General features: G+C 32.6%; 1 protein-coding gene across 1 annotated transcript; it reads right to left on the reverse strand.

Annotated features, from left to right (window-relative positions):
* Positions 1-2,031: 2,031 nt before the first annotated feature.
* Positions 2,032-55,818, reverse strand: LOC124366689 (DBIRD complex subunit ZNF326). The gene is made up of 15 exons (XM_046823289.1): positions 55,703-55,818; positions 45,674-45,716; positions 43,762-43,985; positions 42,958-43,016; positions 41,867-41,953; positions 36,690-37,099; positions 24,671-24,746; positions 24,217-24,498; positions 20,359-20,481; positions 18,604-18,834; positions 18,210-18,311; positions 11,796-11,901; positions 11,434-11,574; positions 8,125-8,339; positions 2,032-2,729 (listed from the first exon to the last, which is right to left on the reverse strand). Exons 2-15 carry the CDS (start codon positions 45,694-45,696, stop codon positions 2,361-2,363), a joined length of 2,448 nt encoding a protein of 815 aa, XP_046679245.1. The 5' UTR covers positions 45,697-45,716; positions 55,703-55,818; the 3' UTR covers positions 2,032-2,360.
* Between the last annotated feature and the right edge of the window lie 16,271 nt (positions 55,819-72,089).

Genomic DNA, 72,089 nt, shown 5'->3' on the forward strand with positions numbered 1-72,089 from the left:
TGAAAACACTCAACCAACAAAAACTTACCTCGGCTCAGCCACTATCAATCGACTAAGACAGCAGGAGCGCTGGATCGTGTGGCGACCCAAAGTTTAATGTTTGTGTTGTACATATGGAGAACACTCAATACTAGACATGGCAGACGTGAGCAGCAGGGCAGTACTACACAATGGCGCTTATCCGACGCCGATTCTAGACATTAAATGTTTCTCCTGCAGCTCAACCCTCATCTCAGTCTGTCATTGCAGTGCAACAGGACGCTAACGAACCCTTCTCGATGTTACTTGTAGTAACTAATCCACTACTTTTTTCTCCAAAAGGTATCCTTATTAAGCTTTGTACTATAAATCTAACTGACATTCTGGTGTACTCAAAAGCCCTGGCTGCACCTCTTATCAAACCGTCAAACATTATATTTATTATTCAACGAACCAAACTCAGAAGCCTGTTTATAATACTCTACATTTTAGGCCTGTGCTATTTATCTAACACACGTCTTTCCAAAACACTATTTTCAGTAAAGAATAAGAGTTGGACAACTCCGTCCGGAGACCTCACTTCGATGACTGATTAAGTACAAAAAACCTGTTTGTATCGCGGTTACTACTGCTTCAAGCGTACCACTAGTTTAGCGCCGAAGTCACAAACTATCGGTTGGTCGATTTTAATTGTCCAATGCATGACGTTTGTTTGGGGGGGGGGGGGCTTGCCACCGCACAGGAGTGGAACTAACCAAGATTATCACTACACTAGTGGAGGTAACCTTATATCAACCGGAGTCATATGTAGCTCATAAACATATGTTGATCTTCATTCACAATTTCACGAGTCATTTAACGTAAAATACAATGTTTCATGATTAATCAGTTCTTGATTCAAGAAGCTGTCAAATTACTGTACTTTGGAAAAGAATATCCGTTTTGGCATTCTGCTAGTTAATTTTTTATCATGTTGTAAAAAGGTGTGCCTAAGGGTCAGTGTATAGTTCGAACACAGTAAATTGTACTGCACCACAACAGTACATATTATTTATTTTTGGGCTAAGAACATAGGTGAAATGGTGTGAGAAACAGTTAGGCATGGCCGGCAAGACTATTGTCAATTAAAACAATTATTTGAGGGAGGTGTGTGCGTCTGCTGTAGAAAATAAGAAATGTGGGATTGGCAGGGAAGGTAAAATCTTCAAGATTGATGAGTTTGTTCACTCAACCAAAAAAGTAATCTCAGGAGAGTTTGCCCCAGCAATGGGTGTTCAACGGTTTTTGCAGCGAAGCAGACCAAGTTCCAAACTGTGATGTAAAAACATTGATCAGTGAAGTTAAAAATCATATTGAACCCAGAACAACAATTATTTATAATTTTTGGAAGTTTTATAATTCTGAGGATCTAAAGAACGCAGGATTTGTACATTTCACAGTGACCCACAAGTATTATTTCATGAATCCAGAAACTGGTGCAAGTACCCAACACGTTAAATGGAAATGGTGCTAAATAGAGAAATAAGACACAGCGAGGTATTGCTCATCATGATATACAGTCCTATTTGGCACAATATAAGTGGCTATTGGGAGTGTCATGATTGGTGATTATGCATTCAACTCAATTCTTGCCGACATCGCTTTCTTTGTGGAGGCAGAAAACAAAAACCAATCATCATAATGACATAAATTTTCATAGTAAGTATATTAAAGAACATTCCTTCTAGTAATGTAATTTTTTAAGTCCTGGTAATAAAAACTATTCTAAACATATTGGCCTCTGTATAATACCCAAGTACCAAAGATTTATCATTAAAATATTACTTTTTTAGATATAAAAACAGCTGAACTATACTGTAATTTGGTATACCTATAACGTAGTTCAGTTCAACATTTTGGTCTCAGTACTTTAGATTATCACGAACATTGATGATTCGATCTTTGTGGTGACTGCTATTACACTGCACCCAACTATGCTTCTTGTATTAAACTAACACCTTCAATATTTTCTTACATGTTAAGTTTGGAAAAGAGTAATAATAAAACAAAACATATTTCTAACTTTTTTATTTTCACATCAAGAATAGAATGGCCACTAAGTAAAATTTCAAACATTTGTGGTTTTTTCATTCTATATAATTCTTTCCAGAGAAACGTTTAATTTGTACTTAATGTACTAGTAACACTTAAAGTAAAATGTACTACATATACACAACTTAAGTCAATAATAGAAATAAACACTATAAAATTCTCTATAAATTTTCATCTTTTGGAATGCAATACACATTTTTAAGAACGATAGTTGCAATGAATATTATATTAATCGACTTCAATATTCTGTGATAATAAATTCCTAATAAAAAAATTACAGCATAATATTTTTAAGCGGAGTCTTTGCCACCATTAACCACCTCAGCCTTAGCGCTCTTTTCTTCAACGGATTTTGTTATCATTTCATTTTCACCCACAGTTTCAGTTTTCCCTTTCTCTGAATGTTTGAATCTGTCATATCGACGTCCTGCAGCTCTTGAATCCTCCTCATCATCGGAAGACTTGTTTCCTGGTTCCTCAACTTCCATCAACAAGACTCCGAGCTCTTTGCTTACTTCTGTCCAAGTTTTGTCATCCATCCCTGGTTCACGAACTGCTCCCTCACCAGTTTTACCTGGTGACTTTTTCTCACCTTCCTCAGTTTTCGATTCATCCTCTGGAGGATCTACAACCATTGTCTCATCTTCTTTTTCCTCTTCCTGTAACAAAGCAAACATATAAACAATATTCTACTAAAAAATATTTTTTTTTGTTTTGACTACATTCATTTTAATTAATGTTCATAAGATAGGAAAATAAAGGATTTCTTTTCATTCTTTCACACCATAACTAGAAATCTACTACTCTGTTTGTTGTAGCCAGTGCGAGCTCAGCTTCTGCTCAGAGACGGTGAATTTTTGTCAGCGTGGTACGTAGCCATTATAGTACTGCAAACAAGTTTCAGTTTTCGTGTTGGACATGTTTTAATTGAATCAATGTGTGTGTAATCCTAGTGTATGTTTTGACAGTGTGTTGTGATTATTGTACAGTTATTAGTGAACAGATACAGTGTGAATGAACAAACTTCAATTAGGTTAGGTCTGTATGGAGTTTTAGCGGGACTTTCAGTGCGCTGTAGGGAGGGGGAGGGTGAGCCGGGCCAAGTTGTGCAACATTGTATAACTATTTTTCTCGCATTTTGAGCCCTGACTGAGTGTTGTTATTTTGTTAGAATGGCATCCACTTCCAGAAATATTGACACTGATAATAATTCTGACTACAGTGATTTTGGAAATGATACTGACGAAACAAGTGCAGGTGAAAATAGCGATCTCAGATGCTGAGGACGAAACCAGAATCTATAACCCAGTTTGGTCTCGTAACACTGCAGGTCAGTGTGAGTTTCCCTTTACGGAGGAAAATCGGCTCAAAGTCCCTGTACCAGGTAACAACAAACCTATCGATTGGTTTTTTTTAATGTTTGATACAATTCTTCTGTGAAAGAAACAAATAGATATGCCAGAGAAGTATTTTTTTAGACCAAATCCCGCATCAACAACTGGCGCAAAGATCTCACTGTGCAAAAACTAAAGATATTTATCGGAATTCTTTTTCACATGGGCACTGTACGTGTAAATAGGATAAATGACTACTGGAAAACGAGACGATTTTTCAATTTTGGTGTGGTAAGAGAGCAGATGAGCCGTGACCAGTTTCTGCTTATTCTAAGGTGCCTCCATTTTGCAGACAATGCCAAGAGTACTGACGACAGACTATATAAAGTTAGACTACTGATAGACTATTTTAATTCCAAGATGGATGCCTACCATTATAACTACCATAACAGTTTTCCTCTGGCATCAGAACTTCTGTCTCAGAAAACATACTGCACTGGTACATTGCGGCTTGATAGAAAATATTTACCAGAGGAGGTGAAGAATGCAAAACTAAAGAAAGGAGAGACAATCACAGTATATGCGGAAGGGGTAATGGTAGCAAAATAGAAGGACCAAAGAGCTGTTGCATACCTCTCGACAGAGTTTGAAAATACAATGGCAGTACCGACCAACAGAAGGCAAAGTACAGAGAGAAAAGCCCTTGCCAACATTGCAGTACAATGCAAATATAAAAGGGGTAGACAGAAATGACCAACTCATGTCTTATTACCCAATGGAGCATAAGTCATTGAGGTGGTACAAGAAAGTGTTCATACACTTCATCCAGATGCTAATGGTCAATGCGTATAAACTTCATAATTTTGCCAATGAGGATTCAAAAATCTTAGCTTGTATGACTTTTGCCTTAAAATGGTAGGGGCCCTCCTTTGTGAAAACAGAAAGCAGTTCCGGCCCGCCCCTCGAGATATCCAACGCATGTGCTATCAAAGACCAACAAAAGAGATGCTAGTCATATCAGGGTCCGCTGTAGAGTATGCCTTGAGGAAGGAAGAAAAAATTTGAAGTCCACATATTTTTGTACCCAGTGCCCTGGCGAACCAGTCTTGTGCCCAGTTGGGTGCTACGAAAAATACCATGCACCAAAGTAAAGCAGAACGTGTTTGAAGGCCTTGTAAATAGTGTATAAATGCGTATATAAAATATTTAGTGATAGTTATAGTAAAAGTGTAAATAAAACAGGTTTTCAAACAGTGTAAGGAAAAAACTGCCAAAGCCGTGCGCGCCATGTCTCGCGCGGGTGCTGCGCGGCCGGATCCGACCGCTCACTGGTGTCGTCACAATCACCAAGCCAAAAGCACTTGAGAGGCTGAAAACTTCATATTCAGGCTTCTATATGTCTATGGTAAGTAATTACACTATAATAAATTTTCAGCACAGCTAAAAATATTAATGATTTTTTTCAGCAGTCAATGTGTTAAAGGGTTAACCACTGAGCAGAGCAGTCTCTAATGTTATTTCACACACCAAACATTGCTACTGTAACAATTGGTAGTAAAGTGTTAGCCTATATGTGGACACAACTATAGCTATACTATACAATGTTAACACTTTTAACTACTGAGTGGAGCAGTGTCTAATGTTATTTCACACACCAAACAATGCTACTGTAACAATTGGTAGTAAACGTGTTTTTAACCCATTTTCTATTATCCAATTATAGACTTTCTACGCTTGGACTATTATAGAAACTTCTGGCTATCAAGTAATACATAATTTAAACCTTTGAATGCCAACGTCCCCTTTTACCGTACGTCAAAAGTTCGCCGAAAAGTGCCAACATAAGATTTTACTGGACGTTTGGGAAAAGAAATCACTGAAAATCTAAAACTCAATATTTTTAAACTAATAGAATATTAAACTGTTTGTATAGAACTGTTCTTTTCTTTTTTAATGATGTTAGGTGACGTAAATAACCAACTAAAACACTCTTTCTCAGTTGTATCGCGATCACGGTGTTGTGACGAGTAGTTGAGCATTTAACGTTATATAATAGTGCGTTTTTATTAATTTAAAATGTTTCTAAGTTATATTAGATATTAAAATTCATAAAAAAGTTATGAAACTCACTTCCGAGTGTCCATGAAGACAGTGTTGTAGAGTTTGTTGAAAATTGCCTGAATAAAGTTAATTATGTTTTGAGTTCCGTTTAAGTAATTAGTATTATATTACTCACGATTTTGCATTGTTTTAAATGTCTTTTTCTCATTAAAGTATTGAAGTTTCAACAAGAATTAACCCTAGAACTGTTAATCGACATAATTATGTCGGTTAATGCCGCTTTTGTGGTGTTAACCGTCAAAAATTTTTGTCGATCAAACATTCCCTCGTATAATTACTTTTTATAATATACTCCGGTAACGTATCGATATAATTCATGCACCATTGGATTCGGGAAGAAAAATGCTAAGGAACAGATGAGTTTTATTCCTCTTTGTATTATGGTTATGACGTAGCAAGCTTGTTATTTTGAACGTAAAAGAAAACGCGACGCCGTTTGTTGTGACCGCCATATTGCCGCTGCCGTTCTGTATCACTTTCGTGCCGAGCTGTGGATATTTGTAAGTTTTAATAGTTTTACGCGTGTTTTAGTGTCGTATTTAATGTGTAGTGTGTTGTTTGATGTCGTAGTAGTGAAAATATATATATTTTAGAATAAATCAATTTCTATTTACTGAAATATGTTTGAGAAATTACCGGCTTTGTGTAGGCTATGGCAAAATGACTTGGCTAAAATTCATTTCACATAGTTTGTTATTGTTTTCACTTACTAAACGTTATTTATAGCACTCTTTTTAGCTCTGAAGTAACTATTTATTTTTGGTAAATAGATAGTTTTCACAATAATATATATATTGCCTGTAATTTCTTTGGTTATATATAATAACTGTTTGGGTTATTCTATATTTTTTCAATATCTTTAGTTATAATTTATAGTTTTGTAACTACATAATATTTCCTATTACTTATAAACCATAAATTTATAAATTTTGATATAGTACAAGCTTTAGAAACTATTTTATATTTTGCTGAAAGAAAATTTTTCGCAAAATTTTTGAATAATGGCAAAATTTAACTTTTTTACTTTTCAAAAAATAATTCATGGTAATTATTTCATTACTACTGTATATTCTATTTTATTCTAAGTAATAAAATATGCAAAATAACATGTATTCATAGATAAATGTATTAGCAAAACTTGTTTTTACCAAAGTCTTACGTGTACACCCCCTTTTCAGAATTTATACGCATCGCTGCTTTTTGTTCTATAGCTTTATGATGCTTTCATAAATGTGTATAATGTTTATGTTTTTTCTGAAACTAGATAAAATTTGACACAGAATGGCTATCTCACTTATAAATATTTCTCACTATAACTTCATTTGCTAGGTATGGTCCCCCCCAAATTTAAGAAATATTTTTCGTAAATTTTATATTTGATTAAAAAAAGTGTTTATTAGAAAATGTTTGATGGTTAATTTTACAATATAGTGCAATTCTACGTTTAATTCTGAACACAAAAAATATATACTCTTATTTATATTGCTTTTATTTTATATTTTTAATATTTTTTTTTAAAAAAACCTTGCGCGAAGCTCCAAAACAGCCCGACACTACAGGATGAAATGACCGCCAGTTCTAGGGTTAAAACAAACTTTTTATGGTGCAAAATAAACTTTAACTGAATATTTTCCAAAACCTTGTGTTTTTTTAGCAAAACAACCCTCTAGTGCTTGCATAAATTTTTATAATTGTGTTTATTGTACAATAAAAGGTTATTACACATGATTTTAGGGTGGTTTTTAAATGCTCTTTATCATAAAAGTAAAAAATTTAAAAATAAATCTGTCTTATATTAGTTATTTTACCTTTTTTTAATTATCAAAACATCTTATATATTTTGTGACGAAAAATTCATTTAACTTTCAAATAAATTAAAAAGGAGCTTTTAATAATACAAAATAAATTTTAAGTTAGTTTTTCTGAAACCTTGTGTTTTAGTAAAAATAATCTTTAGCAATTAACTATTTATAAAAATTTTGTTTATGGTACAATATTACGTTATTACACATGATTTTGGGTTGTTTTTAAGTTTTCTTTATCATGAAAGTATAGAAATTTCAAAATAAATTTTTTTAACATAGTAATTCATATTCCTTTAAAAAGAAGTAAAAAGTGGCTTTTTATGATAAAAAATAAATTTGTTGTAATTTTTTTCTAAAACCTTGCGTTTTTGTCCAAAACCCTCTTGCACTTTTCGCAGCCACACAAAAATAACTCACCACTTTTCAACATGGATTTGATTTTATCTCTGGTACTAAAAGGTTTAAGTTATATGTTGATCTGTTTAAAAAGTATGTTTACTACAACATATGCTGCAAATAGAGAAATATTAATTTCAATTATAATTTGGCCGAGAGATTGCAGTACTTTCCAACCACAACTGGATAAAGATTGAATTGTATAATTGTGCAATACAGTGGGAACGAGTTCAACAGCAAAACATCAAGAGCCATGAGGTGTCAAGCCAAGCTTTGGTCATAAATCACTGATCAAAAGAACAGTCATGGTCACCCTTGTGGACCGGCGATCTGAGAAGGGAATCATTTAAGTTTAATACTGATCATGAAGTTAAAATGCATGAATAATTTGTACTTACCTTCTTTAATGCCTTTCTCTGTTCCTCTCTTAAGCGATGTATTCTCTCAGCACGTATTCTCAATGCCATGTCATCTTTCTTCTTTACATACCGGCGTAAATGGCTACTTCCCCTACAGTGAACAGCAAGAGCTTGCTCTTGATCCTCTAAACGAGGCAAGAATGACTTGCATAGATCACAAAAGTAAATTTCAATCTTCTTACAGTATTCACTTCCTAAAACATAACAAATATAAAAATTTCAAAAATATTTAAAAGCAAATATATTTTTACACGTTTACAATAATTAACTTTTATAAATATAAACATATTTTAAGATAATGATAACAGTTATTTTGGACCTCCTCTGATATTGAAACCCACCCATTTAATAAAAAATATACATTTATAGGGTGACCATTCTAAACCTCTTTTAAATTAAAGTTTTTTTCTCCCCGGTTTTCCTTGATGAAAATTACCAACTATATTTAACACTTATTCTGACTGCCACAGTGACGGTTTCTAATCACCAGCTGCATTTGTAGGAAATGCCATGAAACTGCATTTGGTAACGATTACCTCTATCACTTATTTTAAAGCTCATTTATGTCTGTGTCTTTCAATGTATCGACATAATATTGTGTGCACCTAATAATTTTCCTTTCTGTGATGTTTGGACAACATATGTATCCAATTCATAAAAGTAAAGAGAAGAAACAATTACCAACACAGCGCTACCATGGGACATACTGCAGACAAACATTATGGTCAGAGGTCTGGGGTGCATGAATTTTTGGTACGAGACTACGATTTTACGATTACATAAGACGGGTTGGATACAACCAAACAATAAACAAACAAACATTTATCAGGACTCTAGTTTTTATCCTTTTGGAGGGAGAAGGGGGTGGGTAACTCTGAGAATTCATGACATTAACCACACTATTTCAAAAGATTGTATAGATTAACACATAAAAAAAAATCCTACAAAACATCAAATATAGAAACAATTCTAAATTCTGATATTATACATAGATAAATATTCTTATGTAGGGGTGAGATAATAAAATTAAAAACAAATTTGTAACAAAAAATCTTGAAAACATGTTATGCAAATAAAATAGTTTTAATTTATATTTAAGTAGTAAACCCACTGCTTGAATTACATATCACTTGGTACTTTTATAAAATAGATCTTATCACAACATGTCTAACCTTAAAGCTAGTAAATATTGCTAACCCTTCCCAAATAATGAAGGAAAACTCAGCATGTGAATTTTATTTTCAGTTTTTTGCTTTTTATTTACTTGAATATACTAATTAAAGTAAGCCATTATCACATATATGTAAAAAAAACCTTGTGGATATATTCATCAAACGCTCACTCTGAAAATAGTCTTAATCTTAAATCTAAAGAAACAAGAACTTTATTTTCCATTAAGTAAACAAGTTACAATAGGCATCATCAAGAATTAACAAACAATATTAAGTTGTCAAATCCAACATATCACAGTTCATATACTCTTCAATAGTATTAAGAGTTTGCTATCTAAGTGGATGAAAAGCAGTTTTACAGATTTAAATAGGTCATTGCCTACACCTAATAATTGGTTTTTTAATGTAAATATTATTTTTTCGGTCTTGGTATTATTTACATGTCATCAACAAAAAACCAGTTGTTTTCCTTGTTCAAATTATCTTTCAAATTTAAATTTTACATCTAAGATGTCTAAACAGGAGTTACTAATGGTTAAATAATCTGTATAGAGAACAGAGAAATATGGTGCATTATAACCAAAATCATTCACAAAAGTCCTAGTACCACACAATTGTGGTACCCCTGCCGTAACATTTAAAAATTGAGAATATTTGTTTTTTTAAACAAACCATTTGTCTTCTACCTGAAAGATAACTTTTCAATAGTTGTAACTCTTTGTTTGAAATTCCATAATATTTTAGCTTTTTTCACAAGACATGAGAGACTGTGTCCAACGCCTTATTTAAATCAATAATACTTGATCCTACTAGCAATTTATTTTCAAAACCATTAGGAACAAAATCTACTACTGCTTCTGCTGCTCCAGTTGTTGAATGTCTAGGTCTAAAACCAAATTGATAATTGTAGAGCAAATTGTTATTTACAAAATATTTATAAAGTTGTGGTACTATGAAAGATCCAATAATTTTACTTAACATAGGTACAATTGTAATGGGATGGTAGTTTTCTGGATTTTTTCAAGATAAGGTTTTCAATACCCTAATCAAGTATGTTACTCTGACTCTGATAAAATCATCAGTGTCTAAACTCTGATTCAATCACTGAGATTTAAATGCACTTTTTGAACACTAAACCCTTTCTTAGCATTGGACTAATATATCCCCAAACAGTATTTTCTTAGCAAGCGAGCGATGAACAGAAATATTCGCAACTCAATTTTAATCTAACACGCATTGGATGATTGTATCTGCTATTAAGCCATAAACTTAGTTTACTACTGTAAAGTTATTTCTCCAAAGTATTATGTAGTAGTAAGGTGGCTATACAAATTACAACAAAAAAAAAAACGTTTTTAGTGATCAGAAATCTGCGTAATGCCGATCAGCTGTCGTCCGTGAATCACAATCGACAGATGACACAATATAAAAGACTATTTTCTTGTTGAAATGATACAGGTGTAAGGAAGTTTCACCTGCTATATTGTTGCCGCACCGGAGTAGTGGAACATGAACATAATAGTGTTGTGGGAAATCAAGTATACTCTGAACACAGCTGTTTACTATATGTGACCCCATGGTAGGATGAGTGAGCTCTATGATAAATCTATTACGCCATGTGTAATGGACTCTTGAGTTCTAAGGGTCAATAAGTTATAAGATGTCAAGTTATGACTCTATTTTCAAATATACTAATTACCCCGGATTATCACATTACTTAGGAAATTAGGTAAAGTAATATAGCCTATGTTAATATTTTAATAAGTAATATTAGGTATTTAAGCAAAACACAATCTAAAAAAAGAAATAATAGTAGTACTAGTAACTCTAGTATTTCAATTTGAAAAATTATATATTGTACAAATTTTACTCTTTAAAACTTTACTTTTTTAATACGGAAAAATAGTTACAATATCAAATGCATTATAAGCTCTAAATTGCTAAATTCGCAGATTCCGATCCTACATCAAAGAAATTACTTCAGTTCACTTCCACTTTAAGCAAGAGTTTTTAAATTCAGTATAGGTATCAATGACTCTTTTAAAATAACTCAATTTATTACAAGATACCACAATATTATTTTCTGTTAAGATTTTTCACCCCTAAGACAATTTACCTAGATTGATTGCCTTCTTCTTTTTCTTCTTCTTAGGTTTCTGTTCAGTAGCATCCTTCTCTCCCTCTTCGCCAGCATTTTCTTCACCTTCTTTGTCTTCTTTTTCCTTTTCATCTTTTCCAGACGTCTCAGAGTCTGATTCTGCAAAATAAATATGTACTAAATGTAACAAAACTGTAGAAAAACTTGATCAATATAACAGCTATCACTATAGTATTTTAGCCTGAAGTTTTCTACTTTTTACAAGGTGCCAACTACAGATTAATTTCTAGTTAAAGTAAAATTCATTAAAATTCTGTTTTACTATATAGCTGAGTAAACAATAAAAGTAAATCAGCGATTTTACAAGATTAACATTTTACCTTCTTCCTCTCCAGAACCCACTTGATCCAGAATCATGTATTTGTCCATATCCAGCTCGTTGCCCTCTTGTTTCTCCGCATTCTTCTTGTCAAAGTAATGCTTCCTCTGTAAAATTCAATATTTTCAACTGCTTATTAATTTATGTTTTTTTTTTATAAGGGGCAAAAAACGCTGTGGTTATCATCGCCCTCAAGCAAGAATTGACATCTGCTCGTATTAGGTGGTGTCAAGTATGTAAATAAAGATTGCATTGTATATAACAAAAGAAATTGGAATCACAAGTAGGTGGGTAAATATTTTATACTTAAAACTAGATAACAATAAATGTAACAAGGGAAAGACTGTAGAGAGGTCATAACCCATATAAAGGCTAAAAGGATAAATAGAACATAAATAAGGACAAGGTACATAACATTAATTAAATAAACTATAAAAACTTAACAAATTTTACTGCCACCAAGGTAGCTGTAAAGGGGCTAATTTAGCAGCTGTAATGATAAATAAAAATTAAATAATAAAATTAATAAATATTAACAACAATGGATAATCAGAATAAATAAACTTAACACAATACTATATTTTATTAATCAGCGAAGTTTTATTTAGAAAACATAGTAGTCTTTGAGTTGCCGTCTCGTCATCACAGAGAATATCGTTCAACGAAGCCGGCAGATTCGAGTTGCGCCTATGTACCGAGTAACGAGGGCAGTCAACAAGCACATGTTTGACAGTAATGACAGTGTCACATGTGTCGCAGACGGGGGGATCATCTCTACTCATGAGGAAGCCATGTGTGAGAAGCGTAGCCGCAGGCGACACAACACAACCTCCTCACGACGACTCGGGCGGTTCGCTGTCTCCCAGAGTCCAACGCAGTCTTTAATACGTCATAACTTGTTGTTAACGACTGCCTGCCACTCGGTATTCCATTTGGCTTTCAGTTTGCCCTTCACCACCGGGATAATATCGGAAGAAACAATCCGTGCAGTGTAAGGCTGGAGTTCCAATGCTTCTTTGGCTCTTCTATCTGCCAGCTCGTTTCCGGATACTCCAATGTGACCAGGTACCCAGACAAGAAAGACAGCAACACCTTCGGACTGAAGGGAAGACAAAGAGTGCCATATTTTGCAGATGATAATGTGTTTAGAAAACATGTCGCTGATGGCTTGTAAACCACTAAGGGAGTCGCTGCAGATAGCCAATTTTTTAGTCATAGGAAATGTTATATTTAGGGCCTTTTTGATGGCTGTTAATTCAGCCGTGAAAATGGAAGAGTCGTTGGGGAGACGAAATCCGTATCGTCTAACCCCAGTGACGAAAGCACATCCAGTTCTACAACGTTCCTTTGACCCGTCAGTATAGACAACATCGCAAGGTGCGAGGCTGCCTAGTATTTGACGGAATTATCGTTGGTAGACTGTTTCTGGAGTGGAGACTTTTTTAAACATAGAAAGATTTAAAATAATTTTTGGCATTGAGACGCTCCAGGGTGGGATATCACATTGATGAACGACTTTAAACTCGTAATCTTTCAGGCCTATTTCATAAGCGTAGGATTTGGCCCTAACGCCTAAGGGTGAAGGATGATTTGGTCTCGCTAGGAAAGAATTATGAAGTGGGTTTCGCAGGACCGGTTCAAATGCAGGGTTGTCTGGCTTTCCTGAAAGAGCGTGAACATAGTTTAGGGACAGTTGTTGTCGTCTATGCGAAAGAGGGGGTTCTCCCGTTTCTGCGAGAAGACTGTTAATAGGAGAAGAACGAAAAGCTCCAGTGGCCAGTCTTAAAGCAGAATTATGGACTGGGTCAAGCATTTTGAGAGCACTGGGTCTTGCGGACCCATATGCTTGACATCCATAATCTAGACAGGAACGGATAGTGGCTTTGTAAAATCTGAGCATACATGTCCTATCAGCCCCCCATTTCGTTCCGCTTAAAGCTCTCAGTATGTTCAAGCGCTTCACGCATCGATCTTTTAGGTCTCTCAGGTGAGGCACCCAAGTTAGCCGGGTATCAAATGTGAGACCCAGGAATCTGATATTGTCACAAGTAGAGATTCTCTGACCCAGCAAAGAGAGCGTTGGCTGCTCAACAGTACATATTCTGGAGAAAGCGATGGCTTTTGTTTTAGGTGGCGAAAGGCGAAAATGAAAAACCCGTAACTCCGCACCACTGCTCAAGCCTGTTAATGGTAAGCTGTAAAGGTAAAGCTCTCTCCCCCACCGCTAACCTCTTTGTAGAGATGTAAATAGAGAAATCATCTACAAACAAAGAACAGCGCACAGGAGGGGTAACGCAGGATGATATGTTATTGATTGCAATGGCAAACAGAGTGCAGCTTAGTACGCTACCTTGTGGAATACCATTTTCCAGCGTGAATGAATCGGAAATGGTTGTCCCAAGTTTTACCTGTATGGTTCTTCCGACAAGAAGCCCTGTATGAAAGAAACCATGTGGCCCCCTACACCCCAAGATATTAAAGCATTTAATATCCCCCTTCTCCAAGTCTTGTCATAAGCCTTGGAAATGTCGAAGAATACCGCGATCAACTGTTTTCTTTCAATAAAGGAATTCAGGATTGCCGATTCCAAGGCAAGTAGATGGTCACTTGTAGACCGGCCTTGTCGGAATCCGCACTGGGAAGGTAAAAGAAGGTTATTTTTCTCCAGAAACCAGACAAGACGTCTGTTGACCATCCTTTAGAGTACTTTGCAGAGACTGCTAGTAAGCGAAATTGGTCTATAGCCTCCTGGAGAAGTTCTATCTTGGCCCAGTTTATGGAGAGCAATAATGTGTGAACGACGCCAAGAATTAGGGAATGTGTTTTCTAAATAGATTCTATTATATAAATTTAGAACATCTTGTTTTCCATCCTCCGTCAGGTTCCGCAACATGGCATAATGTATGCTATTGGGACCTGGAGCTGAATTTCATGTCGCCTTTAGTGATGAATCGAGTTCATCAATGGTAAAGGGAAGGTTTAGAGGAGAGTTGTTATTAATATTTAAATTTAGAGGATGTCTTTCTGTATTTATTTTGAAATTTTGAAACTCCCTATTGTAAGATGACGTTTTTGAAATTTCCGCAAAATGTGAGCCGAGTAAATTGGAAACTGTCAAGGGATCAGTTACCACATCGGTACCATTTTTCAGAGCAATAAGAGAAGGTGGGGAGGTCTTACAGCAAACAGATCGAAGCTTCCTCCAAACATCTGATGCAGGAGTAGTTCGTTTTATTTGATCTGTGTAGTCCAGCCAGGACTGCCGGCGTCTCTGTCTAAAAACCTGTCTTGCTTTTGCCCGTGCTCTTCTGTACCTACTTAAATTTTCTTCATTCGGTGATCTGTTGAACTGTCTTAAACACTTTCGATGTTCCTTTAGAGCCGCCGAACATTCTTCAGACCACCAAGAAACCTGGCGTTTGTTTGGTGAACCCGAGGATTTTGGAATGCTTCGCTCTGCGGATGTTATAATATTAGATGTAAATAATTCAGTGGCTGTATTTATGTCGTTTAATTCGATACTAGTAGTTTGAGAAACTATGTTCTTTTTGTACTCGTTCCAGTCAGCCCTCTTAATTTTCCACCTGGGACACTTGCCTGTCAAAGGCGGAAAGGATTGAAAAGCCACAGCAATGGGCACATGGGTCACTCCCTGACAGGTCGGGAAGTACAGACCAATGCACTCGAGTTGCCACAACCGGACTGCAGATTGACAGGTCGATTGCCGACCATATGCCAGTCCTAGGGCACATGTAAGTGGCCGACTCGTCATTGAGAACGACCGCTGCCACTTCGTCCCACAATCCCGCAACCATGTTACCCCTCCAATCAGAATGGCTGGAACCCCAAGAGCGATGGTGTGCATTGAAATCACCAACCATCAAGAAAGGAGAAGGGAGTTGGCTGTAGAGATCACGTAGATCATCAAGAGATAAATCAAAAGGGGAAGGTGGAATATATATGGAGCAGATGGTTAATTTAAAAGGAACATCGATTGATACTGCTACTGCCTGGAGGTTTGTGACGATGTTCAAGGCTCTAGCATTAACAGAAGAATCTGCTAGAATAGCCACACCTCCACAGGCAATTTGTTGGTGATGATCTAGGCGAAAGATGTCATAACCATTTTGTTTGAAACGAGTATGAGGAGACAATTTTGTCTCTTGTAGGCAAATAACTTTAGGTTTTCTTGTCTTTATAAGTAATTTTAAGTCTTCAAAGTGGCTTCTCAAACCATTAATATTCCATTGTAACAGCATTTTATATTATATTATATATTTTATTTTGTGCTAGTTCATCGTAATTTTTTTTCTTTGTTTAGATACAGGACGGAAGTTACCTTGAACGATTTGGAACTCTGTCTGCATCTCCAAAGGATCCTCAACCATATCATCATCAAGAGATAATTGGGAGGATCTGGACGAGGATGGATTAGTCTTTTTCACTAAGAATTTAGATCTATTTTCTGATTTTGCATGTATGTTCTTTTTTAGTTTGTCGGCGAGTTTTTTCCTCTCTTCCAAAGATAAGGCGGGTTTCGTATTTTGTTGCACCTTATCTCTGAAAGTAGGAGTAACTGTTGGGCGAGCTTGAATCTGTGTGTTGGACTTTGTATGGGGCGTGTGGACTGCTTGGGAAAGATTACTGGTGGATGCCAACGGATGTTGTCCGGTACCGGCTGCAAGCTGCTTAACCAAAGCGGCAACCTGTTCTGCTAAATTGAGTACCATACCCTCCAAGGCGGTACATGACGGGCACTGTGTGGATTGGACTGTGGCTGAAGCAGCTTCGGAGTACGAGACTCCCTTTTTAGGGGTTGGAGCAATTCTTCTCCTGTACTCTTTGCGGGCTTCGTTAAAGGAGAGTTTGTTAAGAGTAACGATCTTCAATACTTCCTTTTCCTCTAAGTAAACTCTACACTCCTTAGAAGTGGCCGCGTGTTTGCCCTTACAGTTCACGCATCTAACGTCGTTTTTGCAACCTTCCTCTTGGTGGCCTTCATCGCCGCAACGGGAACAAGTCTCAGGGCCCGAGCACGTCTTAGTAGAGTGCCCGAATCTCTGACAACGGAAACACCGCTGCGGATTTTTGAAGTATGGCCGTACAGTCAGGGACAAGTACCCAGCCTTAATAGTTTTTGGGGGTTGGGGAAAAGCAAAGGTCAGAATTAGACCAGGAGTAGGAACCTTTTTCCCATTCTCCGTCCGAAGCATCCTGACCACATCGGTTACCATTTCACACTGCAGCTCGTCCTTGATTTCCTCCTCACTACACTCCATCAGGTCACGGCAGAAGACGATCCCCTTAGAGGTATTCAGTGAGGAGTGCGGTTGAACAACGACTTCCACCTGATCAAAAAAGCTTGTCATCTGAAGGAACTTTCTGGCTTGGATGTAATTCGCAGCCTCCACCAGGATAGTTCCATTTCTCAGTTTGCTTACCGATTTAGGCTGACCGCCTGAGGAAACAAAAGCTTTGTTTATAAGGAAAGGACTAACCTTTGTTAGAGTTTTGTCCTCATCCTTATGACTCACGATTAGGTATAGTGGAGTTGGAACGTTCATATTTTCTGCATTTACTTTTTCTTCCACTTTCCTTTGTTTTATATATGATTCATTTTCAGAATCTGACAACTGTCGTTTTTTCTCTGGATCATTAAGATCTCTTCCTCCGAATTCTTGCCCTAAGGGTGGGGTGGTTTGAATATCCATATATAGGGTCACCAGCGCATTGTGTTTAGTAGTGCGGGCCGATTCACCGGGAGCGGGCATGCCCTCGGGTGTCCCACAAACCGTAGCTTGGGAGACAACCCTACCTCAGTTCCCCGAGGCCCGGTTTCCATCGATTACCAAGTCGGGGATACGCGCACAACTTGGACTCGCACGTGGCAACAGGGGCTCCGACACCCCTGCCTACTGAACACTTCCTGACCAAGGACCGAAGTGGCTGGCTTCTGAACCAGTACATGACTTACGCCTCGGCAGAGACAAGCTCACATCAGCTCTCACCGACACCAGATAGGGCACCTAGTGCCGGCTTAAGCACTCCCAGCGAGCATGTACTGGAACGGTCAGAGGACGGGTACTAATAAGACCCTGGAGGGGGATTTGGTAGGAATTAGGGAATGGTTAGGTGGGAAGAGGCAGTTTATCGTCATACCCAGGACGGGCTTATTTATGTTTTAAGGAAATTTAAAAACAGCAATATTATAAAAATTATTGCAATGTTTTTTAATGTAAGCTTTACATTTTTATTATAATGGACTAGGTATTCATCACAAAAAATGAATATCGTAACCATAAATTGAAAATAAAAAAAAAATAATTAAAGTGTGGTATTATTCAAAATTTTAGATTTGTATTTTAATCAAAACTATTCGATAAATTATTAAAATTACTTGATTATAAAATATTACCTTGAGATGAACCAATGAACAAAGATGATTTTCATACATCATCGGGCTTCTGAAGTTGATATGGCAAATCTTGCAGGATGGGTTTAGAAAGTTCTTCATTTCCTGAAACAAAAATACACAAAATTAAATAAAATAGTCGAACAGTTTATTACGAATAGCTGTGCATTTGAATTATCTTTAAGTTTAACATTAGATGCCAGAGAGACAGTAGTCTATAAAAATGTAAAAGATATTTTAAAACACAACAATTTGAAAACTTTACAGTGTCTTTACACACAATATATATTTATTAGAATGAGTATGTTGAAAAATATCTTATGAAAAAATTGAGTAATAGCTATTGAATAAATAAAACATGCTACTAATCATAATAATGAAGTAAAGTAATTCATACAATGTGCTTATCAGACTCTAAGTGCTCTGACTTCAGTGACCGATAGTTGAGCTTGCAGATCAAACAGAAGAAAGGTCTCATGTTCATCTTCTTCAATTTGCACTCCTCATCAAGATCTCTCTGTTCAGTTCGTTGTTCTAGTCTCATTTTAGCAAGTGCCTTACGGACTTTCAGGGTTAAACTGGTCATGGCTGCCTGATGCTTGGATGAATACAGGTGAACCATATAGTCCTGTAACAATGGTCAGTTAGAATTAGAGTGATGTACATATCCATAAACGATTGTATAATGCATGCTTGCCAATAATTCTGTATGAAATTCTTTCAGTCATGTAACTAAAAATTATGTATCTATAATAATTTACACATCTTGTTACAAAAAACATTGTAATTTTGAAACTTTTAAGGAAATGTTATTTTATCACAAACAGAACTTCTATTCCCCCGACTGCCAGCCCAAATACTATAATGATATGAAAATTAGCAAAGTAAACAGTTTTAATGTGTTTAATCTACATAGCCTGACAATGTTGTTAAAGAAAAATATGCTGAATTTAATTTTGTTAGCAATTTTTAATTTTAAAAAACTTAGAAATTTTACTCAATCTTTAACTAATAAATCTCTACATTTCCAGTCATTTTGTCCAGATTTAAAAGTTACTATCTGGGGTTTCTTGTTCATTTTTTGTCCATTGATATTAAACCAATTATTTAGGTTACTTATATAATTTTTTTATGAGCGTAGGTATACTGCCTGGGGATAATGTCTCCTGACTACCACAAATGTGTCACTTGCATACTGTTTAACTTTGATAGCTGTCACTGAAGTAAGACTTTGACAGGTCAAGGGCAACACATCTAATTTCATACAAATCCCATTTTTCTAAAAGAAGTGACCCATTCATTGTGCTGAATGGCTTTGAGGTCACAAAAATAGCAACAGTTGACATTCGCCTGCCAAAAATTCCCATAAAAAACAGTTAGGTTTGTTTTAGCATCTATAGTAGATAATTTCTCAGTAAAGCTTAACTTTTCTGGATTGATTATTGTTTTTTATGGTAATAATTTAATGTCTGACAGACATAGAGTAATAAATTGGACAAAATTATTTTATGAGGAAGGAATTTGCCTATGTTTTCTTATTTGGGTAGTTACAGAATATTTTATATATTGGAAAACAACAAATTGATGATGATAAATAAAAACATAGGGTAAATGTAGGTATATTAATTTTGAAATTCTTTTAATTAGAAACAAAGGGATCTCATCCCAGCCACAGGAAAATTTATTTTAAATTTTATTGTGAGAGAGAATATTTATTTGTATTAAAGATAAAGAATCCTGCAAGTTTGGAAAACAACTAAATTTTCTTCAATTTTTAGGAAATGATTGTTTAAGTCAACTGCCATCAAATTACCTTAATACTAAGATCACAATAATTTCTTTTAAATTCCAATTCTTTTCAAGGATTTTGAATTTTTGAAAATTTTCCTTTAAGGGAAAGCTAAATTAAAATGCATTTGAACTGAGTCCTTTTTTGAAGCGTACAATTATATTTAAAATATTTTAAAGAAATTCTGTGCATTTGAACTAATTACATATTTTAAAAAATTGCCAATAATATAAAGAAAGCCTTCTGTATGAGTTCTGCAAAGAATCTTAATCAATTGTGTTTATTAATTATTATAGTATCTCTAATAGCTTGTATACTTGACTTACTGAAATAATTTGCAATGGAATATAAACTGAAACTCACTTTGAAAGTAATGCAATTGGTATGACAGTGTGGACACTCCAGTTTCATGAAGGGTTGTCCAAGATAGTTCTTCCTTACTGTTGTATCCACATCACGCCCCTCTGAGTCCTGTTTTACAGTAACCTGCAATGCATTTCATTTAGCTATTTAATCTGAGTATGCCACACTTGTCTAAAACTTATTTAATCCTCAAGATGTCCTGCGAGCAGATAAGACAGATGGACTATCACAGAGAAAAAACTAATACAAAAACTATGTTCCGCCAGGGTTGGACATGCACCATCACAGAGCATATTCTTGTCTGTAAATTAATTTTCATGCATAATTTTAAGTCTGGAGATAGAATCTTTCTCAGCATGTCTTGCCTCATCATACATTAAAATGTTTGTTATTTAAATTAGGTATAGCAAGGATCACATATTAAACATTCCAGTGAGTTAGGGAGGGTACTACAACAAGAATACACTGAAATCACATTAAGAGTACAGGGGAAGAATGTACTTTAACCATTTCTTCTTATTATTATTGGGTTTTCACTGATTATTGGTCTTGAAATTCAATAATTGGCTTGATAAAATTATCAGGGAAAGAATGTACTTTGTCCAAGCAACACTGGGGAAGTATGTACTTTGTCCATGCTGTTTTTTAGCATTGTCATTAGTAGCCTACAGATGATTCAGTCATTCTGTAGTTTCATGGCAAAGGTTGTGTTTTGTGGAATAACATTGCAAGTTATATTCTATAGTGTGTAGTGATTTCTTGTATTGTGGAAAGTGTTTTGTTGCAATTGGTGACTTATAATCGCAGATATTATAGAAGAATATATCACCAAAACACAGAAAAGTAGGAAAAGAGTAATTATTGGCAGAATGAAAGATGCAGCTAAAAGAATGAGAGCTCAGTCGTTTGAGTTAGGTGAGAATTGCCTTTATAAGCGGTATAGATGCTTCCACGTAATACCTGAAGTTGAACAAAAACGAATTCTTAGCGCATTCAATGAATTAGGTGCAACCTTAAAAGAGCCTAGGAACTCACAAGCATCATACCTTTCTGAATTGATTACGGATCTACCTGTTACCAGGCGTAGGTCCAGAGCAGGTAACTCATGACTTTAGTTTTGCCTGTAGAGTTAGGGCTACAGGTGAAGGCAGAAACTCTTGTATCCAAGTTTGCAAGAAGGTGTTTATAGCTTTGCATGGATTGACCAAAAGACGATTAGACACCATACAACATTCACTTAAAACTTTTGGTGTATTGCCAAAAGATCGCAGAGGTCACACAAATCGTCCGCGTAAACTAAGCGCCAAATAGAAAGTGTATGTAATCACACTACATCATTTAAAGGGTGTCAGAGCCATTATTCTGGTAATAAAATAGAGAAGATTTACCTTCCAGATAAACTATCTGTTTAAAAAAATGCATGCAATGTACAACGATGAATGTAATGAATCCAACAATGTTGATAAAATTGTATCATACGAGTCGTACAGAAGTATTTGTAATAGAAAATCCAATGTCTCATTTAGATACCCACGCTCCGACACTTACTCAATCTGTGATGCTCATAAATCTCACTGTACATAGCTTGAAAACATAATAAGGTCTTTACCAGATGGAAGCAGGGAAAAAATGAAAACTGAACACGATCTATGTAAGAAAATAACTGCCCACAAGTTGCATCTTAAAGAAGTACAAACTTTCTATATGCGGAAAAGTGTAGCTCGTTCAGTTAGTGAAATAAATCAAACCACATACAGTCATTCTGTATGGATTTCCAGAGAAACCTTAATTTTCCAAACATCACGAGTGATGCCTACAACATGAGGAAACTATTAATTTTTTATGTTTCATATACTTGAGCTGTCAACCAAGGAATCCGTTTTCTATTGCTACAATGGAAGTAATTGGAAGAAAAGGCTCCAATGAAGTTGTATCTTTTCTTGATCACTATATAACGCAATATATAGACAAAAATGTTAAAAATCTTGAAATTTTCTGAGACTTTTGTGGAGGACAAAACATAAATTATACACTGTTCCGTTATATCTATTATGTTGTACATAAAAGGAAAAGATTAGATACAGTGAAAATCATGTTCCCCATTAGGGGACATTCGTACATGGAGTCGGACAGAAATATGGTTATTATTTAAAGAAAATCTAGAGTTGAAATTCCTGAAGATTAGATACCAGTTGTACAGTCATCACGTCAACATCCTGTACCCTTTAAAGCAGTTGAAGTGGACCAATGTTTCATTGAGTTGCAGTAAAAACCCCATAAAATGTTATACATCATGACTCATACAATAGTGTGTGGATATCTTCTCCAGTAGTTCTACAAGGAATAGTCTACAGAAAACAGGAGTTTACTGAGAATCTTCGACCAGCTTCTAGCAATGAATTCATACTATCTCCTCATGCTTATGACAGTTCTCTTGTTATATCATTCACTAATATTACAATTTAAACTAATTAGACTTAGCAACAAAATTACAATAATATTCCATACTAAGTCGGTCATAATACAAACTCTCTTTAAGTCATGTAATTTAATATTAATTTATAAATGAATGTTTTGTTCCAAGTTTGTTATCAATATCTGAGGCAAAATATGTGAATTTGAACTAAAATTTTGTATTGAAAGAAGAACTAAAGAGTATTACAGAAATTTACCACATGGACAAACCTGCAACTAAAAAATAAATGATGGACCAACTCAACTAATATTATTGTTTTTAAACTATTTCAATGTCAAATGTACTGAGTAGATTTAAATACACAATAAAGCATAAAAATGTTATTTGTCTCTAAATGGTTTCTCTTTTAACCAATATGGTTGGTTTTAAGTTAACCTAGATTGATAGAAAAACATGTTTCCCCTGTAAAATTGGTACTTGTGTTGAAAAATCCTACTTTACTGAGCAACAATTGTTACTTAAAGTATATTATTTACTATATTTGTGTGATTTATTAGTTTACCATACTCAATATGAAAACTGATATAAAACTCTAATAATTAAATGGCATTCATAGCTTTTAAAAACTTCAAACTGTTGTCCTGTAAAATGTTTTTAATGGACAAAGTACATTTTCCTCCTGGGCTCCTCATATGTCACAAACTTTTAACATTGATTTTCTTCTCTATTATTTTAATCTATGAATAAAGATATCCCATGTTAAAACATATGACTATAGACCAATGAAAAAGTATTCGCTAACTCTCAGCCAAATCCCATGGACAGACATGTACTACCATCGAACTCAGTGTTCCTTATATAGAAATAAAGCTTTGTGCAAAACTTCAAGCCTGCAGGTCTTTCATTTTTAAGATTCATTTTTAACTTGCAAGTAGTCAGAAATGTAGTTTCTCCAGCCTCTGAAGTGATAGGCTTCGCTAAAACTTAGTCAACAATTCTATTTTTATTTCAGCATTTAACAAGCAACCATTTAACAAATCAATAAAATATATATATATATATATATATATATATATATATATATATACATATATTGAACCAAAAAAGTAGTTAATATACTAATTACCCCATATATCATTAATTTTATCACTTAAAGCTAATAACCTAAATATAAGACCTACTATTTTTATATTTCTTAAGCATAATTTGTAATAAATATCAGAATCAAAGAGTTGATAAATTATTTGATTAAGTTTTTGATTGGATCATAGCTGAATTGTAATATTCATCTCCGAAATAAGAATACCTATAAAAGTAATAGAGTTTAAAAATGAAAAGAATAGCTGGAAAGAAATATTTTAAGACAAGTTCAAAATTTTACTATTTTCACTTTATTTACTTACTATAGTTTACTATTAATAAGCAACTTATGTTCAACTTACATGAATGTCTTTTCCATCACTGTTATCGCCCTTATCTTTTTCACTACTTTTCCTCTTAGGAATCTTGCGTTTTACTACCTTTTTAATAACTTTCACCACTTTCTTTACTTTTTTCTTTTTCTTTTCTGGCTCATCCTTTTTCTCTTCACCTCCCTCTTCATCTTCATTTTCAGTTTCCTTTTTCTCCTTATCTTCTTTGTCACCTTCTTGATCTGCTTCTTCATTTTCATCATCAGTCACCTCCTCTTCCACCTCTTCTTCCTCTTCGACCTCCTCCACTTCCTACAATCAAAATTTTAAAAAACTCGTTACTTTCCTGAAAGCACTAATAAAACAATAGAATACTCAAACTAAAACAATTACAAAACTTCACTCTTTTTATGGTTCCAGATAAAATTGTATTAAGCTTATAAGGACAGCTATACTATTATGTAACTTTTTGCGTTCTACTTACCTCATCATCCTCATCATCATCTTCATCCTCGTCGTCCTCATCATCACTGCCCTTACCAGCAGCTCGTCTCCTCAAACTATTAAAACAACACAGAAAGGTTGCTAAGCATATCAAATGAGATGTTACACTAACTATAACTATTCCTTTAATAGTTCACAGAAATAATATATCTTACAATTGCAATGACGATTACAATTACAAGTTTTTGAGCAACTCATAAAAGTAGTACTCAATCAACTTTTCACCAGTTACTGAAACTATATTGTAATTATATATGAATATAGTACACTATGAATACTTTTCACTGGGTCAAAGTAAAAAGAAGGTTTACACCACCTGATGTAGTTTTAATACAAAGACTAAATTGATTATTGATGTAAACATTTTGAGTCGAATGTTTTACATTGTAACAAAATACTGAATCCATAAACTAACTCGACTCTATAATAATAATAAAAATGAATTTTTAAAATTTACGTGATTGATGTTTAACCCTTACTCCTTGAATTACTTTTAACAAGAACTGGTAGCCAAATCGATTTACCATTTGTAGGTTTAAGCGTGATTTGTTATTATAGGTGTTTTTTGTTATGTTTTGTCCTCTTATACGGGTTTGACAGTTTCACTCTTGAAAGTTGTTTAGTAGCTTATATAAAACCTCTGATCTGAGTACTAAAGACATTTATTAAATTTTAAAGAACCAAAAATAAATAAATGTAAACATGCTTTTTTAGTTTTTATTTTAAAAATTGCAGAAAATGCCTAACATTTGTTTTTTAAATGTTTTTTTTTTTCAGGATACCACATATATTGATGGTGTACATGCGTATAAATACCATTGAAGTCTTGCATGGCCAAAAAACTATACAAAAAATAATTTCAAATTAATGTCCATAGTCTACAATTCTTGCAGTCATAGGCCTCTATTAGAAATAGTTGATTGCAAATCATCATCTTAATTAGTGTTCTGAGGATCAGTATTAATTTTCATCATCAGTTAGGTTTACATCATCAAATAAAAAATCATCTTCAACATCATCAAAACCACTAAAACTTCTTGAATACATCTGAATATTCATTTAAGACTGCACACATTACATGCTGATAAAAAAAAATCCTGTTCTGTGCTCAAACAATCACTAACACAATAATATATCACTTAAATGAAAGAAAGGAATCCCCATTTCCAAAGAAACAATGAAAACGCATCACAGTTACAGAATTGTTGAAAGAATTAAACACAAACAACCAGACCAGTTCAGACTAAAATCGACGATCATGGCAATAAACCAAAACAGCTGATCTGGAATTACATTTTTGTAATTTGGTGTGGAAGCAACCATTTGTCTCAAAGTTGATTATTTCATTTCTTTGTATCATAATATATGTTCAAACTGATTTTTGTTTGGTTTTCAGTGAAATATTCAGTCTATTACACAATAAGCGTCAAGTACACAGTAGGCAGGTCAGCCCCAACCTGCAAGGGCTCAACGAAACAACACATCGGCGGGCCGGTCCTGCCGTGCAAGCGCAAACGGTTAAAAAACCTCACATTTAAAAACTCCATACTCTTGGAACCTTCCAAAACAAAATTTGTATAAGCATATTTAAAATTGTTTGCAAAAACATGAATTTAACCTAGTTCAATTAATTAGGAATAAATAAGTTTGTATTTATGTTATGAAATATCTGATAAAAATATTGACGAATCCAAATTACTACAATCTTGAAACTTTTTATTGGTTAAGACTGACCAACTTACTTATCAAAGCTATTAACAAATACTTCCTCTGTACCAAACATAGTATAAATTTACTTAAAACTACAGAGTTATCATGTTCCCAATTATTGCCACAATATTGTATACTACTTATAACTTTGTTCGCTTACTACATGAAAATCGTATGAAATATCAAAAAACATATAACAAACATTATCATATATGCTATAAAACCTACATAAAACTATTCCTTTTCTGAACTTTGATAGACCTTCATCTTGACACCTTAAGAGATAGTAAAATGTGGAATACTACATTTGTTTATAAGTACTTAATATAATTTTTTTAATGTATCATTTTGAGCCTATGATAGAAATTAGTGAGTTAAAAGTTTTGCTCGAATAAGATTGGCAGCCATTTTAAATTAATCCAAGCACACAAAACAGCTACTTAGACATATATTTCATGCACTCCTGCTATAAAACTTGAACTTTTGTTAAAACAAATCAATCCTCTGATTCAATTATTTGTGCTTCCAAGAAAAATCTTCAACTACACAGACCTGTTTATTTAAAAACATTTTGACTGTGGGGAATTTCAAAATGGTATAATACTATTTACTACTTTATAATAATAAGAGTATTTTAATTATTACTAAAGTAACTAATTTCATTAATATTATTTATAATAATTAGTAATCTCTTTGAACTCTATGTTTTATTATAAATAGCTGTTGCTTTATAAACAGCTGTTTAATTTTAAACAGCGTTATTGATCGTTGACCAGAAAAAGGAATGAATATTATCCCTCAAAAAGTTAAGTAGTTAAGGGACTCCAGAACCTGTGTGTTATCTATCGCTTATCTCTAAGTATATAATAAGTCTGTTTATTTCACTCTGTGATGAGGTTGTTCATTGTCAGTCTATGTATCTAAACCTTTCCCTCCTAATCAATATTTATTACCTTGTTACAGTCATTAACTATGCCTAGTCAGTATTCTGCATATGAATATGCAAACATGCATTTTTTGATGTGAATGCCATGGCAATGGCAATGCGGCTGCTATCATATATCAGTAAAGGTTTCCAAATGCAGTGCGAATTCTCTGATTATTGCGTTTTCATAAACGTTTGATCAGGTCTTCTTGGAAGCCAGAATACCTTGTAATCGACATAGAGAAGGAAGACCTCATATAGAATTTGATGAAAATGTTGTACAAGATGTCGAGGATAATCCATATGCCTCCGTAAGGACCATCGCTGCCAGGACGGGGGTATTAAGATCAACAACCCATAGGATATTGCAAAGGCAACAGTACCATCCATATCATGTGCAACTTGTCCAGACTTCACTACCTTGTGATTATGCTGCTAGGGAATATTTCTGTTGAAGAATGTTAGAAAAATATAGAGAAGATCCAAGGTTTTTAAATAAAATCTTTTGGACAGATGAAAGTACATTTAAGATAGATAATTTATAAAACAGGCACAAACTACTCTTGATGCAACCGAAAATCCTCACTTGATGGGATTAGATGAGTCTCGGCATCAATTTAAAGTAAATTTGTGGACGGGCATTTTAGACGGCCAAATCATCACGTCTTACAGTTACAAGATACGATAAATAGTGAAGTTTACTTCCATTTTCTGGAATATGAGTTTCAACATCTATTGGACGAGTGCCTTTGGCAACACGGCAACAGATGTGGTTTCAGAACGGTGGATGGTCCAGCTTACTACACAAGGGTGGTGCATGATTTCTTGAATGTGACCTACCTGGGCAGGTGGATCGGCCGACAAGGTCCCATTCTGTGGCCTCCCACATGCCCTCACTTAAATCCACTTGAATTTTACTACTGGGGTTATCTAAGAGATAGAGAGTTCGCTGAACCCATAAATAATATTTAAGAACTGCGGCAATGTATTCATCTCTCTGGTCAAGAATACAATGCTTCCGGAAGTGTGCGAAGAGTCAAATGATAATTTTTAAGAAGATGCAACTCCTGTAAATGAATGACAGTTTGAACATTTGTTATAAGGTCAGTTTCAGACTAAACCGCTTGATAGAAACATCAAGTGGGTCTTTGACCCCAACATTACCTCTGAAAATTTTGAATAATAATTGTGTTAACTTTAGAATAAAATGTTTGAAAATCTAATATTTTTGAAGTGTCAAAGAGTATTATTATACCACATTGTAATTACCCCATCATAAAAATGTTTTTAAATAAACATGTCAGTGTTGTGACAGATTTTTCTTAAAAGCACAAATCATTGAATCAGAAGATTGATTTGTTTTAAGTACTTTAAAATTGAATTTACTTTTAGTTCAATGAGGTAACTGTGATAGCATTCACCTGTTTTTAAGACCTGACATGATGGCTTTAATTCAAAGATAACATAATTACAAATGTTTAATTTTTTAGCATGAGTGCATGAATATAAGTCTAAAATAGCTGTTTTTGTGCTTTCCAATAAAGAGTCAATATCTCGAAAACCAAGCAACTTTTACTGGAGTCATGTTTTGTTATTTGGGTTACTCATTAGCTGATCTCTCATCCCATTTAATATTATTGTTGACTTTTGGGACACCTGTATATAAATGTTCAGATTATTGTAGTTTTTAAATCTAGAGGTCATGGCCAGAGAAAATGTAAATCTTCCTGAAATTGTCATAAAAACAATTGCAACAGGCAGATTTATATTAAAGGAGTGTTTCATAGTAGTCTTCATGACAAAAGTTAAGCTAAGCTTTAAGCTGACAGAACATGTAAAAGTAAAAATAGTAGTATCTTTCGTCATTTGTTTACAATGATTAATACTAACTAATCCGAACTTTTTCAGCATGTAAGTTCCTTGACTTTTCTCTCATTAGATTAAAAATAACACTTTATATAAACAATCGATTGATTATGACAAACAATGCTGAATTATTTGGACTAATAATACGTTTTCACCACTGTAATTATTTTGTTTTATAATTACTTCATTTGAGGAAAAAAATGTTGTTTTTCTTCAATCTGAGTCTAATATTATTTATCTATTATAAACGTTTTTATTACAGATCAGCTTTTAACAAATTATTAAGATAATATTATTAATATTTTATGAATATGAATTGCTATAAATCCTTCACTAATTTTGTTTTAAAGCAGGAAGTCATTTATTTCATTTTAATTACTCTAATAAATGAATGTACAGGTGTTTCATATAAGGTATCAATTGATTATGAGAAAACAGATTGGACTACAATTTAAAACTATCTGATCTCTCTACAAAATCAACACTTGAAATCAGTTTAAATCAGAATCAGAAATATTCTTATGAATGTTTTAGTTCCAGGTTATTTCTAGATAGATATGGGATTCAATTCACAAATTTAGCAAATGTAAACCTATGTATTGTTACGTAATATAATTTTAAAGGCCTTGTACAATAATTTTCTCTAAAAATTATCCTTATTGTAAAAGTCCAAATTTTTAAAAATTCAAAATTATAATATTTCAAGTTTTTATAATAACTTAGAATATTAAACTTATAATAATATGGAAAATATTATACCACGCACATAACTTTCATTTAGCGCTATTTAATATGTGTTATTTAAACGATAATTAGTCTTTCAAGAAATGTTAGTCATTATAACAGTTGTATTAACCACTGATTTTAATGAAACAAATGATTAATGGTCATAACACAGATGTTTAACTTTGCCGGAATAATTTTGTTTGTTTATTCATAGTGGTAAATACCATACAATCAATTTTGTATTTGAAATAATACAATTATCCTTAAAAATATGTAATATTTATTTTAACATTCCTTTAAGTTGATTTAAAACCATTCTGATCTGATTTATTACAATGTTATTCCCTTATTAATCTAGAAATCCAAGAGGCAATTAACCAATAAAACCAATCTAGATTTATTTGAGAAATCAATCATGCTAAATATTTTGGTGTAGGATAAATTAGGTTAATCAAAAGGGTTAAAAATATGTAACAATTGATTTTACAGATTATATTTTTTCCTAGCTTTATACACCTAAAACTGACCATAAGATACATAAATAATAGTTATATTACTATCAGACAATATTAAAGTCTGAAAGTCGCCACTTCAATAGTCTACTTATGGTTAGCTTACGCTGGTTTAAAGTTTATTTTAATGTCTCATAGTTAGTTTTAAGTGTGTCAAGCTATGAAAAATACAATCTGTGGAGAAATTACTACTTCAATTTTTAAACCATTCAACCTTCACTAAAATTAACCCTTTTAACCCCAGCCATTTTTCCATGGACTTGCCAGAAAGCCCATGGCGATAAGGGACCGTAGTGCAGAATTGAGGGAAAATGCATATAGTTTTCTTATTTTTGAAGATAATTTTTAGGTTTTTATTTTAAATTGTTCACAAATAAATGTACTCTTAGATGTAATAGTTAAAAAGTACTTTTACAGAATTATTTGTTTTTTTTAGCGTATTTATACATAAAAAATTTTTTTATTTTTTATAGTTTGGACATACATAAAGGGTAGAAAAAAAATTGTAGCCCCTGAAAAATGAAGCAATTTTGTTGCACACATATTTCTTACTACACAGACAAAATTTGAAGAACTTTCCTTGATAAATGCAGGAGATATATCCAATTAATTGTATTGCTGCATAAGCACTTCTTCATATATTTCCAAATACACGTCAGTAGAAGTATACAGATATGTATACTTGTTTTTGTACTTTTGAAAAAATAACAATTGTAAAATAACACAAAATAATTGTAATGATTTGTAAGACTAAAACTTGTTTAATTTTTCAAAAAAGTAAAAGAAATAATATTTACAATATATACATTTTATATAAACAACTCAATTCATTGTCTTCAAAAATAGCACATTCACCACTAATAATAGGGCACTTTGGGATTATACCGACCACACCAGTATGAAGAACACAAAAATATAAATTTATAGAAACAAACATGATAGAACGAAAAAACAACTCTTTAATTACAAACTTACAAGCATTTCCAGGCATTGTTATCGGTATTGTTGTCGCGGTTATCTTATCTTTCTCGAGAATCCCGATTACGACAGGCCACGCGGCATCACATGATTTGCACAGTACATAATTGCCTTTCCATTACAATTCAATTTATATTTCTGATCAGATCCTCTAGAATTTGATATTTTACTGATAGGTACTATCTCGAGGGATGTTTTTCTTTCGTTGACATCAGCGCGAAGGCATGGCACTCGCATTTTGGGTGGCGGAGTGTGATCAAGAATAAAAACAAGTTTTGAGTGTTTTTTCAATAAAGAGTTTAGTTTTAGTTTGATCATGTTTGTTTTTATTGAATTTTTGTGTTTGGAGAAATGTAGAGGTAAAACACGGAAGTACAACAAAGCGACGCACCAGCTGAACGGGCGGCGAGACTCTGCAATCACGTTATCTACTAGACGCTCGACTTTGACCTCTGTCTGAGGATGGGGAGGGGTTTGCGATAAGACAATTCCTGTTTTATATTGACGAAATATTGTTCTACGCTAATCTAGTAATCAGTAGAAGCAAAATGTCAAATAACGATTCATGTCTGGGTGTTGTCGGTATAATCCCAAAGTACCAATAATAGTGTTTATCAAAGTGTTTTCACTCACTGGTAACTTTTCTCTACTACGTTTATTCATGTTTTTTTACTAATAATACAATAAATCACACGAAAAACAACCGCTTTCAATCACGCAAACTAATTGAGGTTATAAGTCAGCATACAACAACAATGCAACTGAAGTCGTCTGACAGCTGACATCGACAAATAAACTACGCTCAACGACGACGAAATACGATGCCAATTGGAAGGTTTATTGTTTTTGCATGTAGCCCGTTTCTTCACCGACTACTATACCGAAACTGATGGCATTTGGACATATTATTAGCTACATTAAATTCTCGAGACGTCCGGTATATCGGACGTTGGGCATTTTAGCTAGACCACCTCTGTCCGATATATCGGACGCCGGGGCTAAAAGGGTTAATGCAGTTGATGATCGATTTATTTCTTAAGTTCTCCTATTGGTTTCAAGAAGTCAGATTGTGTGCTTTAGCAATGCAAATTGACTCTAGCTTCCTAGACCATTATTATTTTACTACAAAATTTTAAACCATAAAAATTAGTCTGAAAAACACTTTTCAATCTAATGTGAACTGTTGAAACTATAAAAGGTATAAGATACAAAACTGTATAGGTTTGCAACAACAAACAAAATTATGCTGCTTCGTGTTAGCAATTAAAAATTTAAAAACATTTGAGGTAAAGGATATTGTTATTTTACAAAATTACCACGTTAGACACCAAAATAAGCCTTAAATGTTAAAGTAAATATGAAAAGAAACTTTTATTTCAACAACTGGAGTCAATATGATGTAATTCATGAATTCCTAAAATTAATATTTTTAGCTGCCATTTTAAAATAAAAAAAAAAAACAGAATTAAGTTTAGTTTTCATTCAAGAGTACAAAAATGTTAATAATAATTTATAAAAGGAATTGTAAATGGAAGAAGCCGATTAAAATTGGTACACATCAGCAACTGGTTTGTTTTAAAAAACGATGACACCTCAACAATTTATTTGAGCTTTTGCTTAGAGACTGTATACTGCCAAACTTATGCATTATTCTCATAATATAAAATTGGATATGGCTCATCTGTAGTAAGAAAAATAAGAATCTCAATCTATACATTTAAAATGTATCATTACATTTTTTTCAGTTCTTAGCCACATTTAGAGTATGATTCTTTTGCCCTTTAATTTATTGGTTTACATTTACATATAACGTAATAGACCTACTTTATGAATATAATTGTGTTTTCTATTACTTTTATACTGATATTAATAAGTCTGCGTAATCATTTTGAAGTGATTTTTAACAATTCAGAACAAATGATTGCTATCAGTCATTATCTCCATTCTTATCACATGCCAGCACTTTGTATTTTTCGAAATTCTAATAAAAATATGTATTTTGAAACTATAAATAAACATTTTTGCATATTTTTCGTTAAAGTGTAGCAGTTTTTCCGCGTAAAACTACACAACACCACAGGAGTTTATTGACATCCGTGAATGGAGTCAATTTTTGGTTAAATAATATCAAATATTACCAAAAAGTACAAAATCATGTGGTAAAATGCTTAAATTCTTGTAACTATGAAACTACAAAACCAATCATTATTGTGTTTACTGCAACGATGAAGAGTAACCCTGAACAGTCTGGATGAAGTACAATTAGTGTAGTTCCCCATTTAAATGTCTGCAGTTCTTTGTGCAAATTATTGAGAAGCAGTAAAAGCAAAACTTGAGAGTTTAGTATCAAAATTGAGTATCATGAATACAAACTACATATTATATACAGAGTGTCCCACGAAGAGGTTTAAACGTTTTATTTTATATTACTTGCCCATTTATGAACTGAACAGTTTCAAACTCTACACAATTCATTAAATAGGTTTTAAAAATATTTTGGAAAATTTCAGTTCTCTAGCGATTGTTGAAATAAAATGGTGGCATTTTGAAAATCTATACTTTAAAAGCAGTATTTTTGGTTTTGTAAAATTATTTATTGTCATATTCTACAGAAATAACGCATTCAATCAGAAAATTAGAACATAGCACATTAAAAAACCTACAATTATACAGTCCACTATTATTCTAACTGTAATCCATCCACAGCGACACACTGATAACAGCACTTAACAAATGAATCGATTGTCTTATAAAGAAATTCTGTGGTATACGAAGAAGTTCCTCTTCAATCGATTGTTTTAATTCCTCATCATTATTAAAGCTACGAGCATAAACTTGTTCCTTTAAGTAACTCCATAGAAAAAAATCACACACAGTTAAATCCGGGGATCAGGATGGTTAATCTAAAAAATCACTTCCATGACCAATCCAACAGCCATGAAGGTTGTCATTTAGTAATCTTTTGACAGGATTTGTGAAATGGGGAGGAGCATCATCTTGTTGGAAGATTGCTTGATCCATTTCTGAACCATAAAATGAGGCAAGACTTGTTCATTTAAAATCTGTTCATACCTATTACCAGTCATTGTAGTCTGAAAAATCGTTAAGATAGCACCCCATTACAACTGACGGGCCCAAACAGTAATTCCTTTTGATTTGAGTAGAGTCTGTTCAAGAATATGAGGATTACCGGTGTTGTAATAATTACAATTATGCCTATATACAGCATCATTGCAGAATAAAGTGGACTGGTCTGAAAAAACAATTTGAGTATTCCAATTAGGATCTAGTTCATGAAACTCTATGATACAAGAACAAAATTCCACTCTCCTGTCCGGATCATCTTCAAAAAGATTATGGACTAGGTGACTTTTGAACCTTCCTTAGTGATTTCGGTTTACCTGGAGAGCGGAGCATTGATGCGCATACTAGTACTTCTCTTTCCTAGAGTCCTTTTTTACGACAATTCCAGTTTCTAACAAATGATTTTTCCACTTAGTTATTGTTGGATTGTTAGGTGGTTCAACTCCTGGGTAGGCAACTTAAAATTGTCTAATTGCTACTGTAAAGTTGCCAAAAGCAATAACACACGCACAACACTTCAGTTTTTGTTTAACTTCAAAAGCCAATTCTTGAACTTCAATATCAGTAAAACTGTAAAGGAGTAGGTTAGGTTTTTGTTTGTTTTGCACTAGCAATCTTTTTCAATAGAACAGCTGTTTTCAACAATGAGCGTTATTAAACAGCTGTTCTTTAAAACTGCAACGCAGTAATCAAATCAGGTGATTCCAGAAATGAATTCCATTTGCAATGTTACCATTTTCTTTCTGCAATTGTTAGGGAGCTTTAATTTTCACAAAATATTTTTAAAACCTACTTTACTAATTGTGTAGAGTTTGAAAATGTTCTGTGTATAAATGGGCAAGTAATATAAAATCAAACTTTTAAACCTCTTCATGGTACACCCTGTACATTTTATGACTGAAACGATTGTCAAAAAATTATAATGGATATATCCCTCTGCTTATACTTAAATAAAATTATAAATTGCAATTTAGGCTTATAATAGAACTAATAGCCTACATTACACACACCAACTTGTATTATAATACTGAAAGATAACAATATGGGCAAGTTGAATACTTTGGTTTTTAAAACTTTATAATGAAAATATAAATGTTATGCAAACTCAGTAGTTGATAAACTCTACTTACAATTAAAGCACAGAATTAGAATAGCCTAAGAATCAAATAAAATCTGTCTATATGACACCTTGTTACCGAAATAGCTGATTGATGGTAATCATTTTTATACTTGACCTTCCTGGAACAGAACATTACTAACATAAAATGTTATCATTCATCATATTGGTGATATTATACCAGTGTTGTATATTTTGGGTTAGAGATCACTCTTGTTATACTGAAGAAGTATAATCTCATCTTTCTTCTTCTATTTGCCCTCTGCTTAATATGGCCCCTGGTTCTTTTACTGTTACCCTCTCCTCATATAAGCGTAACTTTTAAGTTACGAATCGTTAAATAACTACTTAAGACATCTCAAATGTCATTCCTTTTAAATCTTACTAATCCATATATATATATATATATATATATATAGGATACGTAGATTCAGAATTACAAAAATATAAAAAATGTTTTTATCATTCTATCAGAACTATCACTTTATGTAATCCATTGCTGACATGGGTTTCTGTTCTTTTAAAGTGATTTTGGTTACAAAATCAAACTGATCAGTTTGAACACCAGTAAATAATGTTTAAAAACTGTTTGTGTAATGGTTCAAATTTTCTCTTCAGATTACAATATACTGAAAAAACATAAACCATGTGATTTTTATTCATTTTCTAAAGCATATGTAACCATTAATTTGCAGAAGCTAATGTAGTAACGATTATGTCCACAACACATGAATATGATCCACTCATCTATTTCCTGATAATCTCTCTGTACCCACAACCATATGAAGTTCTGATACATAAATTGCCAATTCAATCCTCAGATATATTTCTATACCTTTTATACATTTTTTGTTAATTAATTTGAAGAAAACTGTTTGAGCAAGTGAAAAATTCTCCCAATTTCCATTCAACTCTTATCTTCAATTGTCCAACAGAAATAAAACTCCTTTCAAAATGTAAAGACAATTCAGACAAGACAACAACACCATTTGTTTCTTGCCCACAGTAATACATCTCAAATTCATCTTCATTATTTTATTACAAGAGATTTCTAAAACCAGGCATCCACTTTTAAAATTACCTCTGGATTCTTAACATTTTGAGGCGACGCAAATATTCTTGCGTCTTGTTAGTGACAATCCTTTTCCGGATGCCATAGCTTTCCATCAGACTACGTTTTCTCAAGAAACCCCCTGGTCCGCCTCTGTAGGACATTGGAGGTCTTCTGAATCCACTCCTTATACCCCTGGAGAAGGTACGGCCTCGATACGACATGCCTCTCGGAGTGGAGTGGCGGGGGCTCCCAATACTGATTGGTTTCCTGAACTGGTAATCATCAGAGCGAATCCGTTCACGCTCTTCTCTGAACAAGCTTCTTCTCTCATCGCCTCCACCATAGCTACTAATCCTCTTGCTTTCGTAGCCCCCATAGCTACGGGATGAGTACTCATTGACATCACCATAATCGTGGCTACGGTGCATAGAAGATGCCTGCATCAAATCATTTCAAACATAAATCACAATCAGTAAAAAATATAAAAGGGCTGATAAATAAATTGATACATCATCAACATTCCTTTAGTTTATAATTAAGTAATACATTCTATTGTTGTTGATTAATTTGTGGAAAACGCTCCATCCCATTTTGGTATTTTAGGAACTTCTTCTCTGTCATTAAATTTGTTTCAAATTGTTCAATGTAGAACCTCAGTATCTCAACATTTCTTTTCTTTCGTGACTTGTGGAATATCAGAATATGCAGATAAATTAACATTTCTCATTTTTAATATTTTAATTTTCATTCCTATTCAATAGTTCAAGATATTTCCAATTCAGTGAACAACTTTATCTATAAGCTTGCAATTGTATTATTTGTAGGATTGTTTCTATTTATTTGTGTGAAACATTGGTATCTAATAATTAAGCTCAAAATTAATAAGTAGGGAAAATGTATACAATGTTCTGTTTAAAAAATTACTCAATTATAATTTGATCTTACAATTTTGAGAGTTTGTTTTTTTTTTTAATGGAAAAATTGTTTTTTTCTGAAAGTAAGTGGTGAAAGAATACTGCTTCTGCTAAAGTTTAATCCTTATCACATTATACCTAATTGCAGGACTTATTTTTAGCTTTATTAGAATGTTTCTTTAGCGAAGAAAATATTTGAATCACATATTACTTACAAAAAAATAAGTAATTAGAAAGGGTATACTATATTTTTATCAATCAACTATTTATAATTTAATCCAGATATAATTCTATCCAGTTAAAAACGTTTATGAAATTGTTTTTATAATCAATTATTTTTATATAATATTCTGCAGCAATATAAAAAATAGGTATAAAATGTGTGTAGATCTTTGGAAAGGAATACATTTTTAATGTCAAGTAAAACAGGAGGTTGACAGATCAAAATATTATTTTATTAGGGGGCAGTTCTGATTGTTAAAATTTCAAACCACCTGTTCTCTTAAATTATTCAAACATAGTAATTTTCACATAACTGACCAATACACAAAATAATGGACACATAACATTACTTAAGTTCTAAAACATATTTAACATACAGGTGTTTCATATACAAATATTTAATTTTAAATTAATATATTTATTTTGGCAATAGACTAAGCCGTAACTAAGAAAATCAAAATTATAGAATAAAAATAAAGTTGACAGTTCATATACATAAAATTGTATGTGTCAAAAATCCCCCAATGGCATATCATTGTCAACCCATTGGCTATTTCACATTTATTACACATATAGTGCTAGTGAGAACCGAGCTGGAATTCATGGTCTCAGTACGATCGTAGACTTACAATGTACGATTAACTCTCAAGTAATCTGGACCGTCAGATTATTCAACTCAGTACGAATTAAGATGGAACGAGAAAATGATAAACAATGTTATTGATGGAGCTTATTTGATATCTGAGTATTGATTAAGTGTGAATCTATTTTATTGATCTGGATAATAATAGTGGATAAAGAAAGCTGTTAATCAAGATAATTGACAACACGAAATTGCATAAATTGCATTGTAGTTGACAAAGATGATGATAAGAGAATTTCACATCACTTAGGTAGACAGAACATGTTGTTTGCCTCTAGGTTTCTGTTTTGCTACATGAGTTAACAGTGCACAAGTGTTCTCTACGAAAGCTGCAAGTACCAATGTTTACATGTAATTTTTTATGTTTATATTTATTTACATTCACTAGCTATAATGTATACAAATATTAGGGTAGCAGCCGACTAAATAGCTCTGTTTAACATTGCTGCTATGCACTTTGTGAACGGGAGCAACGTATTCCTATTAAAATTAAAATCACTTTAACACATACAAACGTTAGCTTAAGTATGTGTTATTTAACTTTTTCATCATCCAACATTTTTGCCTTCCAGTATGTTGTCCCAGCACCACATTAAGCTGCAAAATCTGGGCTCAACTAGGTTCTAATGTCTGTTTTTCAATGGATTGTGTGTCAGTAGATCATGCTTTCAGTAGACCTTTTGAATTTTGCAAAAACTTGCCAATTTACTGGAAATAAAAAAATTATATTTTTTAAATTAATTACCTATACTTTCTTGAGTTCTTTTGATATTTGAACTGTATTACACCTAAAGTTAGAGCCTGCAATGCTTATAATATTACTATAATTTCCCATGCTAGTTTAAGAAGGCTAGTCTGCAAAATATAAACAAAACAAACTCAAGTAAAATGAAGAGTCAAGATTTTTGAAAATAGTTATAGTTATGTTTCATTCAGGCCATTTTGAAATATCCCATGTTATATATACTGTTTTTTTTTTTGGGGGGGGGGGGGGGGAGGGGGAGAATTACTACTTTAGAATCACAAAAAACTGAAAAGTGAACTACACCAATGGGTTCATACATCCACTCCAGCCGCTACTGGGACTGAAGGTAGAAATGCAGCATTCACAGTCAATGTGTCTCCACAATAAACCTCTAACTTTATTACAATAAACCATTTCTTGTACATAACTGAAGAGGAAATAAACCTTTTGGCATACACTAGAGAACTTAAATCTTTATTCATACCCTAAATATTAAAAAAATCAAACATCGAAAGTTGGATTAAATGGAGTACAAAACATCTTAAGTCCTACATTTGGAAAAGACAAACTGTGAGAGAGGAATGGTCAAGATTGCTACCAATTTAAAATGCAAGTCAAACCTGTCCACAGAGGTAGTACAATCAAGTTCTGAGTTTAAAGTACCCAGAATTGTCAGAAAAATCTGTTTATGGAAACGAGAGTGACCGACTGCCACTTCATATATTGTATAGAACTAAAACTGCAGAGTACTGTTTAAACATTTTACTTCACACGTAATTTAGAGTCATAAACAAATTATTGATTTTTATAACTGTTAAATGTCTCCAATAACATTGCAGTTATGATGATTTACTGTTTCAAGGTATTGTATTTCAAAGGCAACTGAAGTGTTGTAATATAAATTTTAAATTAGTGACAACATCTGAGTAAGTGACCACTTTTTTGCTTGTTTGATATGAGGTTGAATTCTGTCAGATTTGAAGTTCCAAAAAATTATTTTGTATCACATATTTATTACAAGACCAAGGTCAAGTTTTTCTCTTAGTTATTTGAAGTACAAATATATTTCCATTCTGAGTCATATTATTCTTCTAATATGGCCAGACTAAAAAATATTAATTTTCGAGTCAAGAAGGCGAGACAAAAAATACCAATAATCCAGTGAAATGGCAGGCATCTGGTGTACAATAACTTGTTTATCATATAAATTCAGTAACTAAAACAGAAATTTGAAAGTAATTTTTTATTAACAAAATTAACATTAGATGTTTAACCCTTCGTACGCTGTAAGCGGGATATTGCGCCGAGTAAATCTAACACGATACGTTCTAAGCGGAATATATCGCGGAAACCCCTGACAACGCAATATATTTACGTTAGTTCTACAAATTGCTGCCAGAATGCTTGAGAGTGAATATTTGGTGTTCTAATATGACGCAATATGAAGCACGATTCATCAAAACAGCTGGGACCAATCAAAACGGGCTCTGTGAGTCTGCGCCATCGCCAGTGAGCAAGCTGTACGCTCTAAGCGGAAATACTCGCGCGTGACAATCAGCTGCCAGCGGCCGCTGTGTATTGTTCTATATTGTTTATAACCTGCTATACTGCTTAAACTGTCTGTTGTGCGAGGTTATCCATATCGATAATGTGATAAACTATATATCTATGTAAAACGTGAGGCCTAGCCTGCCCTCCACCCAAATGAGTGTTTAGAGATTTACCACACACAAGTCCAATATTAGTGTGCCTTTTTTTATTTTTGTACCATTTTGTGTTCTTTATATATTCCATATTTGTCATGGATTTGTTCCCTTCATTATCTAATAATTTTGTATAAATAATATAAATTACTGTTGTGCTAACTTTTGCTACTTTCAGAAAAGTTTATTGTACTTTATATACTGCCGTGTGTATTTACATGTATATGTACTCATATGTAAATAAAACAAAAGCAATACAAAAACTATCATGTGTTTTCATCAGTTGCAAGACCAATAAACCTAAAAAAATATATAACTTTGAAAAAATTAAAAATTATTTTAATTTTTTTATTGAGCATTAGAGCATTTTTATACAACTTGCTTTCAGCGTACGAAGGGTTAACATGTATTATTTGAAATTGAGTTACTCTTGTTTTTGGTTTTTAACCAGATTCGGAACATAAGTTTCGAATTAAAAAACCTTTTTTTCACTACAATATCCTTTTCAAACAAAACCAAATTCACGTCACTCATTTACTAGCTTCGTTAAAAAATGTTATTTACAGATTTTTCTTGTATTAAATTACTTGTAATTCTTATCTGCCTTAAAAACTGGCTTTTTATACTAAAACATACATTTTGGGGCTTTGTTCGGTTTTGGAAAGTATGATTCAAAGAACTTTTCGATCAGTCTCCAAAAAACGAAAAATAATTCTCCATGTTATAAATATAGAGAAGCTCTTATTATATCTGTAATAACAAAAACCAGTGAACACATAAGGAATTTGTATAGAAATCCTTAATCTTTAAAGAAAGATTTTCTAGATACAAGAAAATCTTATGCTAATTGTAGTTAGTTAGCTATCCAATATTCGTATTATTAAATGTCAACTAAAAGGAACATATTCTGTTCTGATTTGTATGCTAATTGCAGTTAGTTAGCTGTCTAATATTTGTATTATGATATAACAACTCACAGGAACATATTCTGTTCTGATTCGTTTACGGTCAGGTGAGGAAGAGCGATGGGAGTGGTCTCGGCTAGTGTAGCTGCTTAGGCTATCCTGCAATATAAATCAAGCTTTAATCAGGTACACAACATAATAATATAAAATTGTCATGTAACTAGTTATAGTAGATATAGAATGGTGGTTTTATTATTTACTGATATTTTATTTTTATCTAACTCGTCCAAACAGATTCAGTCAATTGCTCAAGAACTATAAAATGAGAGTTTCTGTGTCTAGATATTTATAATTTTTAAAATACATTTTTAAACCAAATTTTGTGTTTGATTTTATAGAAGCCAGGAATATGATTTTAATTCATAGACAAAAGTTAATCTTTCTAATTTCTAATAATATTATTATTAACAATTTATGATATTTAACAAATAATATGGCATTATCCAGTTCATTAAACAAATTCCCGGTTCTCAGAAAAATTTCCGGCTTATTCCCAGTTGGGTGGCCACCTTGAGATTCCTCTTTGTGAGAAAATAAATATTTTACAGATTTTCTACAAGATTTCCAACTTACTCCAGATATGTTAAATTCACAGTTTATTCTAGGTTACGTGGTCATGTACAACAGTGTGATACTTTTTTAAAATTTATTTATAATTAATGTTTCTATAATTTACCATAAGCGTAATGTACAACTGAAACATTTTAAGTGGAAATAGATTTTAGCAAGCATTGAATAAAATATCTTCGCTTACAGGCTCCAACAGATTTAGCCTTGAATAAAATACCTTCGCCTACAGGCTCCAACAGATGTTAACATCAAATAAAATATATTCGCCTACAAGCTTCAACATTTAAAGATTAAAATTGATAACACTGTAATGTTTGCAATTATTATTATTATGCTATCTTTTTCCAATAATACACAACTGATAACACTGTAATGTTTGCAATTATTATTATTATTATGCTATCTATTTCCAATAATACACATTTTATATTTATTTTCTACCACAGTAAAATATTTAAGATACATACAAATTGTTCAGTAATTACATGATTAGAGTGGACCTACATAAATTCCAATTTCTAAAAGATACTCACATCACCACGGTAGCGATAGGAGCTATCTTCACGGCCATGACTGGAATAGCGGTCTCCGCCTAAGTAAACAATACCCACATATACATCGCTTCTTTTAAAATGATCTTTTAATAGAATACAATACCAGCAAAAGATTTTTAGTCCAGTATTACGGCTTGACAGTCTCTACTATCCACCATGACAGGTGAAGAATACTAGGATCCAAAGATCATAATCATATTGCAAGATTTTTCAAAGTGGAGATACTTGGATTTGAAGCAGGCAGGGCTTTTCAAACAACCACAGAATGATTACTGAACATAAACATTATTAATTTATAGACTGCCATCAATATGCAATTCTTTTTCAATTTTTATTTTTAATTCAAAATAAAAAGTGTAAAATAGCAATCAAATTAGTTACTTTTTCTTCTTGGTTTCTGTAAAATAATAGGAGTCAATATGGCCCCTATTAATTTAACACCTTTACAGCAGCTCAAGGCATGTACCAACATTAATCATAAAAGGTTTTATACCATTGCTTCACACAACAAATTACAGTGGGTGAATTAAAAAATTTGTTGCACTTCTTACACTAAAAGTAAAACAATAGTATTTCTATAAATTAACTTAGTATGAGTGTTTGATTCATTCATAATGTATGCACATTTCATAAATCACATTATTATAACACAAATATTTCCATAATCCATCATTCATGCTTAATAATTTGTCAAATCAAACAAAAATCTCTGAGACAGGAATATGATTGCCAATTGCAGAATCACTAAAATCTTTTAATACCAGTGATATTTAGATTACACACCTGAATTGTATCTGGATCGTGATTCGTACGATCCTGAGGAAGCTTCCCTGTCCCACTTGCTAGCACCACTGGAGAAGCGGCTGCCTCGACCGCTACCTCGACTAGAGCTGATATAACCCCCTCGAGTGCCACCTCCTCTCCAGCTACCACCTTCACCACCACCACCACCACGGCTTGACCCTCGGTAACCACCTCGTATGAAGCCTCGACTTCCACGGGAGGAGCTGCCACAAACAAATACCTTACTTAATCAATTAAGGGGAAAACCATGTATTAGCCCAGAGGTTACCAGTATGAGTCGAGGCATCACACATCTGTGGCTGTCTGGCTAAAATAAAAACTAATAGAAAAGATTTTGTAAAACTATTTCAAATAACTTTTTTATGTGCTTACAAATAAATTTTAATATAAACTAAGATTTATTGAAAATAAACAATATATTTTAAAATTTATTTTGTAAATTAAAAATGAAATTCTCAAATAATTTATAATAATTATTAGCTTCAAGGTTGAAACTTTATCGATTGATTATTTATTATTTGCTTTTAAACAAACTAAGTAATATGTAATTAAGTTATATATTGATCTGTTTTAAAAGTATTTTTATTTGCAGAATAAATATACAGGGTGTCCAAAAAGTCCCGGGTCGGTTAAATATTTTTCAAAATATTTAAAATAGAGCTACAAAATCTTACACAAAGTTACTGGACATAAAAATCTAATTTATCACATATTCAGTGATCCGCTACTTCTTCAGGAGGGCGGCCCGCCAGGAGTCAGAAGAAAATCATAAATGTAAGCATAGGTTAATATGCATATCAAATAAAAGGTCTTTATTAGTAGAGTACAGAGCCGCAAACCCGACCTCAAACGGATAACTGAGTCAAAAATGACAGCCGTTCAAAGATGGCTTGAGTTTGCAACTTAGGTTAATGTAAAAAATAAACTGATGAGCTTTTTGATTTTAACTTTACTAACCCAAAACTCCGATCCCTCTCAGAAATAACGAAACTTATTATTCTACAACAACAATTAATTGTAAACAGTTTTGGGTTAGTTAAGTTAAAATCAAAAAGCTCATCAGTTTATTTTTTACATTAACCTAAGTTGCAAACTCAAGCCATCTTTGAACGGCTGCCATTTTTGACTCGGTTATCCGTTTGAGGTCGGGTTTGTGGCTCTGTACTCTACTAATAAACACCTTTTATTTGATATACATATCAACCTATGCTTACATTTAAGATTTTCTTCTGACTCCTGACGGGCCGCCCCCCTGAAGAAGTAGCGGATCACTGAATATGTGATAAAATAGATTTTTACGTCCAGTAACTTTGTGTAAGGTTTTGTAGCTCTATTTTAAATATTTTGACAAATATTTAGCTGACCCGGGACTTTTTGGACACCCTGTATAATCTGTCTCAATTAGGTCCCTAGTACCGACAGAATATAGACTTGTTTCCAAATTTTGAGCTTCATATGCACTAGTATTTTAATAATACAGGTTAGGTTACACTATAGCAAGTACAGTGACAATGACAGTCATATAAAAATAATTCTGGACTATGTTTACAATGGTATGTGCTGCAAATAGAGAAATATTAATTTAGTTACTTATCTGGCAAAGAGATAGCAGCACTCTCCAGCCACAACTGGATAAAAATTGCATTTTATAACTGTGCCACACCTAGAGGCCTAATGAGCTGAACAGCAAAACAGCAAGGCCACTTACTAGGTGTAGCTCTCCAAACTGAGGGACAGGTCATAAATCAATGACCTGACTAACCTGAGGCAAAGAACGACCATGGCCATCGTCTTGGTCAGGCAATATGAGAGACTAATCATATGAATTTAATGTGGATCCTAAGCAGTTAAACTTAACAAAATTAAATCTGAATGAAAATGTAATTTTTACCTTTTATATCCAGAGTAACTCATGCCGGTTGAGGCAGAAAACACCTGTAACACAACAAAGAACTGTATTTGAAAATAACACAGATTAACCCTTCCCCGGCCAGGCGGCAAAATATTGCCGTCGGTGACATATGCGAAAAGCGCCGGGCGGCAACATATAGTCTCCTTGATATTAGTAGTTTTCTTAAATAAATACGACGTCAAATGATTAAAGTTTTGTTTTTTTTATTACCTGGTATATTTGTAGATAATTAATATGAATATCATTTTTATTTTGGAGGTCTATGCATTTTTATTTCATAATTGTCACATGACATTATCAGCTGACTCGATCTTTTATTGTTAATTCTTTATGCTTTAGTGTAATCGTACTATTGTATGATCGATTCTTCTTCATTATATTATTTTGTGGTTGTAAATATTAGTAGTGTTTAGTTGTTACATGCTTAGCTATTGTGTGTAGTAGTTACAATGACTGACAATTTGCGATCTCACGGAAGAGAAATTGTAAATAGCACATTTGTAAATAGAAAAAGAGTAAATATATTTCAAATAAAATTTTGTAAACATTTCGTGGTAAATAGTGTTTTTTTAAACTGTATTGAAACTGTTTATGGATCCTACAATCATCTGTTTACTGGTACATCCATAATGTGAATATTTATTTTAAGTTTCTTGCAATGTAAGAGTCAGTTGCTTTAACACTTATAAAATGTTGCGAAGTACAATTAATGCGTATTTATACAAAATGTGTCATAAAAAAATTTATTTATGAGAGAAATAACACAAAATGTTGCATGGTTGTTCCTTTCTAAATGTACAATATAACAAAATAGCTTCCCACACTAAAATTATTTTTCCTTTTTTAGTTATTTGCAAAAAGAATTTAAAAAATAAAAATTTTTTACGTAATCTATTCAAAAATTATTTTTTAAATTTTAAATTACTTAAAACTACATCTATATATTTTTTTGTTGATAGTATATATCTATACGAGTAATTTGGTGCAACAAGTTATAGTCATTTTCTAATATGTATAAAATATTGTAAATTTTAATCTGAGTCTGCAAAATCGCCAAATTTAGCCAGGCACTTTTGACTAGTCACAAGGGGATATGAGATGTGAAAAAATGTTGCAACATCTCATATTTGGTCCTGGCCCTGAAAGGGTTAAAAGCGTTAAGACTAAAATAATTAAAAATACTAACCTATTTTCTCAAAGTAATGTAAAGAAATGTGCTACAGTACTTCTAAGAAACGATGGTACTCTGCAGAAATCTTAATTTTAGCCCCAGAAGGATCTGCCTGCTGCGAATCTGAGGCTATACTTTTAATATGGGACGTTTAAAATTGTGTTATAAATAGGAACTTGTCTCAAAACCAAATTATTGTTTCACTTCATAAACTTGGATTTTAGTCTCAATGGTAGCAAAATTATTTAATATAGATTTTATCTTTAATATAGTCTTTTTTTGTTTTGTAATTAGTATTGACTCTTGTTAAAACTAGTTCTATCTACGATGTACGAGCATCATTTTTTGCCATATCAGTTAACCTCACAAAACAAAAGTATTACATGAGTTACTGAAATAAAACTCCCATTCTGGTACTGATATCTATTTTTTAGAAAACCTAAACTCACTTGCTTTCAGCACAAGTTAGACTAACAAATATGACAGGTTGGGGGTAATGTAAATGGTTAATAGAAATGGCTTTTTAATAATCTGGAATGAATTGTGACAGTTTACAATTCATATATCTTTTTCAAGCAATTATATAATTAATTAATTATATACAGTATATATATATATATATATATATATATATATATATATAATGGGTCAATCCATTTCAAATCACCCAATAAAAATAAAATTTGTTGCTCAACATTTTTAATTTGCCTAATTTTTTTATTATGAGTTCCCTATGGGTAGACAATCACAAAACACTATTTGAAAAAATTTTACAAGCCATAGTTTTTCCTGGCGGCCATTTTAAAATGGCGGTTTTGCAGATTTTAGTAAAATACGCGGTTTGCGAAAAGTTTAATTGCCAAGCTATTTTTAAAGATATCAGAATAATCCAAAAACCAGTGTGTTCAGCATAAAATGAACTTCAATTTGACATTATAATAATGTTTCTTTTGTGCAAGAAAGTCAGTCAAACTTGTTCTGCAAAATCTCGGAAGAAAATCATTAATTGTTACTTTTTAAGACCATAAAAGTTTAAGAAGGAAAAGAGACTCACTACTAATATTTTATTTCTTTGTTGAAAACTAATATAACTACCTACTGAAAAAGTTTTAGCCCTGAGAATGCTCTCCTTTTTTTTTCTAGAACTTTTCAAAAATGGCCGAAAGCCTAATAATGTCAATTTTCTAGGGTTAATAACTAAAAAGGGACTGCATGAAAATAAATGAAAATTTTACAGAATGTTCTTTATACAAATAGGAATATCTCATAAAAAAATTATGACTGAGACTTAACTACATTTAGAGATATACAGCATTGAATTTCAGTTAAACGCGCTACCCTTTTTCTCGCTTGTGTGGTACCAAGTTAGCAAACAAGGGCTTGTTTAAATCATTATGTTAACAATAAACTTATATTTAATGCTCAAAAAATTATATTCCTTATTTAAACCTACTTAGGATTTACAATAAAAATTATTTAAAACCAGAAAATAATGGTATAAATAAACAATACTCATAGCCACAAAATACCACTTGTGCACTTAAGGAAAAATAATTTGCTTAGATCTATTATACTGTCAAAATGTATATGGGTCAAAATCACAAAATGGGATAATTTTAACAAAACTTTGTTAAATAAAAAAATTATAGATAATACTTTCAACTTTGTTGTTTATAAACCTTAAACAATGTACTTACTTACCTTCATCACAGCAGAGCTCAATTTCAGGTTAGTTTTATTTTATACATTTTTTCGTGTGATAGAGCATGTAAAATATTCACTCCGGTCACGCTCCCTTTTTTATCATTACTATCCAAAATAAAACCAAGAAACATAATATACTAACTTTTATTAAATAACTACGGTATTATCTGTATATGTATGGGATTCAACACTGTTATATTAGATTAATGTTTCATTTTTTCCTAAAAACAACTAAGAAAATATGCGTTTACGATGTTTAGTTAGCTAAAGTTACTTATAAAAAGCTAAAATCAATGCCATCACTTAACTACCTATCATGTGCTATTAGAGTAGTATTTAAACAAGGAAAACAATGTTAAATTGAATTATTTTTCATAGGAATTAAACGATTTTAATACATTTCTGCAAGTGACCGAAGTGAATCGAGCGTGACAGAAATGAACTGTACATGACAGAAGTGAACCTACGTGACAGAAGTGATTTCTTCCTTCAAATCAATTTATGATTTATTAAATGTAATATTAAAAACCATTGTGACAAGATTTTATTTGGATAATGCGTTTTAAGTTAGGACACGAAGGAAGATGCGTTTGAAAAAAAAGAACTTCAATAGTACAAATTATTTTAATGAAAACGTTACTTTGAAATAAAGACAAATCAAACATCTTAAAATTAATATTTGAGAACAAATGTACAAAAATTACATGTCTTGACTTTCTTCAGTAGCTAGCAGGTTATCGATGTCCTTTGTAGAAAGTCGGTCATTTTTACCGATTTTCTTGGAAGAATTTTGAGCCTCATGGATAGCCTAATAATAAAATGAAATTAATAGCCTCAGAATTATTAAATACATTTGTAAAATATCAGCATTACATGTCTTAATCAATAATATTGTAAAAATATCTATAGTTTGACAAAATATATCATGATCAAAAATTACATTTGTTTTCTAATGTAGAAAAGCTGAAGATGAAGGCAAATATTTTAATGTAAGGAAGAGAGAGATTGCTTACTTAGTATTTATACCTAAGGCTAAATATACGATTAGTTACCTCGTCTTTCACAAGTAGCTTATTCTTTGGACTGGAATATGAGACAAATGAAGTGTTATTTTCTATGGATATTTCTTTCTTTGTTTTATCCGGTTCAGCCTCATATTTTATTCTTAATTTGGTGGCTTTATTTTTTTGTTCTTCATTTGCAATAGCTGGATCATCTTCATCTCCTTCAGAAGACGATGTCGAATAAATCACCATTGGATTCAGGAAGACAAATGTTATGAAAACTTAAGTTTTATTCTTCTTGTTATTATTGTTGTGGTGTGGCAACCGTTCCAAATGTAACAGAAAACAACTTCGGTTTGTTATGAAAACCATCTTGTCAGCGTTGTTTACATTTGCGTCTGTGCCGAGCAGTGTATAATTCCAAGTTTTAGTAGTTTTATTTGTGTTTTAATGTTGTATTAAATATGTAGTGTTGTTGGATATTGCAGTAGTGCAAATACAGTGTGAGTAAAATATTATAGACACACTTTGTTTAATGTTTGATGGATAAATATGGAGGGATGGAATTCGGGACACCTTTCTAGGAAATAGAAGAGAACTTTTTAATCACCGTTACAACTTTGCCCATTTCCCCAAAATGAGGATTTGGGGGAAGCTCAAAATGTTTAAATGTAAACACCCATTAAGTGACACATCATTTGAAGGATCTTGCTAAAAGAAGAACAATGGAAACTAGAGCTTTCTATCCCAACACCTTACAAAATTAATTCTAACCAGAAACTGAAAATTATATTAGACTTTCTCATGACTGATAAGGGAGGCCTGCCCTGCAGCAGATAAAACAGGTTTGGGTTTGTAAGGAAAGTGGTTGTATATTGAAATTAATTACTTTATGAATGTGGATGTTCATATTTTGCTTCAATTACTTTTTAATTAATTTCAATGAGCTGCCATTTTGTACTGGGTTGAAATAGAAAGCTCTAGTTTCCACTGTTCTTCTATTATCAAGACCTTTCAAATGAGGTGTCACAACATGGGACTGGCAACACACTGGATGGCAGTAGCAGTACGGCACCAGCAACTGTTAATGAGAAAACCTAACCACTTCTTTGTGTTACAGCCTAACCTCAAAAGGGCAAAACTGTCATTTAAGTGCAAAATTGTTAAGAAAAAGTGACCTATTTTGGACATTTTCAACTTGAGAGGAAAAGGGGCCTTTTGTAAATATTTTTTAAGGAGTATAAACAGTCACATTCTAACAAGATGAAAAGATATGTAAAAGTGTTTTAAGTTCCCTCAGGAATAAAAAAAGTACTTGAACTAGGCACAATTATTGGAAAACCTATTCAATAGTAAAGCTCTTATGAGCCATTAGTAATTGAAATAGATGATTTTGACAAACCAGGACCAGTGGATCACCCTTGTCAATGGTTAACCACCCACTTTTGATAGATTTTTCAATATCAGACAATCCTTCCAGTTGCTTTCAAAATATCAACTATACTCTTTCTGTTTATATGGACAGTAAACAGGAATGCAAGGCAACATAGATAAGCAACCAGAGGAGACAAAAAAATCTCCATCTGCATGCTGAAGTAACCTCAAAGGTGAACTGATTTTAACCTTCAAAATTTCAAAGCCCGAACCAACTTTTGTTGAGTTTGTGATGACTAAGAGCAACAGTCACGATGCTCATTACCTTGCTCAGTTTATGGTAAATATAATAGAGTAGTATGGAGCAGAAAAGTTTCTGGTGGCGATTGGTGATGATGCAGCTCACACGAAAGCTACATTGCGTTTAGTAAAGGACAAGTTTTCTCATATTGTACCTGTTGGATGCCTAGCACACCAAGTACATCTATTGTGTTCAGATATATTAAGCTGTCACACAATGAAAACTTGCATAGCTAATGCAGTTGAGGATGTAAAAACACAGCCATGTTTTACTAGTACTGTTTAATCAGTGGATATCCTTTTATCAACTGATAAAAGGCATTCAAAGGTAGACTTTCACTTAAGTTGCCAGGAAAGCCTAGGTGGGGCATCCATCTTTTCTGCTTTCAGAGTTTGCAGTCCAAGTTAACTTACAAACATTGGCTGTCGACGAAAATGTGCAATCATACCTCAAGCCTGGTATATAAAACAGAGTTCTCGACGATGATGTTTTCTGGATAAGAATTGGCAGAGTGATTGAGTTGATGAACCCAATCGTTCATTTTATTATGGCTTTTAATCCAATGACCATCAAGTTCATAGGGTAGTCAGAAAATTCAATGACTTGGAGATAGTTTTCATTGAGAAGTTACCAACGTCCCCACTGCAATCTGCTGTAGAAAATGCAATCTTGACTAAATTCAAAGCTAGGAAAGAATTTGGTGTGTCTATAATTCATCTTGCAGCTAATCTACTTGATCCAGCAGTACAAGACAGTCATCTCAAACCTATTGAAATGCTTGATGAAATTAGCTCCATTTTTGACAGCAAAAAACAAAGCTTTACGTACGCTGATTAAGGTAGTAGAGAAAACTTAGCAGATTACAGGTACAAACAAGGAATTTGGTCCAGAAAATTCGCTTACAATTGGAAATTGATGCATGGAGCACCTAAGCGCAATCTCCAGAACGAAACTGATGAGACTCAAGAGTAGTCAAGAGACAAGGAGAAGACACTGTATTCAGTGAAGACCAAATGGTAAACATAGAGGTGGAGGGAGAATCAGAAATTTCAGCCAGACCTTCTTTACACACTTTATAATAGGCCTAATACGATTTTAAAAGCATAAAACTTAATTCAGTTCGCTCAAAATTAGTTCAAAGTAAAATTATGTTTGGAAATACATTTAAAAGTAAAATCATGTGTTTCGTTACTGACTAATGGCGGCAAAAACAGTGATGTACATTTCTTCTTTGATTCACAAGCAGTTACATTTATCCTTGAAAATACATAAGGTAATTAAATGTAATTGTTTTGTTATAAATATATATTAATGTGTCAATAATATTAATATTTATATGTTAATTACTTGGTCCGACATTTTGTTTTTAGTCTTTGACAGTCTGCTTTCAGTCCTTTGGTTAGTCATGAATATTGATCATTCATAATCATCATACAGTTGTGTTGGTGGTCGCTTATGATACTGCAGCCACTAGCGTATATTTTTATTGAATATTTGGTATCAATTTACATTAACGTGACCATGGAAAGGTATGTTCATTTTTTTTCCTGAAAACAATATTGAAAAAAAATTCGTCAGCAATGAAAATCAAAGGAGCTACGATTTTTTTAAATCCTCATTTTAAGTACCGGTAGATAAAAGGGACAAGGAAACTCTGTTAAAGATCGTGAAAGGGGTAGGGTCCAATAAGCGGACCCGGTTTTTTTATATCGAAATTGACAAACGATATTACTTAATCATAACCATCGACATAATCAATCGATACTGATTAATTATTTTTAACAATTAACTTAAATAATCTATATGAACAGCTGTAAACACTTTCAAATAATACAATTAAGGTAATATTTTAAAATTCACATAAGTAACATTGTGTATTAAAAATGGCTGTCAATCTTAGGAAGCTTCACGAAATTGCTTTAAAAGACGATAAAACATGTTTTTTATGGCTTCAGAATGTTGGGTTAGTACCTAAGAATCCATTATGTGATATTTGTGGAAAGGTAACAAATATAACTGTCAGAGGAGCTAACATGCAAAAAAGAAGGTAATAGTGGACAGAACTTTAGTAAAAACGCACTGAAGAATAGTTTTTTTGAAGGGTCAAAGTTCGGACTGCGCAATATTGTGACTTTAATGTACTTATTTTCCAGAAATCAGACAAATTATGATTTTTTAATTCTTGAGTGTAGTTCTGATTTACACAGTCCATCTAGAAGTACGATATCTGACTGGCTGTCGTTTTGCAGGGAAGTGTGTTTTGTTTGGATAGATGATAAGTTTAATAGGGAAGAAAAGCTTGGAGGTCCTGGAGTGGTGGTGGAAATTGATGAGTGTAAAATTAAACGTAAAAATAACAAAGGGAGGTTGGTAGAAGGAACCTGGATTCTAGGTTTAATAGAAACTATACCGGAAGGACAAAAACGTGGGAGTAGATATAGGATAGAGATTTGTCCTGAAAACAAACGAGATGCAAAAACTCTCATTCCTCTCATACTAAAACACGTGCAGCCTGGAACAACCATAGTTACAGATATGTGGAAAGCATATTTTGGATTAAGTGATTGTGGTTTTGTCCATTTTACTGTGAACCATAGTGAAAACTTTTTAAACCCAGCAACTGGTGCCAACAATCAGACAGTTGAAAGTTCGTTGAGAGCCGTAAAACGTAGTCTAAGAAGTGGTATCCCAGCCGACCTTCTCGCAGATCACCTCTGTGAATATTTATATAGAAGAGAGGTACGGTTTTCAAACCATTTCTTAAAAGCTGTAAAAAATTGCTACCCAGGTGAAGACATGTAGATAGTTTGACAAATTTATTTATTTATTTTCTATTCCCAATGTTTGTTATCATTTCTTAATTATTTTTGGTTTTGCTGTTTGATTGTTCTCGTTCTGTTTCATTTAGTTAAAGTTATGAGTTTCCCTGATTTTGGTTATGTTCATTTATTATTTGTTACATCATTAAATTCACATTTTAATTTAAAACATATGATTGTTAATACTTTTATATCGATTGATAGTCTATGATTCGATATGCGAATATTAGGTTACATAGAATATTAGGTATCGATGATTATATTCTTCAATTTAAAAAACCGGGTCCGCTTATTGGACCCTACCCAAAATTTTACCGGGAAGTAAAATTATTAGTGACTGTTGGCGTGCGTACGACTACTTAGAGGACGAGGGGTTTGTACATGAGACAGTGAATCACTCAAAGGAGTTTGTGGACCCACACACTCACGCCCAAACAAATACCATCGAGCGGACGTGGAGAAGTGTTAAGGATAAAATTCTGCGTTACGGCAGGATAAACTCTTTTTGTGGGGTATTTGGGTGAATACCTTTTTAAGGCGAAATACCCAAACCTCATCAGGCATCGTGCGTGATCCTTTTTTTTATTAAAAATTTCTGATAAATTGTTATTACATATTACAATATAATGTAGGTAATGTATGTAAAACAATTTTAAACACATAATTACATGCTGGAAAGCAAAGTAAACCAATATAATCCGCCCAATACAAAATCTCCGTAAAAATCTGGTAAAGGAATCTGTGTCATTCCTTTGGCCTGAATCAATTCAGTATAGACGAAGATCACGCACGATGCTTGCCCGCTGCGCAGCGCTTCGCGCTGCTTGCTCTTTTAGAGAAAAAAAATTAACTCGAGTAGTTCCAAATTTGAAGCCCAGATCACGTCAGTGCCCCTGATCACTAATAGGTAATTCTCGCGGTTGCCTGCTCCCTATAACTGCTTTCCAGCAAGAAATTCTAGTCATTTTCTTTTCTAATTGACTATTGGAACATTATATTGTAATATGAGTTGCCTGCTCCCTATAACTGCTTTCCGGCAAGAAATTCTAGTCATTTCCTTTTCTAATTGACTATTGGGACATTATATTGTAATATGAGAAAAATCGAGGTTGACCCATATATTGCTTAGAATTACCACTTTCTCCCCAGTTCATATGCACCTGTGATAATAATACTTGGCTATAAATGCCCAACCCATGAAAAAAAGTCCTTTTCCATGGTCACGCTAATGTAAATAAATACCGAATTTTTAAATAGGCCGGCCATGAAAAACACCAAAAATACCTAACCAAGGTTTGTTTACCATTGCTAGTTCTAGGGTTAACTAAGCCTACAGTGACTAATTAGGCTATATGCCTAGAAGATTGAAGAGCATTGGTGGTGGAACTGGGTTTCAACCAATAAATTGCAGCTAAATCTAACGAGAAATAATTACTCAAACAAGGTATGAATATATGGGATAAGTATCTATTCAAAGATACATAGTTCATACATCTTTCCTCGCAGCCTTCGCACCCAGTCGAGCAAGATCACCGGTAACGCATCTAGCTTAATACCAAAATTGAACATTAGCTATTTAGAAACTCTTAATAATTTACGCAAAATTAATATAATTTGTTTAAGAAATATACTCACCTTTTGATCTGATTGAATACTAAATGCAGAGAATTTGTGTAATCACTCAATAACTATCTTCACTAACTCTGAAAATAATATGGCGGTATAGTAGAGGAGGAAGCCGAGGGAAGGGAAGAGAAGAATCAGAAGTAGCGTAACCGGTGTGGAAGGTATAGATAGGTATGGGGAGAAAGAAACAAAACGCCAGAAATATGCGGAACGACCAAAGCCCTTAAAAAAATAAAAATATAACAATTTGGCTATGCTACTTTAAGATATAATTAGTTACATAACATTTAAACATAATAACGAAATGCAAAAATTATTTATATAATAAAAACAGAGCAGACAGGTATTTTTAAGTTTTGTATAAAATCACATTACAAAAATTAATTTATAACAAATTCAAAATTATATTTAATACAACTAGCATGCAATGCCTCAATCTATTGTCAAAATTAAATGTTCAACGAGTTTTGACAATATTGTAATTATGGCGAATCTAGAACATTAAATACTTCCAAATACAAAAAAAAAGAAAAGAAAAAATTGTAGGAAGCACTAAGATTTATTACTATAAGGTTAAGATCTAAAAGGTACATTTAGTAGACAATAGATAATGGACAATAGACAAAAAAAATCAATGCTGAAAACTCAGGAGTAGATAACAATCACGTATGTATTCTACCTATGTTACGATGAGTAAAAAAAAAACCCTTATGGTCCAGCAGCTAGGAGTAAATTTGCATTACATAAGTGCATGGCCTAGTTTTTGTTGGTATTAATAGAGGATTGTCCTAAAAAATAAAGTCGATCCCGCGCTCGTTTTAGTGGAGATCGAAATCAGAGGTATCAAAAAGGAAAGATTTGTCTTAGATTGGCATCATTAAAAACCATCCGTCGTACACGTAAATAAATGTTAAATGGGCGTCAGATAACTGCATACCGACTAAGTGGTGACTTTTAGTCTTTATCCAGTTAACTGACGAAGATAAAACTGTTATGTATGTGTCTCAAAATCAGTATATCAAACTAGGACAAATATAATTTAATATAACAAAACTCGACGGTTATTTTTAGCCGTTTCGACGGCTTTCCATTTTGATCTGCACAAAAAGTAGTGTAATTGACTATCAATTCCTTTCTTAAGTAAGCTTTCTCTATTAATTAAAAAAAAAAACAGTGTGTGTTCTTATACAACACAAATAAGCTTTCGAATCTTAGACACTACCTATTTGATTATTTTGACACTGCTATAAAATCTCTCGTGCAACAAATAAATTGGGAATGTATCATGTGGCAAAATATCCCGAGAAAGATTTTATCTCAAGACTTTAAATTTGGCATTACACTTTATTTATAGATAGATCAAAATAATGGTACATGTCCAACCATGGGATTTGGCTGAGCTTCATTGAAGCCTATTATTCAGTAAGCAGACAAAATTATATTTTTCTGCAGGATATATATATATATATATATATATATATATATATATATATATATATATATATATAGATACGCAAACGACCCAATTCTGAGGATTGTCCTATTCTGATGAGTGACTCCTCAGAATGGTACCGTGAATGTATAATTTGTTCTGAGTCGTCAGAAAGGGATCAAGTATGTACAAAATTATTTCTCACCAAAATTTATACTGTTATTTAAACTTTAAACTATAAATACCAAAAACGACTCGCTAAACACTTTTCTGTAGCAAGAGCTTTAAATACATGTGTGTCTGGTTTTAAAGCTGTAAAACCAAGTGGATACTGAGTTGTCTAACTTTTTTAATAATTGCTAAAATGTCTAGTTATTGAGCCCAAACTGTCTTGAGGTGAAACCTACGAAAACATTTTCAGAACACTATTACGGGAAATTATATACAGTATACACTCGTGAATTTAACGAAATTTCGCATTGTGTTTTTATGGTTTATTCTAAGATAAAGGTACAATTTTAATTAAATAGAGAAGGCCAAAGCTTTTAGGATGAAATAAATTACCCAAGAACTAGATTTGGGTAGAGACAAAATCCTGTCACCTAGTTGCTTTAGCTGGCAAGAGTGTTAATATGGATTATACAAAAACCATGTTATAGATATTCTTTGACTAATGTCTTAACAACGATATCTTAATATCTTAATATTAAACATGTTTTGAGAGGTTGACACCTATCTGAATTGTACTGTTATTTGTTATGAAAGCCTTTTTACAAATCTTGATATAATAGTTTTTTTGGATTAAACTCAATGTTATATATGATTATATTACATTTGATATGAACTCAAATATATATGATTGAAACTAGTCATCAGGACTTACTCGTATACTACGAAGAAGTCAAATCTGTAACATAAATGCAGAAGACCAAGCAAATTCAAAGATTTTACTATTGGACATGCCTTATATATAATATGGTTTATTTGACAATGAACGCCTTAACGTAGTTATAATTCATACTGAAAGTGTTTGAGGCCGTAGGAGGTAGAACTGCAGGGTGAAAACTATTTTAACGCCACACTTCAGGGAGCTTCGTTAAATACGGTTATTTCTTTTGAATTTTATAAAGCAGTGTACGTAAGCATTCTGTTGATCCGACTGAATGCTTGGTTTGTGTAAGAATCGGTTTGTGTACATAACACCTAATAGTGAGATTTAATGTTAAACAAAAATGATACGTCACCAAACATCACCTAGACATTGATTTACATTCAGCCTGTTGCGTTATTCACAGAGCGTGTAGTATACATACGCCAATAAATAAATAACGTCATACGACAAGCATGTTAGGTATTCTAGATTTCTAACCTACCTATTGTAGTGTTTACATGTAAACATTCTCTTACTACGTAGATATATATTTATCATTAAGAATACGGCCGCAATTCTTAACGCATCTTTAAAATTGAACTTGCAACAGTATAGCAGACTCTGACCTCTAGATCGCATGAGCATCATCGTTTCCTGTTTTCTGCGATAAACAGCCCGCTGGCCCATTCCACCTCCACTCCAAGTTCCCGGAAGTTATCTGTCCCATCTGTCTATCTCTCTCTCTTTCCTTCGACCTTCCTGAACACTACATCTGGCAGATTCTAAAGTAGCAGTGTACTATTTGATTTGATTGTATTCGTTCTCTTAGGAATTTGTTACAAATATTTTTATACTCAATTCATCAAGTAATCGGTACTGCTGTCTTCATAAAATTCTGAAGTTTATGTATGTACCAATAAATATACTCTTGTGACTAGGTTATAGTTTGGTCTTCTAAAGACGGAGTCAGGTCCCGGCGATCTCTCTCACACGCTAAACATATCACTTCAAACGTCTACCACATTAAAACATACTCCAATATTATCTCTGAAACAATTTTTACTACTTGGGCAATATTCATTCATGTATTAGAGTGAAAGACAAATATATTTTATTTTGTGGGTTGTGACAACCAAAATTATGGAGAAAACACAGCTTTGTGTTAAAAATTTTAGTTTTTTCCATTTTAACACATAATTAATCAAAAAGTAATAACAGTAAAAAAAACAGTACTTGTCGCACAGTATTTGTTGTATTTGTCTTGAAGAAAGGTGTACTAAAAATTAATTAATTTTCCTTAACCCTTACAAAACCGATTATTAGCACCTATTTTTATGAACTGTATAATAATACTCTACACACCGGGGACTAAATATACTAATTAGATAGGCAATATATATTACTAACTGTCTTTCCTGGTGCGTATCAATATATGAGGCCAGATATTTGTTATCATCTCTAAATAAAAAGAATTTATGTATCTTTTATTGTAAGAAGGAATATGTTTGATATCTATAAATTATTTTAACTTCTTCACTATTATAAGAATGATTTATTACTGAAGCCATGTAATTACATTAATGTAGATGTATTTGTGTAAAACAATATGCATGTAAAGTATATTTAATATAGTCAAAACACGTTCTTTTTTCAAATTGTCTCCATCAATTAGCAATGCTAGAAATATATTTATATGTATACTACAATGCTTTTCTCAAACACAAATGAAGGTGCAGATAAAGCGAAGTACATTTTAGACATTTTGAACCCGGCCCGCACCGTGCCGCGAGTATCTTACATTGGTATGATAATAAACGTACCTAACTATCATTAACACTACCTGAATCACATTAAAACATTACCTGTAGCCATGTATTACAATATCCTTTTACTTGATATTAAGTTGTTTATACTGTCATTAATAATTTGTGTTTACTACATTATTATTGTTATTTACTATGAAAATGGTAGGAGGCAATATACTTATACAAAAGGATGCTAAACGAGAGCTCGTATAACTTGCTCCAGTGAACACGATGTTTCGGGACAAATTTTTGTCGTATACTAAAACAATGTACATAGCAATTTGCTACTACTGTTGTAACTGTTTGTACTATTAAAATGAAACACCTAGATAATTTGTTTTGTAAAAAATACTTATTTGATAAATTTGAGAAATGTTGTAAACAAAACATCAATCATTGAGTCTTATCAAACACGTGAATATTTGCAGCCAAATTTGTTAGTTATTGTATGACGATCTTTTGGGATCGTTTGTATGTACGCTTCTCAGGCTAATCTAGCTTTATGTGAAACCTGTAGCTCTGGAATTAGCAATACAATTCCTAACATGTGATATTGATCACTTCTGGAACAGAATGGGCATTAGTTTCCCCAGTATCCAATTCACACTACTACTATATTGTCACTTCTAAGTTATAAATTGATAAATATCCACGTATCATTTAAACTCCATTAATTAACTACATTCTTTTCTGATGTACTTATATTTTAACACAGTAAAAGAATAGCGTTGATGATTTTTAAAACACTTACTGCTGTTAAATCATAATAACTTAAAATAAGTTTTAAAACAGTATTTAGTTGTAGACATATACTTAAACAGTATTTACCTACGGTTAATCAAACAATGTAAGTGGTCTTACTTGCTGCTTGTTAAATTCGAAATACAAATGATACTATTTATTTATATGACAATATTCATGTCACTGAACATTTTCAGAAACGTTTATTGTACAAGTTTAATACACAAAATTTAATGCACAGGCCACATCTTGTAATGTAATAAGCTACGCACATGGTACTGTCTCAAAGGCTTGAATATTAATATAGGCATTATCCAGACACGAAGGCTTTTTTACGGTACTATATAAAGTTCCAATAATTCATTTAGTAAATAATCAATCCTGTACTCCATCACGTGAAGCGATAAATGAGACTATCTGAGAGGGCAGGAAAACAACTTTAAAATTACATTGTCTTTCAGAACAACTCGTATATTGCTGCACGGTGTGATATTCTTTTTAAGTACAGTGGGGACTATTGGTTATTCATTAAAATGAAAACACCAACAATAAAATACTAATATTTAAATCTCAAGCACTTTTTTTTGGATTTATTCTTGATGCTACTCTACTTCTGAACCACTTTAAGGTGGTAAAAATTTGTAACAGTGTTATTTTTATTAAATCCTAATTTATTTAGTAGTGCGTATTTAGTAGTGTCACAATTAATATCTGGTCTAAGTAGTCAAAAGTTTTGCTTAGGTCGAGAAAAGCAATTTGATTGTGTTTCCAGCATCAATTTGAAAATGGGAGCGTATATTTACTATTTAAATAATATGTAATGTGCGTAATTTTTTTAATTTAAAACCATTTCATCCATAATAAAAAGGAATTGGCATTTACACCAACATATATTTTTATAGACTATATATTTACTGCATATACAGCTACACATTTAATCATTACACATGAAATAAGCAACCGTGTGTTGTTAACAGTCAAGCGATTGACATCCCCACTCACAGACGTGTTATACACGTGGAGCGCGGGCCGGTATGAACAAACATAGGCAGAAAATATTAAATTTTATTTACTTCAATATTTACAAAACACGAAATGTTGTTATTTTAGTTAAATAATTACAGGTTTTCATACACAAAGTGCGGCACAAACACATGTTAACGATCGGCAAATAACTTTCATAATAATTAAATAATTATTGTTTCACAAATATAAACCAACAAAAATCTTTCTATTACATTTGGAGATTTTAATGTTGTTACTCGTCAAGTAAATACTCTAATTCGATATCTTTTTTTGTTACAGTCAACAAACTATTACAGATATCAACCTGAGATTTAACAGAGGAGGCACCGTATTAATAAAATTTTTCATAACGTCTTTTACGTAACAACTTTACAAAACTGTCCAATTTAGTTTGCCTGATCACGGTGAATGATTTATTATTACCAGTTTCTTAGTAGAAAACATGGTTAACCAAAAAAAGTAAAAGTTTTTCAAGAGACAACAAAATAAAAATTAAGAAAAATATTGCATCCAAATATTGGAACAGTGTTTTCAATAAAACTGATGTTCAGAAACATTTTAACAGAGCGTTCCCGTTAATCCACTAAAAATATCAGTTTATAAAAGCAAAAAATTGTTACATCATAAAATTATAAAAACAAACAATGAATTCAATGTGTTTATGTTTTACAGACATGAGCGCAACTGAATTGAAGAATAATTATAATTTATAAAAGTTTGAACATAAAACCGCATTTCAATAGCAAAATCCGACCGTGCCATAGATATGGTTATCAGTCTCAACCCTTTGAAGGCAACCTAGAAAAGTATCATCTATTTTAAACGATATTCTTCGTCATCATCAGATGGGCGAATTGAAACTCAACGGGATATAATGCACGATCTTCAAGAATTTTTTGCAGAATTTCGTTATCGACAACAACTTTAGTACATCCTAATTAATATTATAAATGCGAAAGTGCTATTGTTTGTTTGTTTAGGTTTCACGCGTAAACTATTCAGCGAAATGTACTGAAATTTTACATGGACATTTTTACGGTCCCTGGGATGAATATAGGCCTTTATTTCGAAATCCATCCGAGCTACGCTTCACTGGTATTTAAAATAGCGAAAAATCCCATCTTGTTCAGTAAAAGAGTGAAATAGTTAAAGGAGCATGTAATTGTAATTAACTGTTCTGTGTAAACATTGTTTATTATGTTCAATTTTTTAACACTATATAGTAAGTACATTCTCTAAGGAAAAACAGATATTTTTAACGCTGTTTTAGATTTCAGCTATTACGTAAGTATTCATCTACCTTACAAATGCCCTGAAACTTAAGATGGCCAGAATTTGACACTGAACAAAACCCCCTTTGAAACAGTCGGCCAGTCGGCAAGAACTATGCAAATGAAATTTCGCTGGACTGTGCTTCTGAATTTATGTACCAATTCCAACTAGCTCAAAATGTTCTAAAATTTTAACAATATTTTTCTGTTTATAAAGAAAAAACGCATAGCGTCATTGTTAATGAACTTTTAACTGTATATTCGTGTCAAATATTAAGTATTAGATATAAAACACAATGTTACAATTTAAATTTTACTATAAATTTAAAGGCCAATATAAAACCCATCTTAGTTTACACCTAACGTGCAGTCTGCCTGACGTACAATCCGGAACGAAAACCAGAACCCTCTTCAAAAATATAGAAAAATCACAGAAATCCTCCCACAGAACTCAACTCGGTTATTTGTCTTGAACTCTGCACTCCGCTAAACAGTCCATGATGTCCTAATCTCAACTTTTAATTCGTGACTCATCACTCTCAGCGCTAGGTGGACGCTGTCGTCATACAGTCGCCTACTTCATTGCAACAGATAACAACTACCACGTTATCTATCTGTTCAAGGTCGGGACGGATACACTCCGTTACCTTGGTGATTGACGAATTTTGTGTTGGCGCGCCACTAAGCAAATATAACTTTGTTAAGTTGATCAGGCTAAACTTTCGTCCAGTATACCAAGAAACGAGGGTTTGAAGCACCACAACTGAACTTTTTTAATTCTCTTCTTTATTTGTCAAAAGATGTATTTTGAGCTATATCCTATCTTTACTTTCTTGTTCAACTCATCAGGGTGTCCTCACAACAGATTTGAAGATTATTAACGCTATTCATACAAAAAAAATTATAGTTTAATCTTGAAAGCTTATATCTAATATCAATAACTCAAAATTCTTCAAAATATTTGATAAAATTTTATATTTCTCCATAACGTACAATCTAATCTGCATTGTTCTTTTACACCACACTAACATAGTTAATTACTGTACTGTCCCTCTTTCTTGAAACCAATAACGTAGGCTAATATATGCATTTGGGTTTCATCAATCTCCACAATCTCCGCTGTTTCTTTATGTCTTCGAAAAGGTGTGGCTTCCGTTAAGTCAAAATGAGCAAAATTTAATTCCCCTTTTTAGGCAATTAAGGCTTTCCACATTGTTCAACACCGACAGGGTTTTTAAATTTGGTATATTTGGATGGAATCAAGACTGAGATATTATACAGTTATTTTTCTTTTGAATTTCAATAAAAATTTTTTTCCGCGAGGTCTTCCGGATAGTCTGAGGTATCGGACCGTGTCTAGGTGACAGTGAAACAATATAAATTAAAACCTAAATATTTATAAAAATTAAAATAATAACTTTTGTCATAAATAATTTAACTCTGTTTCCTGAAAAAATTTTTAATACACATCATAAAAACCTCAGTTTTAAATTTTTGGTAGAAACTTACTGAAAAGTTTAATAATAACATCGAATGAAATAAAAGGTTTTAAAATAGTAAAATCTGCAAACTAAACGTGTTGTACTTCTCTTTAAAAAAAAAATAACACTGTTGTATATTATCTTCAAGTCCCTAACATACAACTACCGTCAATAAAAATAGAGATATGAACGTGTTAAAACTATTACATTACATTACAAACTATTACAATTAGCCATTCAAAGTGATGATGGATACATTAACAACCAGTCTCTGTCGCACACTTCCCGCGCTTCGAGCGAGAGAGAGAGCGAGAGCACATTGCCATTGTTGGATATAGATATCTGCTACCGCAGAATTCTTTGTAGGCTTTTTTGAAAGGTACAGTTTTTAGTACATTATTTTGTTACAAGTCGTAAGGTTTAGTCAGTAATAACAATTGAAGAGCTCAAAAATATAAATTTTCGCACCATTCAAACTTTTTGTACTTTCAATAATTGATTTATCATACCTAAAGTCCCCCCTATTTTGTAACGAAGCCGATAGTGAAAACCGTATAAAATCCGTTGAGTAGTTTAGAAAATACCGATGCACAAACAGACCATTACAAAAAGTTACTTTACATTATATTATGTAATGATGATTATACTTAATGTTGCTAAGCATAGCAAATTAGACCTCAAAGGGATGTCTTTCATATTGATAAGTAGTGTGGTCAGTATTACCATTATTTGTTTCATTTCCTGGAAAGTCTTTATTCTTTTACTTTGTACTAGACATTGTTGGAGATTACATACCTGAATTTCATATACCACTCAGGTAAAGTAAAAGAAACGATCCAATCAATGGTCTTAATTTTCCAGATAAAAAGTATTTATTCACATTGATATTGCTCATACTTACAGCTCTGTCGATGTCTATGACCATTTTCAGGTACAAATACAATATACAATTAATATACAGTTATACAATACATACAGTATACAATTATACACTCTATAATTTTGTTGAAAGCACGCTACTAGAATTCTTGACACTGCTCACTTCAGCAATCCATTTTTTGTGAATGGCTATTTTCAGGTAGTGTATACAAATAAATATCGAGTTCTCACCAAACTTTGAAGCATTTAACCATATTAATTGTCTTACTTGTTTAGGCTAAAGTAAATTATGTGAAATTATTCGTATTTACAGTTATCTTTTTGGCCACTTTCAGGTATATTATACAGTTAAACGTTGAATTCACAACGAGATCATGGGCGAATAATTTATATCAATTTCGACCAAAATATTCTTACCGGTACCCGTGTACTGTTCTCTAAAGTAAATTATCAAAGTAATGATTGCACGCAAAAGATCGCACCCGTGGCAGCTCGCCGCAATTTCAAATATCTGTAGTAATGTTATGATTAACAATATCAGCAGCTAGGGAACTCAATTGATCTTCTCTCATATATATCTTTACGAGATATGTTAGTCCTTAACTCACTTTGTTTTTAAATTAATACAAATTGTGTTTACCAATTCGGCAATATTGTCAGATACAGATATTTACAATCACTCACTTACAATAAATTCAAGTTAGGCTACATTTAACAAGTTGTTATTTTATTATACTTATTTTCTTTTGAAGTACCTAGCCTACTAACAGATTTTTTTATTTATACGAAAAAGTGTTTGTTGTCGCATAACCTCCCACCTAATCTAAATATTACGGTAAATTGTATAGAACTTTTAATATGTTTTTATTGACACAGTTATTTATAGATAATTTAAAGTAGTATATGAATAACGAATAATGAATTTATTCCGATATAAAATGTACATCAATACATAATTATAATAACTCGGAATTGACTGACCACTTTTGCAAGTAGTGTGGTCAGTGGATAACAAAATAAACAGGTTTTTTATCAGAGTCCAGTCTATAGATTCTTTAAGATATCAGCCGGGCTGCTCCCCGTGGCGCCTGCACTACAGGATTAATAATGGATAAATGCATGAGTCACCAACAGAACTAAAAAAACTGTCTTTGTAACATTCTTTATCTTACAAAATAAAAAACATAAATTTCAATAACCCTTCCTTCTCAACTAGAAACTAGAAATTATGTTAAATATATATATAAGTAAAATACATGATTCTTTGCTATTTACATATTTCTTTATGTTAATTAAATACTAATTTATTTGTACACATTATTATATAATAACTCAAATTAATACTATAGGGGGATATTATTAATTGTAAAATGAGTTACAGTTTTCTTGTAATAACAACAACGTTCTTAATTTACTACAACATTCGCAGTTATTTTAATGTTATAAGGCAATTTATTAAAACTATTTGGGCCATTTTAAAGAAAGGAATGCTTTAGTATTGACTTGTTGACTTTAGGTGTTCTGAACATTCACCGGTCTATGCTTCTGGTAGGATAATTCAGGCCCATTGTTCCTAAATTACCACTTCTAGTGTAAAACAGCCTAAGAGGTTTAAAAATAAACAAATGTTGCAGTGGTAGAATTTTTAATTGAATGAAAATAGGAAAGGAGCTCTCTCGTATTCTTTTGTGCGTAATTATTCTCATAAAATGATTGTATATGACTCTTAACCTTTCTATTAAATATTTATACGTCTCTCTCCAGCAAACAACTCCATATTGAAGACTTGACTCTACCAGAGCAAAATACAGAATTCGTAACAATCTGTCATCACAGAAATTGCGCAAAGAATACAACTTTCTTATAGTGGATTTAAGTTTATTTTGCAAGACTGTTATATGATTTTTCCATGTTAATTTCGAATCAAAATGTATTCCACGATATTTAAAATTGTCTTCCTTTGTAATATATTTACAGTTACATAAGTCTCCTATGTTATCCGTACAGCTTAATCATGAAATTTGAAATCAGAATAAAAGTTTAAATCTTTAAAATAAAAATTTCCATACTTTGTTTTTTCAACTTTTACTAACACTTTATTTAATTTAAACCCATGTCTCAAAATTGAAAGATCTTCATTAATTTGGTCCCGTAACAATATTGTGTAGGCTATTTGTTTGACAGTATAAAAAAGCTATGTCATCAGCGAATGCGCTGATCTTCCCATTAAAATTTTTCTCTAATACATCGTAAATAAAAATCAAGAATGAAGTGGCAGAGATAACGAACGCTGCCTTGCGGCACCCCTGTTTTTACGGACAGTGGTGCGCTGACAGTTTGATCAACACGCACTCGCTGCTCTCGCCTGGTAAGGAAGCTGCGGAACCAGCTAAAGGCCCCCTCACTGCAGCCGCCTCCATTTTTAACAGTATTATACTATGGTCTACCAAATCAAGTGCCTTCTTGAAATCTATGAAAAGACCAGTGCATTTTTTACCTTCGTTTAAACTAAAATAAATCATGTCAGTAACACTAACAAGGACATCTTGAGTAGGCCTTCCCTTCATGAAACCGTACTGGTTTTTACTAAAAAAATTGTATATTATTTAAATAATTAAGTAATATTATTTCTCAATAATTTTAGAAAAAACCAAAAGTAAACTAATTGGACGGAGTTCAATTTAATAGAAACGTCTTTCTTGTAAATTGGCACAACTATACTGGACTTTAGTTGTTCTGAAAATTGACCAGTAGAGAAACTTAAATTAATTAGCTGAGCGAGAACAGGCGATATAATGTGAGCAATATGTTTGATTAATGCTACACTTATATTATTAAAACCTGAATTTTTTTGTTTTTCAGATGTTTAATTACTTGCAACACTTCATTTTCATTTGTAGGAAAAATAAAAAAGGACGTCAGCCTAGGTGTAAAGTTTAGCTCATTGACAAAATTTAAATATTGAAGTGACTGTACTCGATCAAATTATTGTTAATTGTGTCAGCTGCTAAAGATGGATCAGATAAGATTACTCCGGTATCTAGTTCCACTCTATCAACGGATTTCTTATAATTAGACCCACTTAAGGTATTTACAATTCTCCATTGAAGAGATGAGTCTCCCCTTGCTTCATTAATTTGTTTGGAATAAAAATTATATTATGTTTCAATAATTTCCATTCTTAAACTAATACAGAATCTACTGTAAAAATAGAAACATATTCTAAGACACAGTTAGTGAAATCAGTCACATGATTTTTATAAGGATTTCCTATTGTATTAAAATTATAAAAAGTGAACAAATTGACTTCATGTGACCTCTCAGTTGAATTCCACATTTTTCTCATATCTCATAAGAATTTAAAGGATTTTAGTTATATTTCATATGGACTAATAAGAACGGTAATAATGTTTCAATATAAATAATAGTAATCGACATGTGACAAGTGCACAGCTCTACTAAATTTAAATTGTATTTCATAACCACTGGTATAATATAAAACTAATACCTTTAATTAGGATATTTAAAAACTAACTAAATCTTGATTTCCTATTTTGTGAGTACAATACAGGAAATAAATTTAAAATTAGTACGGATTGTTTACTTCCCATGAGAATGTGCTAAGTTCGCAACTAACCGGAAGTTCTTTATCAAACGGAATTTCCGATCTGCGAGGCGTCTTGGAAGTGTACACCTGTCGACGCTGTTCTTCAAATAAGATACGTTTAGACTGGCTGTCATTCATGTATTTACGTAATGGTTAATATTTGTGACATATCAGACTTAATATTAATGTTGTTATGTACAAATATTTATTTAACGCGAGTCATTATTCCTTTATTTCTTGTTCACGTATGTAGTTAGTATCCCAAACAATTAATATTTCTAATCAATTCAGGACGATGTATCCTAAAAAATACATTATATTATGTTATTGTATGCAAATGTAATAGCGTATATTTTTGTATTTGTATTTACGTTGTTCAATTACATGAAAGGTACTAGACCAATTGAACTGAAATTTTACATGGATATTCTTAGAGTCTCTGATTAACTATTTCCTATTCCTACCTCGAACATCCCTGCGGGCTACGCCCCACAGGTTACGAAAATTCCCTTATCACTCCATTATTAAATATATTTATGGACTTCGTTTAAACTGTAGATAGTACCGATTTTGTATTTAATCCTCCTGTCAAGGCCAGAAATAATCAGTATAATAATTTATACAGGTGTTTGGACTACCACTTAAAAATAATATGCTCATTTTGTCCCTGATTTAAAAAAAATTAACCGCCAGTACCAAATAAGGGATTAAATATTTACTAAGCATATTTTATCGTATATTTATTATTGGCATACACAATAGACATTACTTCTTTTTCATACCTCAAGAATGGTCCTAATCTATTGCAGAGTAATTATATATTTACAAACTATACGACATGCTATTTTATTTGTTTTTAAGAAAGGGTGGTATTTGCATACTTGCTTTCTTTTATGTCTGTTGAGAAGTACAAATTAATTTTACCTGCACATAATTTCGCAAAAACATGACAAACCTACCGAAAAACTATAGAGCTTTTGGATACGTAAAATACATATATACTTTAATATGAAACATATCTCAGAATTATGAGACCAAAAATAAAGTCGAAAAGTGCATGAGGCTTTACATTTTCCAAAAGAACTACAATCAACATAGCTACCAATCTGTAAACTGAATCCCTATTGGGACTTCCAAATTACCTACCCAGACATTTGCTCTCTTCAGAAACATAGGTTTTATAACCCTCGTAATAGCAGTTTTTCATGTTTTTCCACTGCTAATACTGTAAATTATGTATAAAATTTAATATCTCAAATATGTATTTAAGGAAGTATTTTGATACAATATAAAATCTATTTAATACTACCTTTTTATGATTGAATAAAAGCACATAAGCTTGTACAAATGTAACACCGTAGCTATGCAATCGTCCATTAATGGTTGTTGAAAAACAAATAAATGAGGATATGCGATATCTCACTACCCTAGTCCCCGTGAGGAAACTAATGTTTATTTATTTTTGAATGATAAGCTGAAAAGAAGGAATAACTCCCTATGTGCAGTTTAATCTAGATTCCACCATTGTATTTCCACAATTTCCTGCATTTCTTTATTTGTTCAAAAATATTATAATATTTCAAATTATAATATAGGCTACTTTTTAAATTTAATAAGTTTAATAGCAAAACAGTTCTTTTTTTACTCTCACAATACTTAAAAAAAAACAATACTTCACTTTTTATGAAAACAGGCCATAATTATTATTACAGAGATAGAGATATGCTAGCGAGTCTGGGTGATAATACAGGCAGACATACTAATCTACGGTGTCGCCGTGTATTCTTGGTTACTGATAGTACGTGGTCACGTCGCTAGCGATGTGGAGGGGGGTGGAGGACTGTGCTACAGACACGATACTATCCGCTCCAGGGTTCGCGCTAGGTGGCTGCTGTGCTTAGTTCCTTCAGTCAGTGGTATGGTCGTGGGGTGTTGGTTGTTGGGGTCCATTATTACGCGTTATTCGTTGTGGTTATGGATAGTGGGGTAGTGGTGGAACATCCGACTATATAGTTAACTTTTTATGTTTTGTTATGAGACAGTATTTAATAACAGTTATTAGTGATCCAAGATGTAAACGTGTTTGACTAAGTTTTAATTGTTGTTGGAGTGCGTTAAACCTGCTATAAGTTGTTTTTCTGTCGATTTTACGGTTATATAATTGGTTAGAATGATCAAAATAAATAAGAAAAAGCCATCGAGGTCTCCAGTCAATGAAGCTACTGTTCGCCGGCTTCTTGAACAAGCAGAAAGTGAAGATGAAATGTCATCAGCTATAGATGATACAGACAGCGATCCTGACTACGGTCCAAGCAGCTTCAGGGATCAGCCTCATACTCCTGATTGAGTAAGTTTAAACTATTGATTTGCAGTACCTTAGCAGTTAGTTCTGTTATTACCGGAAAGAATTAGTCAGCAAAACGTTTTTATGAAATCTATTTAGTTTAACGTAAAGTTATACATTTTTAGTCTAGAGTTCTACGTGTATAACTATAAATAAATAAATATGCTCCTATAAACTAAGGCCCTAGACAAATATTATTAACTCAAAGTTCTTACAGCCATAAATATTTTACTAAGGCACTATATTACACGGTTGCTCAGTAAAAACATAAAGCTAAATTTGGTTTGAAAAGCTTACAAATTTAAAATATTTATTTTTATTAGTACAATGTGAATTTCACTGAAACTAAAAAGTGTAAAGAATTATCACCCGATTTATATTTATTAACTATTAAACATTTTTAAAACAGAATTATTCATTTCGTATGTTTTACTAATCATATTTACAAAAACTAATCTAGTTTTACAAATAAAAGGCCCTAGAAAAGTATTAAAAACTCAATATATTTCCAGACAAAGATTTTGCTGAGACTATATTGCTGAACAAAAAATAAAGATATTAATACTAAATGTAGTTTAAATATTCGTGTATTAACTAAATTTGTATGACAGAAATATTCATTTCCTATCTTTACAAATTTATTATTAAAAACTTGCTTTACTAGTATAAAATAAAAAACTGAAAATATGTTGTTGAGTGTACTAGTGATTATATAATACAACAAAATTACCAAAACATCTATTGCCATGGATGGTTATAAGTCCAGTTGATTTATAGGCATCCATAACATAATGGCTAGTTTTACATATTATACACATGTGGAAAACCTTTAACATTTTAAGTCTGTTCTTTGTAGTTTACATACATGTCTCTATCTTTGTATCAAACTATATACCTCGGTATTTATATTCGTTGTGAGTTTAAGGTTATTGTTACTAA

Source organism: Homalodisca vitripennis, chromosome 1 (assembly GCF_021130785.1).
Source record: "Homalodisca vitripennis isolate AUS2020 chromosome 1, UT_GWSS_2.1, whole genome shotgun sequence".
Classification (NCBI taxonomy): Eukaryota; Metazoa; Arthropoda; class Insecta; order Hemiptera; family Cicadellidae; genus Homalodisca; species Homalodisca vitripennis.

Bases quoted from the DNA above. Each gene is read 5' to 3' on its own strand.
- LOC124366689 (XM_046823289.1), bottom strand. From the start codon at position 45,696: ATGAGTTACTCTGGATATAAAAG. The intron at 41,954-42,957 runs GTGAGTATCTTT...TTTATATTGCAG, and splicing joins CCTATCGCTACCGTGGTGAT to GATAGCCTAAGCAGCTACAC. The intron at 20,482-24,216 runs GTAAGTTGAACA...AATGCATTGCAG, and splicing joins GTGATGGAAAAGACATTCAT to GTTACTGTAAAACAGGACTC.